We start from the raw sequence: 72,089 nt of genomic DNA, 5'->3' as shown, positions 1-72,089 counted from the left end.
CAACTTCTCCATATTTGTAGATGATTTTTAACTAGGGAAGGTAGTTCCCTACCTGGATTCCAGGTATACACTTTAAAGGCAATATGGCTAGTCATTCACTTACTTGTTTGTTCAACCAATATGTTACATGAGTGAGAAATAAAGGTTTATGTGTGTAGCCACCAAGATAAGGAACTTGTTTCTCATAGAATGGATCTGACATAACTAACTAGCATTAGCTCCACATCAAAGTCTTCATGGACCACTCTTATTTGGGTTGTATGCTACCTTCTTTCTATTTCCAAATACACAAAACATATGTCTCAAATGATACTTATGCCAATATATCATTTTTTAAACTTATTTTTCTAACATAATGCATTCTGAGTTCCCACTAAGTTACGGATCTCAAGTGTCATGATAGCATCATGTCTAGCATGATGCCTCATTCCCAGAAAATGATCAATAAATATGGAGACAAGAATGATTTCATTTATGGGTACTGACAATACTGAAAACTTGAACCATACTGGATCACATAACTGAAAAGTTCATAGGGGAATGGTTACATACTCGCAGGGCCTTGTGGAAACAGAAAAGGCAGAGTCCCTAGTTCAAAAAGCAGGAAAAGGTATGCATGTAAAGCTATCAAAAACACCTTTACATTAAAAATATTTTATGCTTACATACATAGTAGGGTAATAGTGATTGATAAAAAATATAAATTTACAAATTATAAAATTAACAATAAGTTTCATAATTTTATGTAATGCAATAAATAATGCTTTTAGTGTATATATTTTTTGAGTATAATATTTCCTTGGCTTGTTTTTCTGCAAATTCATTTGTTAGGTTATCAACATTTGTATTTTTAGTGGCTTGATTTTCAGTTGATATAATTGAAGCTGATGTCAACAGCCCTTGGCAAATCAAGACTGCAGATAATTTTTGATAATTGTAATTTAGAGAAAGCTCCAACTGATTCAACTGCTTCTGGAGGTGTTAAGAGTCTTTATAGGCTGTGATCTCTTAGGAAAAAAATTCTGATAAATTATTTTAAAATATAGATTTTGATATAGCTAGAGCTAATGATTCTTGAGGAACATTTTTTTTTCTAAAAGAATTTAATTCTTTATACAAATCAATTGCCCATAACTCCAAATTCAACTTCAAGTGTAAATTTATACAATGACATTTTATTTTGTCTTCTGACATTTTCTTAACTTGTAAAGATTGTTCATGAAACCAAAAGTGATGTTATAATTTGTAAATAATTCAAATGTCTGTTTATGCATTCTATGGTTGTATCTGCAATTGCAAGTAAACATTAATTTTAAAATTATCTCATTAATAATTGTTTAATCTGAGACTTTATATGAATATAATGTTATTTACCATCAAATGAGATTATCTTTAAATTTAATTTCTATTTATCTAAGCCCGTGAATATTTGCTTTGCAATGTTGCAGCAGCTTTCAAAACCAGAAATTCCAAACTCTCTGAAGGATTCTAATAACTTCTCAATATATTTTATTGCAAAGTTCAAGTTTATTCTTTGAGTTAATTGTAATTTTCTGACAAAATATATTGCCTGCGTGTCAACAGTTTTAAATCTCAGTCCCTGGAGTTAACATTTTTACAGATGCCAGTGGGCTAGGCTAGAGAAAAGGGCAAGCCAGCTTCTACGCACTGCAGCCATGAGGAGTGTTCCTTTTCTTGCTGGACCATTCACATTGTGGTCTTCACTGTTATTTCTGCTGATGCTGTTGCGTACAGATTTGTATCCAACTCCTGGTTGGGATTCCCCCTCAGAGTTTCCTGGACTGCCCTAGGCATGTATGTGTTTGCTAGGCCAAATCATATGTGTGCTAGATGCTGCTGAGTGTTATCTTCCATGCTCAGGGATATGCTCCACTGCCCCATAGGACTTGATTTACAAACACAGTTTCAAAGATAATAATTATGAATTTCAAAATAGCAACAGTGGAGCATTAAATCAATGGTGGGGGGTCCTTTTTGAGAATGAACCCTGTGGAACTGCCCAGATTACATGCCCCTAATGTGGTCAAATCTATTTACAGAGGTTGCTCACATTCAGGTAGTATCTGATGCAGAAGTTTTATATCAGGCTCTCATTTATTTTTCTAAATCTAACTTCTTTCGTGTATTGATTCCATCCATTGAATAGTATCCTACATGGTTGCAAAAATGGCTGTAGGTCTTCTAGGTCTCTTGGCCGTATATTATTACAGTACAGACAAAAGAGTGTTTGCTCCATAATTCTCATTAAGTGTCCTGAGATTCTCACAAGTTACTCATGTTTGGGTTGCATAATTGTTTACCTAGGGGATAGGCTATATGATTGGCTTAGTCAAACTGGTATGTTTCTCCAGTGCAGTTAGTTTTCCTGGCTCCCAACATGGAAACTGAGGATTACTGGGAAGTAGGACTTGATCCTGTGGGAGAAATTACAAATGTACACTACAATATATTTCTTGAAATAATGACTCACTGGCTGGAATACTTCATTCTGGGAGTGGAACTGTAAATATGTCTCTTGTTTCCAAAATTTTAACTGGAATTGTAACTAATACTATATAACCTGCTGTCTAGATAATCACAATATGGCAATTGTTAAAAAAACATTGTGATGAGAAAAACCCTATTGCCTTCTAAGAGATATTGGAAAAGAAGTATTTGGAATACATGTGCTGTTTTTGTTTTGTTTGGTTTTTGTTTTTGTTTTCTTTAGCACTGCTAGAGGAATAGATCTCAAAAGTTTGAATGACCAGTACTAATTCTTTTCTCAATATATGTATCTCTAAAGATATACAGGATTAAATACTGGCTTGATGTAACATGAGATTACATAATTTAAAGATTATACCAAATGGGTCAGGTTCAATGGCTCACACCTATAATCCCAGCACTTTGGGAGGCCAAGGCGGGTGGATCACTTGAGGTCAGGAGTTCAAGACCACCCTGATCAATATGGCGAAACCCTGTCTCTACTAAAACTACAAAAATTAGCTGGGAATGGTGGTATGTGCCTGTAATCCCAACTACCGGGGAGTCTGAGACAGGAGAATCTCTTGAACCCAGGAGGTAGAGGTTGCAGTGAGCTGAGATGGCACCACTGCACTCCAGCCTGGATGACAGAGTGAGATCCTATCTCAGACAAACAAACAAACAAAAACAAGTGAAAAATATTATACTAAGTGTAAAAAAAGTTTATATATTTATCTAGAACACATACATTGAATAGTAAAACCAGGTGTTGAATGAAGAAAAATTTATTTATTTGATTATTAAATAATGTGGCATATAGTTTAATTAATTCCCGAGGCATTTATTTATTTATTTATTTATTTATTTATCGATTTTATCATGAAAGATGCTAAAGTTTACCTTTGTGGATCAAGTTATTCCTATAAAATAAAGATTAAGGAAGGTTAAATTTCACCCTTTCAATTTATTCTTGGTTTGTGTATTCAATTAACAAGACAGTAAATTACTACTGTTTGAATCTGGCAACCAGCCATGATTTTTAATTGAAATAGTATTTTGCAAAATAAACATGTAATTACACAAGGAGTGATGTTGATGTGATAAGAGAAGTAAGCTATAAAGAATGGTCATTATATATTTTAACATGCTAAAAATTTTTCAAGTTAGCAGCTGATAAAATTGTTAAGAATGTTATACCAAGTTCATTTGTTTCTTGGACAAACTTGAAGAATGTAAGTGCAGTTTAAAGATGCTTTAAATTTTTTTTTAAATTTTTTATTGTGAATACTTAATATAAGACTTACCCTTTTAGACATTTAAGTGTACAATATAGTATTTTTGAATATAGGTACAGATGTGTTGAAATTATGTATCTTGCTGAAATGAAATTTTTTGTCTATTGATTTTAACTCATCCTGTTTCTGCCCCCAACCACCCCCTGGAAATAACCATTTCACTCTTTGATTACATAAAATTAACAATTTTAGATACTCCCATATAAGTGGAATCATGCAGTATTTGCTTTGTGAGACTGGTTTATTTCATTTGGCATAATGTCTTTGTTTTACACGTGTTGTTGCATATTTAAGAATTTTCTTCTTTTTTAAAGCTGAATAATGTTCCATTGCATGTATACCCCACATTTTCTTTATTCACTCATCTGTTGATCAACATATGTTGTTTTCACATCTTGGCTACTGTGAACATGGTTGCAGTACATATGGGAGCACTGATATCTCAAACCCTGATTTCAAACTCTTTGAGTAAATACCAGAGCTGGTATTATTCGAGCATATGGTAGTTCAATTTTTAAATTTTTGAAGCACTTTCATTGTGTTTTCTATGGAAGCTGCACCATTTTTCATTCCCACCATTAGTGTATGAGGGTTTGCTTCTCTCCAGACCCTCGCCAGCACTTGTCATCTTTTGTCTTTTAGATAACAGTTATTTTTACAGGTGTGAGATGATATCTCTTAGTGATTTTGATTTGCATTTCCTGATGATTAGTGATGTTGAGAATTTTCCCATGTACCTATTGGTTATTTGTATTTCTTCTTTGTAAAAATGTCTATCCAAGTCTTTGGCCGCTCCCCTACATTTGTTTTTTGTTTTTGTTTTTGTTTGTTTGTTTGTTTGTTTTTGAGATGGAGTCTTGTTCTGTCGCCCAGGCTGACGTGCAGTTCAGTGGCATGATCTTGGCTTACTGCAACCTCTGTTCCCAGGTTTAAGCAATTCTCCTGCCTTAGCCTCCAGAATTGCTGGGACTACAGGCGCCTGCCACCATGCTTGGCTAATTTTTTGTATTTTTAGTAGAGACGGGGTTGCACCATGTTAGCCAGGATGGTCTCGATCTCCTGACCTCGTGATCCACCCACCTTGGACTCCCCAAGTGCTGGGATTACAGGCGTGAGCCATAGAGACAGGGTTTCACTGTGCTTTCCAGGCTGGAGTACAATGGCTATTCACAGGTGTGATTATAGCACACTGCAGCCTTAAACTCCTGGCCTCAAGGGATCTTTTTGCCTCAGCCTTCTGAGTAGTTGGAATTATAGGTATGTTTCCCCATGTCTGGCTGACCAAATTTTATCGGGTAATTAAGTGATTTTTACTATTGAGTTGAAGGAGTTCCACATATATTTTGGAGATTAACCACTTCTTAGATATATGGTGTGCAAATATATTTTCTCTTTCTATAGGTTTCCTTTTCACTCTGATAATCTCCTGCTATTATTGTGGTGGTGCATGTTATCCTCTTCAGTTCTGTCAATGTTTACTTCACATATTTAGGTGCTATGATATTGGGAATATATATATTTATAATTCTTGTATTTTCTTGATTAATTTATCCTTCTGTTATTAAATAATGACCTTTGTTTCTTTTCACAATTTTTGGCTTAAATTCTTTTTTATCTGATATAAGTATTGCTACCTCTGCTTTCTTTTATCTTCTATTTGCATGGAATAGCTTTTTGCACTTTTTCTGTGTATGTTGTGTCTTCAAACTGAAATGAGTTTATTGTAGGTAGTGTATATATGGGTCTTCTTTTATATCTATTTTATGTCTTTTGTGTGGACTAGCTAATCCATTTACTTTCAAGTGAATTGATTATTTTCTGTAGTGGTGTGCTTTCTTTCTCTTGATTTTTTTGTGTATCTACTATAGGTTTTTGCTTTGTGGTAACCACGACGCTTATATAAAACATTGTATGGTTAGCCTATTTTAAGCTGATAATGACCTAACTGCAATCACATACAAAAACTGTACACTTTTACTCTACCTGTCTACATATTTTATGGTTTGGTGTCACAGTTTACAACTCTTTATATTTCATATCCATTTAAAAATAGTGTAGCTATAGTTATTATTATTTTTATCTTTTTACCTTTATACTAGGGATATGATTTATTTATGCACCATCACGACAGTATTAGAGTGTTCTGAATTTGAATCTATACTTACTTTTGCCAGTGAGTTTTATACTTTATATGTTTTCATGTTATTAATTAGTGTCATTTTATTTCAACTGGAAGAACCCTACTTAGCATTTCATATAATGAGGGTCTAGTGGTAATGAACTTCTCAGATTTTGTCTGTAAAAGTCATTACTTCTCCTTTATAGGACAGTTTGCAAGGTAAAGTATTCTTGGTTGACAAGTTTATCTGTCCACAATGTAAATACTTCATTTCACTTTTTCCTGGCTTGTAAATTTTCTGCTGAGAAGTCTACTAATAGCCTTACGGAATTGCTCTCATTGTAAGGAACCCCTTTTCTCCTGAGGCTTTCAAGATTCCCACTTTGTCTTCAATTTTTGACAGTTTGAGCATATGTTTTGGTGAAGTTTTTTTAAACTGAACTTGAGTTTTGATCTTTGAGCTTTATGTATCTAAATGTCCACGTTTGTCCCTGATTTGGAAAATTCGTAGCCAGTCTTTACTTAAATAAACTTTCTGCCCCTTTCTTTCTTGCTGCTTCTTCTATATCTTCTATTATGTGAAATAGAGCTTTCTTGGTGGTATGCATCAATCCCACAGGCTTTCTCCGTTCTTTTTTGTTCTTGTATTTTTCCTTTGAATGGGTATTTTCAAATGATGTGTCTTTGAGCTCATAGGTTCTTCTTTCTCCTTGATTAAGTCTGCTGTTTACGGACTCTATTGTATTTTCATTTCATTTATTGTATTATTCAACTCCAAAATATATGTTTTGGTCCCTTTTTATGACTTCTATTTCATCATTAAACTTCTTTGGTTCTTGTGTTAGTTTTATATTTTGTCACGTTGTCTATCTCTGTTCTCTGACAGCTTATTGAGCATCCTTAAAGCATTACTTTGAATGTTTCATAGGTAATTCATAGATTTTCATTTATTTGGGATTGTTTACAAGATTTTAGTATGTTCCTTTGGTAGTATTATGTTTCCTGATACCATCATGTTTGGTGGTATCATGTTTTCAAGGATTTTGTGCACCTTGAAGTCTTGCACTGCTGTTTTTGCATTTGAAGTAGGAGTCATCGCCTCCAGTCTTTACCAATTGTCTTCAGGAGAAAAACAATCTTACAAAACAACCCAGCTAAAAATTCTGAGGCTTCTTAGACTGTATTCTATTGTTTCATTTACTTTATGTTTTGTTCCCTCTTTGGGATGTGGATTTCTTAAGGTTATATGCATTCTACTGCATAACCAGGACAAGCATTTACAGCCTCCTATTTGTTTTCTTTAGGGAAGTACCCCCAAATGCTCAAGTTTGTGTGCCTTTTCCCAATCCTACAGATTCAAACCTTTTGTCTGTGGAGAAACCTGACAAACACTACCTCACCAAAGTAACCAAAGTTAACAATTAACAGTGATGTTGACATATGTACTCTTGAAATTACATGATAGAATGTTACTTTACCTCTGTGTTCATCCTGGCTAAAACCTACGATTTCAGTTTAATCATGAGAATAAACATCAGAAAAAACGAAATTGAGGGACATTTTACAAAACTCTGGTCAGTACTCCTCAAGACTGCCTGGTCATCATAAGAAAGAAAAAAGCCTTAGAAAATGTAATAACCAAGAGGAGCCTAATGAGACACAAGGGTGAAATGTAATACGGTATCCTAAAACAGACATTAGGAAAAACAAATTTAAAAAACTATTAGGTAAGAACTAAGGAAATAAAATGTAGACGTTATTTAACAATATTTAATAATGATTTATTGTGAAAAACTGTATTATATGAATGTAAAATATTCATAATAACAAACTATACATGGAATATGTGGGCATTCTCTACATCACCTTTGCAACTTTTCGGTAAATCTAAATGTTTCAAAATAAAAAAAATAAAAAGTTCATAAAGTAAAACAGAAAACATAAATAATATTCTCAATATATCAGAGAAAAATAAATGTAATACACAAGGGAGTAAACAAGAACAAATATTTAATGAATGAAATCTAGGAAACTTGAAATTCCCTAAATTTATTTATTTTAAAATTTTATGCTTTTATTATACTTAGTTTACTAAAATTTTATTTGAAAACACATTGATTCATTTTCTACAGTATAAGTGCCTCCCAATAATTAAGGATTTTAGGACTATAGAACAGGTGAGGTGAGATATGCATTTTGTACTGGCTTTCACCTTTTTATGCATTTACAAATACTATTAACATATTTCAAATACTAGTGGCTACACTGGGCATTCAAAAATGAATAATATGAATGTATTCCCTTATTGAAATGAATTGAAGAATCTCACAGTCTAGTAAGAGAGATTAATACATAAACAGTGAGTTAGAGTGCAATGTGATATGTGCCAAGAAAGGACAAGGAAGAGAGTGTATAAATATCTTAGGCTTCAGAAAACAGAGGTTTATAAAATCTCTGATAGCCCTATTACTTGCTTGATTGAGGTGTGAAGTTACTGTTACTCAAAACCCTGCTCTTTTGAAACCCATTGATGTTTCAGCATTATTTCTTTATTATGCCATAATCTTTTTCTTAATAAAGACATGGAATATTAATATTGAGACAATACAAAAAAATTCAAGATTATGTATTACATCTTCCTAAATTACCCATAAGTTCCATGTGAAATAATATGAATCAAGTCATCTGTCCTGTTTTTGAGCAAGTTTAAGGATGGAAAGCTCAATATACTTTAGGATAGCCAACTCCATTGTTGTAGCAAGTCAATTATCCCAAATTTTCTTTAACAGTAACTCTTAATTTTGCTTTTAGTCATTTTTCATTTATTATAGACCTGCCTTTTTGTTTCTTCCAACCTTTAAATAGAGGGCATTAATAAAAGCATGAACGTAATTTAAAATTTTAATTACTTTGCAGGTGCACATGGCAGAATCAATTTATAAATATCAATGAAAACATACTTTATACAGTTTTTAATGCATCACAAATTTAATAGCTATCATTTTAGTGGCATATCATTAAATATTATTTTCCCAAGTTTTGGAAAGCATGTTTCAGTTTACGTTACTAAAAAATGTAAAGACTTTCTCCAATTCATTTTAAGCATGAATTGTGATCTAATAGAAGTAAGTTAAAGCAAATGGAGTAGTTAAAAACATGCCTTTATCTTACCTGAAAATTTCATTGAATAATATTCATAGATTTTGAGCATATCATTAGAAAACACTGTCAATTAGGGATATGGTATAGAAAGACACATTTAGATGTATATATATCTAGCTATCAAAGTAGGTAGAATAATATTCCTCTTGTTAAATTTGTTACAAAAGGAAAAGAATAAAACCAAAATATTGTGTGACATTGAGATTTTATAACTGTTAAACAGTAATGAAAAATTAGCAAAAAGAAATAGTGTAAACAATTTTATATGGGCTTTCATGTAATGTTTGTAGTGTTCACAACACATTGAATGTTCAACTCTCTGGATTAAAAAATTTATTCACCTTCTCTAAGATTAAAAGTAAAATATTTTTGCTCCTAATTTGATGTTATGTTGATTCCTAACATTGTCCAGCCTCTTCTGTATTCCTGTGGGTTGATAATGTACAAAATTGAAGAATTTCAGATTTGAATGATAAAATACAAATACTTGTATTCATGTACTTCTAATACAAGTTAAAATTATTTTATTGTTTTAGTTTCTCATTGCTGTCTTGACAAACTTCTATGTATTTTGAACTCCGTCTTTTTTTCACATAAATGATTACTTTAATGTACTGAAAATTATGCTTAATTTAGTTGCAACTATATTTAATATAAATGTAGACCTTTATCCCCAACCAAATTTACTTTTGTTGGCCTTACATTATTCACTGCAAGGGATACAGGTATCTGTCTTACAAAATATCTTACAGTGAACCTTGGAAATGATATATACAGTACAGCAAAGACTAAATAAAATAAAAAGGGTAAAAGGTGTGTAGTCTGCATCATTTTATCTGTCATCTACCTATCTATCTAAATTTATGAATATAATAGCACTTGCTATTGGATTTCCTGTTTCTGGTATGTCATGTAAGGAGCTTAGAAGTTGCCAATCCATTTTGCAAACATGCAAAAAAATTTTTTTTTAATTGAAAAATCAATATTTCTTCTTAGACTCCTAAGAGAAATGAGGTCAGAAGGCAAATGGCTGCCCCCAAAATTAGAGAGAGAAACAGACAAAAACAGAGAATCACAGTTTACTAGAGCAGAAACCTCTGTGGGAGTCACTGCTAGTAGAAAAACCTAAACTGTAACTAATAAATGCTGGAGGCTTGGTGTGAAAAAACTAAAAGATAAAAACTCTAGGGTGACCTAGTCATCAGGGATCCCTGACAGTTTTGTGAGTTTTAACTCCTGGAGTGCTACCAGGTTCTCACAGTGAACAGCACAGAAAAACAGCAGAGAAAATTCCCTCATGTTTCTGGCAGGTGACAGATAATGACCCATCTGGAAATAAACTATAGCATTCCGTTCTTCTTAACAAGACTGGCCCTGAGGATAAACTATTTAACCAAGGCCTGACCTACTTAAGTTTTATTAGAGCCTAACAGACCTGGAGGAAGGGAATTATCCAAGTCTACACAACTCTAGTCTTTCATGTGTAGGAAGGGAAATACCAAATTTTAGGTCCCACTACTCTTCCACAGGGGAGAATGGAAAACCGAATTCCAATCCACTCTAGCCATCCTTTTGTACTTAAAGGAGGGTGGTAGCTGAGAGGTAATGATGACATCACAGTCCAGAGGCATAGATACAATATAAGAATGAGAAATAATCATAGGGTTATAAAATGCTTCCCCTTTCCCCACTTACCGTGACATTACTAAATTCCAATTTTAGCCATTCCTTTTGCCAGTGGATTATGTGTGGCAATCAAAATAAAATTATAAGGCATAGTAAAAGGCAAAACAAAATTAAACAGTTTGAAGAGAGAGAGACAGAATCAGAACCAGACTCAGATATGGCTGGTATTTTGGAATTAATGAATAAATAATGTAAAGCACTATGATTAATATGCTAAACACTCTAATGGATAAAATAGACAATGTTCAGGAACAGATGGGCAATGTAAGCAGACGATGGAAATTCTGAGAAGGAACCAGAAAGAAATGGGAGAGAGCAAGAACAATGTAATGGAAATGAAGAATGCTTTTAATGGGCTTGCAAGTAGATGGATACAACTAAGGAAAAATCTCTAGCTTGAAGCTATCTTTATAGAAACCATTAAAACTAAAAAGTAATGAGAAAAAAAAGAGAATGAAAACAAAATCCAAACCAGAGCTGAATATTCAAGAACTATGGAGCAATTACAAAAGGTGTAATGTACGTGTGATGAGAATACCAAAAGGGGAGTAAAGAAAGAAAGCAACAGAAGAAATACTTGGAACAATAATGATTGAGAATTTCCCCAAATTAATGTTAGACACCAGACCATGCTGGAAGTTGAAAGAACATCAAGTAAAAAAAAAATGGCACCTAGATACGTTGTATGTAAACTACACAGCTTGTGTTTCTTTTATATTTTACGTATTAATCCTATACCAGATGTATACCTTGAAAATATTTTTTACCCTTCTGTAGGTTATCTCTTCATTCTATTCATTCTTTTTTTTTTTTGCCTTTCAGGAGCTCATTAGTTAAATGTAATCCCATTTATTTTTGCTTTTGTTGTTTGTTTTTTCTGGGGTCATATAAATAATTATTGCCTACACCAATGTTAAAAAGTTTTTTTCTTTATTCTAGAAGATTCTCAGGTCCCCCATTTATTTTGTCTCTCAAATTTTAGGAATCTCCTCCTTTAATTAACCCATCAATCTCTAATACCAAGTATTTGAAAAAATACTTGGTATTTGAAAAAGTAAATTTATACTCAGACTTTAATTTTAACAGAGAAGCAAGAAGTTGCAGCTCAATGCACAATGAAACTGAGTCAAAATGGAGACACCCCAGCCCCACCTCTCTGGAACAGGAAAGATGATCAAGGAAGAAACACAGGGCAGTATGGGGAAGAGGGCCATGGTGGACATGGGGATAGTAGGTTGGTCTCCCCATCTTCTCACATTATACTAACAGGGACAAAGACATATTCAGAATCCTTTAAAAAGCTTTTTCCCATTCTGTTTCAAGATGGGTGACTACAGACATCAGACACCCACCCTCCCAAGAAGCAAAATTATAAATACATAATCATATCTCTAATAGAACATCTAGGACAGAACACTAGAGATCAATGACAAAAATCATGGAAAACATCCAAGACACAGAAGGAGAAAAAAAGCAAGGGACCGGCTTGGCTGAGATTGGCTGGGAGCCTGAAGGGGCTTGGTATTGTGTGAAAAGCATCAGTGAGGGAGTTTCAGTGGTTCACATCCCCATTATGGACTTCTGCAGTCTGAACCATGGGAAGACTCTTGTAACCTAATGAACTGTGATACCAGCATGAGTGGTGATTTGGAGACCACACAAGGTCATAGCATCAGAGAACTCATACAGGGTTACCCAACCCCTTGCCAAGACCTGAGTGCTGTGGCAAGGCACCACTTGCGGAGCACAGTCATCACAGGATTACATCCAACCACGGGAACTACAGCCCTAGTGTCTCCACATCCTAGAAGATCCTGCTGAGATTTCCCAGTGTCCACCTGGAGGACTATAGTGGTATTGCACTGGCTAGACCCAAAGATGTTGCATGTCCCCAGGACTCTAGCTCACAGGGATTACTACCCAGTGTGGAAAGGACAGTGCAGCATAAAAAAATGGTAGCCTGTGGGACAAGGAAACCAAAGTATGTGCTTCCCAGAGCCTGAGAGCTCTCTGTCTGGGACTATGAGAAGTTACTCTGCCCTCAACAATTGCACAAACTCTGTGCCCAGTTTTGTAAGCAGAGAGTAAATTATCCTACCAGTGGCAGATCAGCCTCTGCACTAAGGCTCAGAAGTACAGACTAGGACTTCTCCTCCACCTCAAAACACCCAACTCCTGCCACTACCAGATGCTTTAGCAAGTGAGCTGGAGGGCTGCCTATTTAGGGTGCCACAGAGAGCAGGAGCTCCTGAGAGCTGCATATCTGGAGTTGTGAGCAGCAACCCCACACTGCAGCTACCACTTAAATCAGCCTGCATCACTTGGGTTCAAGAGGGTCATACTACCACTACAACTACTGTAACCCACACCATTCTGGCTGCCCAGGGTTCTGAGCACCAGCCCACCCACTTGGCCCACCACTGCCATGACTAGAATTCATGCAAACCACCTGGAGAGCCAAGAATCAGTCCACTGTAACCACCAACACAAGATTCCCTGTGTACTGCCTTTGGGCACAAAGATAGGCAAGCTCAGGCCACCTCTGCAACCACCAGGACCTGAAGACTGGCCCACCTGGCTTCCTAGTCCCTAGCACAACCTTATCATAGCCTTCAATAATAACCACACCCTGACACTCTGAGGAAATCACAGAAAGCACCAACACTCTTTACAGCTAAATAGATCTTACAGAGACTGTACCAGTACAGACACCCAGAATTAAAGCCAAAGTGCTTTATACAACCAACATCACCAATACATCTTCAGAAAAATATTCTCTATGAAAGTAAATTCAGAAACAAGAAGCAACTGTTACACTAGATGTTCAGATATCAATGTATAGACACAGAAAACATTTAAAAAAGCAAGGAAATATGACACTTCCAAAAGAACACAATGATTCTTTAGCAGTAAATTCTTAATAAAAAAGGAATTTTTGAAAAAAAATCAAAATATGAATTCTTAAGAAGCTCAGTGAGATATAAGAGAATCCCGAAAAAAATACAAATAAATCAACAAAACAATTCAGTATATCAATTAGAAATTTAACAAAGTGATAGATGTTTTTTAAAAGAACCAAATGGAAACTCTTGAACTAAGGAATTGTTTGAAGGAAATACAAAATACACTGGAAAGATTAAATAATAGACTAGATCAGGCAGAAGAAAGAATCTCAGAACTTGAAGACATGTCTTTTGAAATAATTTTGTCAGACAAAAAGAAAGAAAATAGATTACAAAGAATGAGCAAAGCCTTTGTGACATTTAGAACAATATAATGTAATTTAACATCACAATTATTTGCACCCGCCAGAGAATAAAGAGACAAAGGAAGGATTAGTACAACTATTTAAGGTCAAGCATGGTGGCTCATGCCTGTTCCGTTCAATTTTGCTGTGAATCTAAAACTGTTCTAACAGATAAAGTTGAATACAATATTAAAACAACAATATGATTATCGTCTTTGTAACTATTCAATGACATTTATGCAGGGCAGAGGCTATTGGACTATATATAGATATCCTTAAAGTCTCCCTTTATATATATACACACAGATATAAATATGTAAGTATAGATACAGATGAAGCCTAAAAACCTAGTTTAATTATGTTAAAATTGCTTAGAAAATATGTAATCTTACCTTTTGCTTTGATTATAATGGTCTTGACTTGAGCTAGCCATGCACATTTTCACTATGCTGAACTTAAAATTGGGCTACTATAGTTTTGAACAAAATGCTGATTCCCCTCAGACTCTTTACAAGATTGCTGTGAATCATACGAATTGCCCTTAATCAATAAAGCAGCACTCATTTGACTTGCACTGTAATGTGTAACCTTCTGTTTCTAAATATGGTAACATAGAGAAGCCATCAATTTGAGAAAGTTTGGGTGGGTTTTACTCCCATTTACCCTAGTATTGATTTGTATATATGGCAGAAAGGAGGGAAAGGGATGTTTGGCATGCTTCTCAGTTCCTATCCCTAAATTTTTATCTTACTAAGCACTCAAATGCTGTTTCCTTTTTTTTTTTTTTTTTTTTTTTTTGGAGTTTAGCTCTTGTCACTCAGGCTGGAGTGTAATGGTGCAATCTTGACTTACTGCAACCTCTGAATCCTGGGTTCAAGCAATTTTCCAGCCTCAGCCTCCTGAGTAGCTGGGATTACAGGCACCCACCACCACACTCAGCTAATTTTTGTTTTTTCAGTAGAGATGGGGTTTTGCCGTGTTGGTCAGGTTGGCCTCGAACTCTTGACCTCAGATGATTCATCTGCCTCAGCCTCCCAAAGTGCTAGGATTGCAGGTATGAGCCACTGCACCCAGCCAACTGTTTCTTTATGATTGAATGACAGCCATAACTAGGACAATTTATTTGGATGTTAACAGCTTGTGCAAAGATCTACGAATGCAGATCTAGAAATATGAGGATTAGAGCCCTAATGATACGGGATAGGATGGACAGAGTTCAGAGCCAAACTTCTCCCAACTTAATGTATATTAGCACTATCACTGTGGAGAACAGTTTGGAGGTTCCTCAGAAAACTGAAAATTGAGCTACCACATGATCAGGCAATGCCACTGCTGGGTATATATCCAAAGGAAAGGAAAGCAGTATATTGAAAAGATACTTGCACTTCAATGTTTGTTGCAACACTATTTATAATAGCTAAGCTTTGGAAGCAACCTAAGTGTTCATCAATAGATGAATGGATAAAAAAATGTGATACATACGTACTGGAGATCATTATGTGAAGTGAAATAAGCCAGGCACAGAAAGGCAAACATCACATGTTCTCACTTACTCGTGGGATCTAAAAATCATCAGCTCATGGACATAGAGAGTAGAAGGATGGTTACCAGAGGCTGGGAAAGGGGAGAGCTGGATGGGGTGGGGAGGTGGGAATAGCTAATGGGTGCAAAAAATAGAATTAATGAGACCTGTTATTAGATAGCACAATAGAGTGACTATAGTGAATAATAACTTAATTGTACATTTTAAAATAACTTAAAGAATGTAATTGGGCTGTTTGTAACTCAAAGGATAAGTGCTTGAGGGGATGGACACCTCATTCTACATTATGTGCTTATTTCACATTGCATGCCCATTTCCAAATATCTAATGTACCCCATAAATAATACCTAATATGTACCAACAAAAATTAAAATAATAGTAATAATAAAAAGAAAAAAGACTGATGACTCCCAAAACATCCAGGTATGTTTGAAATATCCAATAAAGAGATGGAAGGGGCACATAAGCTCTTCAATAAACATCACAAAATGGCTCCATTCATTCATAAAGCAACAACAATGACAATCCAACTTCCGTAATTTGTTTTATTTTCAAATCACAACTCAGGACCATTTTTCTTTCTTTCATGCTGTGATACAATACAGTGATTTTGTCCTCAAACAACAAAATCTAAAGCTAGCTTTACCTACATTTAGATAAATGTACTGACATAATGACATCTTCACTTGCTATTTATTTCACACTAACAATTTAATGACAATAAAAGAGATATTTATAATTAATTAATATTAAATACATAACCTTATAGACTATGTAAGGTTTTTATAGTTATTCTTATTTTCCCAGGAGCAGTTAACATTAAAAAGAATATAGCAGAAAGAAAACGCAGCTGTTGAAGTCACAGGAACCTGGTTTTGAATTACGAATTTATAACTTTCCAGCTCTTTCATATATGAAAATGTATCCTTCTTATGAATGTACATTTAAATAATCTGTCTGATAAAGATAACATAATAATATCACGATATTGTGTTAAGAATTCAATACATTTCTGGAATGTTAACTTTTTTTTTCCTTTCTAGTCATCTCATAGAGGGCTCAACAATCTTTTACTGATTTTTCCCTGAATAATTTACCAATTGTTAGTTTAAATTTAGAGAAAAATATAAATGTTTATATGTAGTCTTTATATTAAGAGGTAGTATTTTATCATCTACCATAAATTAATGAACTTACTTCCTTAAAAGGATATTGTAAATCCTGACAAATTTAATCACATTTTCTTAAAATTGAGAAGTCATGAGATAGAGAATGTGCCCATGAAATTACCTAAGATTGTACGTCTGAAACCAGGATTGTCAATGAAATTACATGTCTGGCTGAGAGTAATAGGTGATTGGTGAGTAGTATTTCTGTATTCTACTGTTATCATAATGAACATTTGTTAGGTCCTTACACTTTATTTGGAATAAAATTAGCATGCTCATCCATGTCTCAGAAATTCTCTGTGGTGTCCCTTGGGGTAAAAGAGATAGAATTATGTGATATGTGTAAACAGGGATTAATCTAATCTTAGGCAAATCCACACTTTGCAATGTGAGTGAGGTTTGCAGAGGATTATAAATATGATTAAGTTGGATACGGTTTGACATCTTGTTTTTTTGAGCGCTAATTTTTTTAAAAGCTTTTAAAAAATCACTTATTAGTTTTTGGTATGCAAAATCACACAGGAAAAAATCAATTGAACAACAAGTCAAGTTTACTTTGAGTTGAGTGTTAAAAATATCTCTTACCTATTGGAATGGGAATTAGGTTTGATGTGATTCTAAAAGGCATCTCTATCTTCTTTGCAAAATGGCAATTGTCTTGCCTAGAGACATACGTTGAAACAATCCACATAACTTGGGACATCTTGTTCATTTTGATTCTCAGCACTGTTCATCACTCGACTGCACACCATTTATTCCGTGGCAGCCTATGAACTCTGAAGTAGATGAGTCTGGTTGCAGGGGTGGAGCAGGTAGAATAGAGGAGAGAAGCCTAACATACATCATATGGCTGGAAATTATATAACAGGAAATTACAAGCCATCACACTCATCTGAGTTTTAAGCGTTAGCTATTTCTGTATTAAAAAAAAATAGTTTGGGGAGATTGGACTTTATCCAAAATCAATTTACAGCTATCAATTAAAAAAAAAAAAACTTCACAGAGGGAGATATGGATTTGACACCTCTATTACAGCTAAACTTCGGAGACTATCAGGGATCAACACGTCAGTTTAATGAAGAATAAAAAAAATCCAGTCAATGCAACACTCAGGGTCAAGGTATGGGATGAAACAGAGTTAAGTTGGGGTTTTCTTTCAGAAGGCTAATAGCAAAGTACTGTTAACTCCTGGGGTGTCGATAGGTGTTAGAACCTGAATTATATAAAAGAATAGATGATATAATTAAAACAATAGAAATCATATCTGTTTTCAATATCTAGGGTAAAAGAGTAAAAACATTTGAAGTTATTAAAGGTATTGACTGGTCAGCGAGTAGAGGGAAAGGCTGTAGGCCATAAAAGGTTATAGTTTCCCTAGAGCCAGAAAATCAGAATAGAGAAATAGAGAAGCAACACTACATGTGCAGTATAAATGGATTCAGCTGCCCATGACTATGACTATAAGCTGTTGGTGATTAGAATCCAGACTATTCTATCACAGCTGGAGCCATTAGAATGATCTTGGGTGGGATTTACAATGGGGGGAAAATTCTGCATTTGAATCTCAAGTCTGTCTTTCAAATTATAGAAAGTCCTTTGAGGCTTAATTCCCAAATAAAATTGTACAAACTAGAAAAGAAAACATGAGTTTAACCACAGGTGTCCTAAAATGATGATGCTCACTAAATCAATATTTAGGTGTAATTATAAAGGAACAAATTGAACGGTTCTTGAATGGTACTATAGGAGTCTAAAGCTCTCAATTGAAGAATGTGGTTTTGGAAAAATTTTCAGAAAATAACATTTTTATGCGTTTGTAGTTTTACAAAAGAAATGTAATAAAGCTATTTAGAGTATGAATTAAGGAGTGAAAACTTTCATAATGAACCTAAAAACCATTCTGGTTTCAGTCATTTAGAGATATTCTCTATATGGTTTATTAAAACACTTTCTTTAATTAGTCACTACTTAACCTTCACTATATCCTAAGTGTCTCATTCTTTAGCTCTATAAAACTGACATCATACCTATGTGGCTATTTTGGCTGTATTCAAAATGGATTTTTCCTTTCATTTTATAGGTATCCTAAATTTGGGACCATTATTCTCTTGATTTCATTACTTTAGCAGGTGCTATGCCCAGGTTTTGGCTATCCAGCTTTGTTCAGGGCAGGTTTTCAGAAGCAGGAGGGAAAAAAATAGTGTAATGCAGACCAGGCACCTGCTGTCAAATAAAATCAACATGGAATAAATCATCCCTGCCTGGGAGGAAAAATTTTAACTTTCCCTTGGCTGTCTGCAGAGCATAGCACAGCACCTGAGACATCATTATTGGACTGCTTTTTTCAAAGGGCACTATTGCCCTTTGATATCTAATGCCAAAACATTTATGCCATATCTGGGATTTGTAAGACTTACTTTGGATACTGGTTGGTGTGATTATGTTTGTGTTTATTTCATTATTATTTTCCTCTTACCCATCATTTCACATTTTTCACTAAGTTTAATGATACATTTTTAACTACACAAATTACATGTGTATCATGATTTTTAAAAATAAGTAGTAATATGTTTTGCTAAGAAGATTTCATGAAAGTCACATGGTTCATAAAATGAGAAAATTGTATGAGACAGTTGGCAAAAATACACTAATTTCAAAATGTATGGAAAAGAACTCTTGTTCACCAGAATAGATTCTTATCCCTTTTATTGAATCACTTAACATGTAGTGATAATCATTCAGTTTTTGAATGGGCACCTACTACGTAAAACTCATCAATTTTCTAGACATGATGAGATTTAAGATGAAGAGTAAGAGTCTAACCCATTCCCTAGATATTTATAATACAACGTGATCAGGAAAAATAATACATACATATTGATACGTGAATTTTAAGACAAATAATGTAAAGGCTATGATCCAAAGTTTCTCAGAGTTTGTTTCTCAAATTGCAGCATCAGCATCACCTGGGAGCTTATTAAAAATGTATATTCTCAGGTTGCATCTCAAATCTACTGATTCAGAAAGTAGAGGATGGGGCCCAGAAATCTGTGTTCTAACAAGACCTCAGGTGACTCTGACGCATGAATTAGTTTGTGAATTACTGTGCAATGCAGTTATAAACACGGTGTTCAAGAAGTAACACAGAGTTGTTTTCTTTTTATTGAAGGGTAGGTATTAGTCCATTTTCTCACTGCTATAAAGAACTACCTGAGATTGGGTAATTTATAAAGAAAAGAAGTTTAATTGAGTCACTATCCTGTATGGCTGTGGAGGCCTCTGGAAACTTATAATCATGATGGAAGGCAAAGGGGAAGCCAGGCATGTCTTATGTGTTGGCAGGAGAGAGAGAGAAAGAAAGAGAGAGAGAGAGAGAGAGAGGAAGTTTCAAGCAAGGTGCAAAAGGTTTTTCTAATTTCTTCTTGTTACTTACGGTAAAACATGAGAGGAGAGACAAAACTTATGGAAAAAAACACGTTAAGCAAAATCAACTGTTAAGCAAGTGTCCCCTGCAGGAAAAGATACAGTAGAGGGGTTGGCCAGATGCTGTGTGAGCACATGCAGAATCTGAAAGAGGGAAAGATAGTCCCACACAAGGTCATAAGTCCAGTATAGGATGTGAGGATTCTATCTCTTGGTTGAGCTCACCTCCTATACTTACATGGCCAAAAGAGGGTCCAAAGACTGAAACACATCAGACTGCCTTCCCAAATTAAACAAGGATTCGATGATTTGGGAAATGTGTAGCCTATCCATATGGTGGAAGATTCTAAAATTATGATATTGCTTCCAAAACATGGCATAGAGTAAAAGACAAGGGTGTGGCCGTATAATTGTTTGCCAAAAGCTTAGAAAGAAAAAAAAATCAGTCACAGGAAAGGATATTTTAATAGATTAAGAGTATGCCTTACAGATCCTCTCAAACAGACTAGATCACCTGTAGGAAGCTTAAGAGTTGGCCCCTGACCATTGCAGCAGGAGCAGAAAAAAAAAAAAAAAAAAGAGGAGGTAATCTCCAAAAGATGATTATAGCTGTGGCTTTTGTTTAATAGAGGGAAATCAGGAAATCCAGGACAATTCCCAGAAGACTGATGTATTTCTTGAGAAACTTATATCAATAAAAATACATCCAGGTTGGACTGAAAAGGACAGAGAAAGTAGGAAATGAAAAGAAGCTATCATGTTTCTGAAATACTACTGTGTAGAAGCAGGCTGATGAAACTGCTTAACTGCAAATGCTTGTTACCTTTAATGACTACAGAAGGATGATTCAGAACATGAAATCAAGAGCCTCCATTATGATGCTGAGAGCCATAAAGGATTGGTCCCAGGTCTTGAAGCCGGATCAAGGAACTCTGGCCTAACTGGATTTCAAAATTGCTTTGGCCCAGTGACTCCTTTTACTTTGCATTTTTATCTTTTTTGAAATAGAATGTCTATAACTTTAACCTATGCCAGTTCCACTGTTGTTGCAAGGGCACATAATTTAGGTGCATGATTTTATCTTCAGTTTCACAGGTCCACAGTTACAAAGAAAATATGACCCAGAATGGATTATAACTTGGGGTCTGATCAGTCCTAATTTTGAACATTTAAATGTTAAATGGCAAAATTTAGATTTAATAAATGATGAAATGTTAGATAAGCTGACACTGTAATGGAATGAGATTCTTGGAAAGCTTAGGAAAGGATGATTGTATTTTGCATTTGTGAGAGACATGAATCTTTTTTGGGAACAGAGGACAGACTGCGTTAGGTAGAATTTTAAGTGACCTCAGAGATTTCTGGACTCTGATGTACACATGCCTTCTCCCATTAGTCAATCAAATATTCATCTAGCTACTGCTGTGAAGGGATTTTTCATACATAATTAAGAACCTAAATAGTTTAGTTTTCTTCTAAACTACATGGGAAAAACAAAAGAGTATTTTTAAGTAAATTATTTGTTGAATTAAAGTTGTTTTGAATAACAAAGTTAAATAATTGATATAAAGTGACCACTGTTCTCCTAAATTAAATATTATTTGCTTTCTTTTATGTAGTCCTACAATTATCACGTAAATTACTACACTTCAAAAGAATCCCTCCATTTGTCAAATGATAAGATAATCATTGCCTCTGATTATTCTTTTGTCTGAATAGTCTGATGTACCTCCCATTCACTTCTAGGCCACCAGTATTAATCTCAGATGCCTCGTTTTTGCTATTTTTTTCTGTTTCTTTTTGCTTTGCGTAGTTGTCCTTGGAATTTACTTTGAGCCCAGAGTTACTTTAACTTAATCTATGGTTTTTGAAAATAATGTTACACTTCCATGGATTATATTTTAAGCAATTTTATGGTGTATCTTTATTTGTTTATTTATATAAACAATGTAGACATTTTATTTTAGACTATCTTTGGTGTTTCAGAACTTTTGGGCATTCATTAGAATAGATATGTACTCAGTTTCTCTCGGTATTTGTGGTAGTCAGTGCTAATAAAAGGGCTCTCAAGTAATAAAAATTTGACTTTTCTAGGTATCACAGTGATACAGTCCAGGCTCATATCATATATAAACCTAGTGCCAGCCAAAGAATAAGAGCTAATTGTTCTGAATGGAACCATAAAGTCTGTCACCACATGAATTGGTGACCGGATTTGTTCTGCTGAAAGATCCATCAGTGAATTGGACTATCAATTTAAATTTGACTGAATTCAAACCAGATGACCTTTATAAAAGCCTCATGGGCACTACTGGGGAGGGAAATGAGAGTAGTATAGAACTTCAACTGCCACATTATATACAGTAATGATTTTAACTACTTTATTCTAAGTACCAAATTCCAGATTATTGTAGACTTGTTGGAATATATGGCTGAGAACTTCACTTTAGAAAAGATATATTTGGCCCTCAATACTACAAGGTGAAATTAATTTTCCAAACAGAACTCATCTAAAAAGGGTTATTATTTCATGCTGAATGCTGCTTCTTCCTTTGCTTTGAATTTTCTCTATGAAGTTGAAGTTATTTAAACTTCACTACATGTTGGTAATGCTAGGATTGATTCAATTTCATTTTGTGATCTTTATTTTGGAATAACGTTGAGTTTTTTCTGCACCATGAATAGGGTATTGGCAATTTCTGAGATAAGCAATAGTTCAAATGAGAGCAAGAGTGAGAAAGGTCTAAGATAATCTAATTAACCAATATTTATTCTTAACCAAGCTCACCAGCTAAAATAGAATTAATAGCTATTGATATGCTAAACTTACAATCTTATTCTAAACTTATATTCTAAACTTCATAATCTTACCAAATGGACATTATCTAAATTGTATGGGTTTTACCTTTGCAATATTCTTTGCGTTGGACACATCATTACTTTATTAATTGTCCTTTTGCTGTATATAATGTATACATGGGTACACATATATGCACACGCATTCTATTTGTCATGCACACTCTCTAAAGCAACGTGAGAAATGTCAGCAGACCTCCTGGAGGCAGGAAGTGAGACTCATTTCAATTTCAAACTACATTAATTCTGAATGAAATCAAACCTATTCTCACATTTATTATGGCAACCTGGTCTGAGTGAAAAATTGCAGAATTTTAATAAAGCCATTTCCATTGGTTTCATTACATTCCTGCAAACTCATAAATCAATTTCTGTCTGTCAGCTATTACAAATTTATCAGTTCTTATGAGTAAATGTGACAACCAAATACTATTTAAATCTATAAAGCCATCTCTGTTAGTGAGCTAAATAAAGTGTTGGCCTCAAAGATGCCCTCTTTGTTATTTATAGTTTATTTATTTCTAGCTCATTTAAACTATCTGAAGCAACAGGAAATATTTTACCAGAGCAACAAAAACAACAACGATTAAGTCAAAAGTCTGTGTTTTTTGAACAGTCGAGCACAAAATAAAATTAAATTGAAAATCAAGTTAAAGAAAGAAAAGTAAAATGCTTTATTCAATTTTTTTAAAAGAAGGAAAAAAAAACTATGCATGTGAATTATACTATAAAAAACTACATATTAGTATCTTTGAAATTTACTCTTTAGATCCTTGACACCTTTGCATACACATGGTAAACATTAATTTCTGGGTAATAAAAATGTGATTTAATACCACATTCACAGCTTTCTGCATATTCCAAGTGTCTCAGCAGACTAATTAGAAGTACCACATTTTATGGAATGAGCATTCCTCCTTATATTCTTGGTCTCTAACTACTGTGTAAAATTTAAATAAATGAGGTATGTCTACAGCAGAGAGAAAGGTGGAGAAAATGCTAAGTAGAACTGTGGTTAGGCTAATAAGGTGAATGTTTTGGGTCTATAATTTTTGCACCAACAAAAGTTCTTTAGAAGGGTCACAGTCAGAAAGTGATGATAATCAGGCAAGTAAAATTTCTGAACATTACAGAATTTATGACACTATCCAAAGCAGTAACTCCTCAGGCCAGTTGAGTAGAAGTTAAGAAACAGAAAATAGTCCTAATTTGTGTCTATTATTTCTTACTGCCAGTCAGGTAGCTTTGTAATTGAAATGCTCAGTAACAGTTTCCTACCTAAATTCCAATGATGCCCTTTATAATTCTCTTTTTAATGCAGTTCCTGAACTTTAGAAAGGTTGTTCACTGCCAAATGTCAGTTCATTGTGAAGTGCTGCATTGGAAAACCTCTTGGTTTTTCAAAAAGATGAAGTATTGTTCATTACGCCTGTTGAAAATCGCATTGTCCAATCATATGCTAAATTGTTGATCAGTTGTCTCTTATCAAATAACAAGGTAGAAAGAGATTAATAACTTATTTTCTAATTTAACAAATATGCCATATGTAGAATATTTGAAAATAATATTTTAAAAGAATATGCACAATTTATTAAATTACAAAAGATTATCCTAAAAACTTTATGGCCACTTAATTTGTGAACTCTAGTAAAGAATTATTATCATAGCATCACCATTAAAGTGACCAGGTAAAATTTATCATCATCACTTTCCATCAATTCATACCTTCTGGAAATAATTTTTTCTCCTTTTCTTGTCTATTTTGGAATCAAAGATCTTTTTGCTTATCTTGCTTTTTTGATTGATTGTTAAAAACATGTGAACCCAGAGTTTCTGAGATATACAAGTTAATAATTAAACTACAATTTTTAATAAAAAGAACATAAAAAGACCACAGAAGTTTTCAGAGTAAAACAATTACTGTTATTAAATGTGTTACTTAAAAATTGGATGACAATTGGACAATTTGGAAACTATGTCCCACACTGAGCAAATATAGTTTAAATACAGTTTAAATTTAGTGGGAGAGACTGAAAAATGAGTGTATTTTGGACATCTGGATATTGATTAAGATTAAGATCCCTAAAACCAGAAGATCAAAATGAAAAGCCAACTAAAGTTTTATTTATCCTATTGTGGAGGAAGATTAATAAAATGTATTCTGTTTATACCTATTTAACTGATATGTTAATTTACAAACATATTGAACAAAGGTACATGTGTCTCTTCTGGGGATTTGCAGCTTTGGGAGATTAAGAATGTTAGATCTGCTTTTCTTACGGAGCTCTGTCAGAAGTCGTTTATGGGTAAATTATTCTGATTAGGACTAGATGGTTTCTCAGGACTACCATAAAATAAATCTAAATGTCTCAGCTGTGTTTCTGGTCCAGCAACACCCTCATTAAAGAAACACCACACAATGCTATGTTGGCAGCCTTGATTTTAAACACCAGTCTAGGCTGCATGTAAAAGAGAATAAATTGCCTTCTTATTCTTCTAAAAGTCCATAGTGCTTGTAATTTAGTATTGAGAGGCACTCTGAGAACAATGTCCAGAAGCATAAACTACTTCTCCCATAAGGGTATGATACCTGTGAAACAGATGTCATTAACCACAACTCTCAATTTTTCATGTTTGACAGGCAAAGCCAAATATTTTAGGAATTATGTAACCACTCTTAATAAGTGATAAGTAAAAATACTTCCAAGTTAAATTTCATTTCCAGCTTCAGAGGACTTCATTATCCTTAGAAAAATCAATAAGCAGAATATGAGAGGAAAAGAAAACTGAATTTGAAAGCTCAGGACACTAAAAAATTAAGATTTCAGTGGGGCTTCAGTCATGTCATATATCAAATACAATATTTTTCTGTGGTGCTGATTCCAGAATACAGACTCTCTAGCTTATGTATTTAACTGAGACAATCCCTTAGGGTTTGAAAATATGAGAAACTGGTCCTGTCAGAATGCAGATTGCTTAGAGGTAAATGTTTGGTATCAAATCTGCTCTTATTTTTAAAATGTGGCTTTTGGAATAGTTGTTTACCACTTATTATGATGTTGCCAAGTGTTATTTGTGTTGAACTGCTGTAAAAATGGGAAGCATTGTATGTCTCAGAGCTAAGAAAAAATACTGGATGTGAATAAAATACTTTGCCTTAAAATTCCATTATGAAAAATGGACAAATTTTAATTTCCTATGCACATACCATGGATTCATATGATAAAGGACAAAAAACAAACATAGTTTCTTTGCATCATCATAAGATAATCTACCAGTTATGTGGAGTTTGTGTAACATTTTATTTTAGTTAATTGACCTCATTGACTTTATTCTCCTTCTCATGATGACAGAATCATTGAACTGAGTAAAATATTTGACAACACATGCTTTTAGCATTTTGATTCTTTGGTCAAATGAGGAAGAAAATGTTCAATTCAGTTTAGCGTCCATTTAATGAGCACTTACTCTGTTGCAGTCACTGTATCAGACACTGAGATGCATAATGAATAAACCAGAGACTTTATGTATTTATCTAGTTATTGCATGTTCAACTCTTATGGACTTTCCAACTAAGAACAATAACAACAAAAATCAAAACAAATTAATCAAAACAAACGTCTTCAAAAGTCATCCCAAACATAAAATCACTGAGTTTCAACACAAATATTTCCTTTTCTTTTTGCCACCATCTTTTCACTCTAATTCTCACTGTATAAATAAAATTACTTAAAAGTTTTCCAGTTGAGAAACAGAAGCAATGAAAATTAGGTAATTTATTCAGTCTTTCCAGAAGCCATTTAAAATTAGCAGGTGTGAGAGAAGAAATACAGATCTCTGGCTTTTTATTGAATAGACAAATTGAATTAGAAGACTGTGCCCTGAATCTGGCTCCAAAACCTCCCATTTTTGTAATTTGGTACAGTTGTGTGATTTTGGAAAAGTCACCTAAATCTGTAGTACCTTAACCATTTCACCTGTAAAATGACTTATAATACCTTTTCTTTCTAACTTACAAGGTCTAAATGTTGATTAAATGAAATAATATACATATGGAAACACAATTCAACATTTTCAGTTTTGTAATTAATAGATATTTGATGCAAAATAGCTTGTAGACATTAAAGGTTTCTCATACTGAGAAATGCCAAACATTCTGAATGGTCAAAAAATGGGCATTGCCAGGTGCAGTGGCTCATGCCTGTAATATGAGTGGCTTTGGGACTCTGAGGAAGGAGGATCACTTGAGGCCAGGGGTTTGACACAAGCCTGGGCAACATAGTGAGAATCCCAGATCTACAAAAAAATGTTTAAACATTATCTGGACATGATGGTGCACATCTGTAGTTCTGGCTACTCAGGAGACTGAGGCAGGAGGATCACTTGCGCCTAGGAGTTTGAGGCTGCAGTGAGCTAGAATTATGGCACTGCACTCCAGCCTGAGTAACAGGATAAGACCCTATCTCAAAAACAGAGGGGGGACACCAGATGAAGTTATTAACTTTAATAGATATGGTAGTTCAAGTGGTATTTTCACTTATCCATGTTCAAAAACCAATTTTCTCGGGTTTTTTGTTTGTTTGTTTCTTTTTATAACAAAGGCTTATACTCTCAGTTAAAGCCCCCTTTGGGATATGCTATGCTAATGCTCTGAATAACACTCTGAATAATTTTTTTTTTTAACTTTTTAAAAATTTTATTTTTAATTTTTGTGGGTACATAGTATATATATTTATGAGGTACATGAGATGTTTTGATACAAGCATGCAATGTGAAATAATCACATCATGGAGAATAGGTGTCTATCACCTCAAGCATTTATCCTTTGTGTTACAAATAATCCAAATACACTCATTTTAAAATGTACAATTAATTTTTTTTTATTATTATACTTTAAGTTCTAGGGTACATGTGCATAACGTGCAGGTTTGTTACATATGTATACTTATGCCATGTTGGTGTGCTGCACCCATCAACTCGTCAGCACCCATCAATTCACCATTTATATCATGTATAACTCCCCAATGCAATCCCTCCCTCCTCCCCCCTCCCCATGATAGGCCCCAGTGTGTGATGTTCCCCTTCCCGAGTCCAAGTGATCTCATTGTTCAGTTCCCACCTATGAGTGAGAACATGCGGTGTTTGGTTTTCTCTTCTTGTGATAGTTTGCTAAGAATGATGGTTTCCAGCTGCATCCATGTCCCTACAAAAGACGCAAACTCATCCTTTTTGATGGCTGCATAGTATTCCATGGTGTATATATGCCACATTTTCTTAATCCAGTCTGTCACAGATGGACATTTGGGTTGATTCCAAGTCTTTGCTATTGTGAATAGTGCCGCAATAAACATACGTGTGCATGTGTCTTTGTAGTAGAGTAATTTATAATCCTTTGGGTATATACCCAGTAGTGGGATGGCTGGGTCATATGGTACATCTAGTTCTAGATCCTTGAGGAATCGCCATACTGTTTTCCATAATGGTTGAACTAGTTTACAATCCCACCAACAGTGTAAAAGTGTTCCTATTTCTCCACATCCTCTCCAGCACCTGTTGTTTCCTGACTTCTTAATGATTGCCATTCTGACTGGTGTGAGATGGTATCTCATTGTGGTTTTGATTTGCATTTCTCTGATGGCGAGTGATGATGAGCATTTTTTCATGTGTCTGTTGGCTGTATGGATGTCTTCTTTTGAGAAATGTCTGTTCATATCCTTTCCCCACTTTTTGGTGGGGTTGTTTGTTTTTTTCTTGTATATTTGTTTGAGTTCTTTGTAGATTCTGGATATTAGCCCTTTGTCAGATGAGTAGGTTGCAAAAATTTTCTCCCATTCTGTAGGTTGCCTGTTCACTCTGATGGTAGTTTCTTTTGCTGTGCAAAAGCTCTTTAGTTTAATGAGATCCCATTTGTCAATTTTGGCTTTTGCTGCCGTTGCTTTTGGTGTTTTAGACATGAAGTCCTTGCCCATGCCTATGTCCTGAATGGTACTACCTAGATTTTCTTCTAGGGTTTTTATGATATTAGGTCTAACATTTAAGTCTCTAATCCATCTTGAATTAATCTTCGTATAAGGGGTAAGGAAAGGGTCCAGTTTCAGCTTTCTACTTATGGCTAGCCAATTTCCCAGCACCATTTATTAAATAGGGAATCCTTTCCCCATTTCTTGTTTCTCTCAGGTTTGTCAAAGATCAGATGGCTGTAGATGTGTGGTATTATTTCTGAGGACTCTGTTCTGTTCCATTGGTCTATATCTCTGTTGTGGTACCAGTACCATGCTGTTTTGGTTACTGTAGCCTTGTAGTATAGTTTGAAGATTTTTTATAGATTTCAAGAGCTGATATTCTGAAGATCTCTATTAGCATGACTAGTCATTCTAGAACCTGGTGGACAAAGTAATACATCCAGCAATAGAAGCAAACCCTGCAAATGGAATGGTCTTTCAAAGGTGCCAAAGCATTATTGGTGCCCTCATGGAGTTGACAGGAAGCCAAAGCTGAAGAGCAGATTTTAATCCCTTGATTTAATTCGATTATCACTGTAGCTATTATAAGAAAAAAATTTATACTACCTAAGCAATAAATATATATATGAGAGTTGCTTGGCAGATCAATGGAAGAATGACATTTACTGAAAACTGAATTCTTATGGTTGTAGAAGTAACGAACTTTGTAAGGTCTGAGCCAATACATATTTTCCGTATTATAGAAATGATTATCGCTATAGACACTTTAATTTGTTTTTAAAATTGATATAGCTAATTTGGAATTTGATTACCTTTATCTTTAGACAGAGAGCAGTGTCCATTTATTCTGAAGGTCGGGATGCAGCTTTTGGACACTTCTTGATAGTTTAGAATAGAGCAAAGGGAGTTGCTGCATTTGCCTGTCTATCTGACCCCCCCAAAAGAATCTGCAAAGCAGCTGAATACAAAGTGTCATCAGTAAGGGAAAGAAATTTCACAGATTAAAAAAATATATCAGGATTTGAGTCAAAGGGTCAACTGATGTTTGATTTATGAATCTTGCTTGGGAAATACTAAAGAAGTGAGTTCATGTGTAAACATTTACCCTGAAGTTTTCTTTCAAGATCTGTCAATGGGATTTTTCGACAACGAATAAAAAGAAAAAGAAAGATCAGAAAAAGTCATATCTATTTTGGATCTGGGAAATTGTGCTTTTATCAGAAAAGATGAATTTTGACAAAAATTAACAACAATAAAAACAAAAAATTCTGATTTGACAGCGAGGTTCCTGCACATGAGGTTGCAATGTCTGAGTGGGGGCAATTTAATAACAAGAAGGCATACTTTTCCAGACAGTTGGTTAGAAGGTGCAGGTGGCAGGTGTGGTAAAGGTGTCAGCTGAATATTAATTGGCCACAGGATTGGATACTGCTTGTTCTCTTTCAAACATAAGCTTGAAGATGTTTCTCTTTCAAACATAAGACCAGAAGATGACACTTAAAACCTCTACATTCAAAACGGCACAGTAGTTTTTAAAATTCTTCAAAGTGGCCAATGTTGTTTACACTATTTAAATGCCCAGAATGTCTAGCTAGATTTATTTACCTATTTACTACTTAAAACAATTAAACTTTTGGTGCTAAGGAACAACTACAGCAATAATATTGAATAAAATGTCTTTTTTTATATTATTTTTGGATTTTTATATATTTGGTTTATTTTATAGCCTGCAACACAATCTAGTAAGATGGAATGAGCAATAATTTTGGAGTCATAAAGCCAGACTTGGAAACTTTGCTGTAGCACTGAAAATATACTGGGTTTTTTGAAGATTACAGAATCGGAGTGTTAGCTTCTTCATCTGTAAGATGGCAACAATCAACTTAAGTGCTTTTTAAAAGAACATCAATTAAATAAATCAATTTCTGAATTTTCTGGAACATTGCCCAACAAACAAAAATTGTCCAATGAGTGTTCAATTATCTTCTTACATAAGAAATGAGACACATCTGATGTTAGCTACCTATTATATTTATTGTACATTTCTTTTTAATGTTACATGGGCGTAAGATAAATTTATTCCATCTCTTTTACTTTCAGTTCTATTCAGCTAATTGATGGTGTTCTATTAAAATTTAATACAATTTCAAGGATAACAGTTTTGTATTCTACTTCTCCTTCTTTGACTATATGCTTACTTTTAGATAGAAACAGAAGAAACTGTTTATTATGATATGTATTATAAATACAGACAGTATTGTTTTGACACAATTTTCTAATGCTGCTTAAAAAGTTAACAGCTGCAGACAAGATAATTCCATCTCACAGTTTAATTTTACAGCATCGCAGGATAGCATATGTGCTCATCCACAGTGTGGCAAACTTGTCCACAGTTCCTCAAAGAGCAGATATGTTTTTCATGGTAGAAGAAAAACATGTAGTGTTGGGAATAAAACAATTATAATCTCTCTGTTTGATTTTTGTTTCGTTTTCTAGAGAGCTTTAAGTGTTATTTTATTTTCTGATTAACCCAAGGAGAGCAATTAAGGATTTTGTCTCCATTTTTCAATACCTGTGATTTGATATTGTGAAAGGACCCAACTTTGTTAAAATCCAAAGGTAACAGTGAGCTTTAATAAGCAATAAATAAGAATCAAATATTGATGATGACGATGCAGTGTCACTAATAACAAAGCTATAGGCTACAGAGAAAAACAAAACCTTAAGTTCTAGCTATAGTTTCATTCAGCAATTCATCCTGGGAAAATGATTGAACCACTTTAGGTCTTAGGTTCCTCAACCATAAAACAGAAAATGACAGTAGAGACACAGGCAGTCTGGCTAGTACTAAAATGGGGGCTTAGTCTGGGAGGATTCTTGGGTAAATTAGTGGTGTTAAAATAGCAATCTTTTATTGAACTGAAGCTTCTCCTTTGTGGAGCGAGACTCACATGTAGGTAGTGTGTCAGAGTCTTATTTTTGGGCTGTTGGCAACTGTATTTAAATCCACTTATGCTCCCTTTTGGTTAATGCAAAATTAGGCACGTGTTAATGCAAATTGAGGGGTGAGTTGTTTAGAACTTTCTAGGAAAGGGGCAGTAACTTCCAGGTCATTGCCATGAAAGGGCCAGTATCTTCCAGGTCATTGCCATGTCATTTGTAAACTGTCATGGCACTGGTGGAAGTGTCTTATGGTAATATGCAAGGAGGGCAGCTGGGGATCATTTTCCTTGCCATCTGCTGGGTTCAGCAGATTTATTCACATTATCCTGTCTGGACCAGATCCTACTTTGGTCAGCAGGGTTGTGACAAGAAAACAAGTCATGTGGGGCCGGGCATGGTGGCTCACACCTGTAATTCCAGCACTTTGGGAGGCTGAGGCGGGCAGATCACGATCAAGACCATCCTGGCTAATACCGTGAAACCGCGTCTCCACTAAAAATACAAAAATTTAGCCAGGCATGGTGGCGGGCGCCTGTGGTCCTAGCTACTCGGGAGGCTGAGGCAGGAGAATGGCGTGAACCCGGGAAGCGGAGGTTGCAGTCAGCCGAGATCCGGCCACTGCACTCCAGCCTGGGCGACAGAGCAAGACTCTGTCTCAAAAAAAAAAAAAAAAAAGGAAAGGCAAAAAGAAAACAAGTCATGCAGGTCTCCTAATTCAATAGTAACCATTTTATAAAGTTAGCTTGAGAATTAAATGAGATAAAGCTTGAAAGCATGGAGTAGCACTGGCACATTATAAGCTCTCAATATGTTTTGCTTTTATTATGACAATATAATGATAACCATATTATATATACTCCCACATAAACATATTCAAAATGGGATGAACATTAATCTACTCAATTATTCAGGTGGTATTAAACACTAATTGTGCTATCTGCATTTTTGATAGACACTGAATTCCTCTTCAGTCTATCAGATACTGGCACACTGGAGTTTGATTGGAGTAGAGAACCGTGCATTTTCTGTTAATCAGCTTATTTCAAAATTTAAGATAATACAAAGTAACACCGGCTCACACCTGTAATCCAAACATTTTGGGAGGCTGCGGTGGGTGAATCACTTGAGGTCAGGAGTTCGAGACCAGCCGGACCAATATGGTGAAACACCATCTCTACTAAAAATACCAAAAAAATTAGCCAGGCATGGTGGCACACGCCTGTAGTTTCAGCTACTAGGGAGGCTGAGGTAGGAGAATTGGTTGAACCTGGGAGGAGGCGGTCGCACTGAGCCAAGATTTTGCCACTGGACTCCACCATGGGCAACAGAGCGAGATTCCCTCTCAAAAAAAGAAAACAAACAAACAACAAAACCCAAACTAATACCTATAAAGCATTCTTGTCAAACAAATCAATTTAAAAAACCAAACTAGAATCGGAGGAAGACTCTAGAATTCCATTATATTGTAGAGTTTTATGGGCATATCTCATTTAAAAATACACATTAACATACCAAGCTTATTTATTTGCAAGTAATAAAATTTGGGCTATTTGGAACACGTAATAATAGCTTCAATATAGCAATAGAAGGGGTACAAGGAATAGAAAGATGAGCCGACTTCAAAGGGATTTTAAGGAGAGGCATTGCTTGGAGACAGGGATTAGTTGGGGTGCTGTTAGACAAAGGCTGATCAGGTTTTCCCAGGTCCAAAGAGAGTGTTATTGCCAAGTTTGATAGTTCTATAGAAGGAAAAGTAGACAGAAGGTAAGGAGAGACGGCTTATTAAAAGGACAGTTTGTGACATATTAAAGTTAAAGCATAGGCTATCTGGGGGGAATGTGAAAGGGCTGAAATTTAGGGAAGAGTGTAGGCTGAACATATAGCTGGTACAAATCAAACAACAAATTAACTGACAAATAAAACTCTTTCTAAAAAAAAAATAAAACATTTTGGCTCCTTTTTGGATCCTACATAGAGAAAGTTTCCTCTGCAAAAAGCTGAACTGTTTGTAGACAATAGTTTTTATTATAAATACGCTTTCCTTTTTGAAAAACTTTATTTTCTTCTCCTGTTGTTTTCTTGCCTTCTGTTGGGATTGTTTGTAGACTTTACAGTGAAGGAAAATTAATGCTTATAAAATAGTTAAATTTGTGAGCATACTTTGAAAAATTATTTTAATTGTTTACCAAAAGGGAACACAAATCTATTGTTTTACTTGACTGAAAATATATATTTTTTAATTTATCCTTTCAAAACTTGCCTTTGTTTGTCTTGCCCTACTCATGTAGAGAAACAGGAGGAAGTAGATTTTTTTTTTTTTAAATACAAGAATTCATTATCACCCTTGTATTACCTCCCTGTGGATTCTAGAAGAATGCAATCCTGACTATAATCCTTGGCTGCGGTGTTTGCCTATGCATGTTTTGAAAATGATTGCAGCTATTTCATATTATCAGACCTCTAAATTATCCTTTTCAAACAGTTGCTCAATTTATTTTTCTCATCCTTCCTCATTGTCTTGGCTAGAGGAATTATAAGCCCATGGTTTTTGTGACCATCTTATATAATTTGAATATTCACTTTCTTCTTTCAAAAAAAATCTAATAAAAAACCAAAGCCCTATTATGGTCCTACATATTAATGCTTACGTTAATGCAATCCATTTAGAAATTGAATTTGCTGAGGTAGAGCAAACTAAAATCTACATGGAAAAGGAAAATCAGCTTTACACTGCAGAATTTTGTGGTAAAGAAAAAAACTAATAAAAGATTTTGAAAAGTCATTTGCTAACAAGAAGGACACTTGAAATAGCATTGCAGTAAACATCAATAAACTCTGGGATTAATGCCTCATGCATGTAAAGTAAACATTTTTTTCTGGGTACTATTTAGTTTATTGGAAAATAATTTACTTCACATATCTAGGATAGCTGATATGGCTAAGTGGCAATGCAAATTAAGCAAAGTGAAAGTCAATGTGAATGAGAGTAAGAATGAGTTACAGTGGATTTACTTGACAGTTTCTCTCCTTTCATTATGAATCAACCAAACAAAAATTTTAAGTAAGAACAATGTTTTTGTAGGTGTAAGATCTCCATTTGGTTAGTTTAAATGGCTGTTTTAACACCTGGACATTTTTCAATGCATGTTGAATTTCTCTTTCCAATAAAATCCTGGTGTCTGAAATATTCCCCATATAAGATTTGACATAGGGATATTTCATCTAAATGTGAATTAACACGTGTTGGTACTTAAACAATGCCGTGTAAAGCTTAAGTGTTTAATTGTACTTGTTATACAGTACATTATGTTCTATTTTGCCTCAGGATCTAAATGAGACTGGGACATTAAGGATACAAAATAAATAAAAGAGAATGGAGCAATAGAAGTGGTGCCTTTAAAGAACCTTGGGCTGCAGAACCTGAGTAGGCATTACTTCTTCTCCAAACTAATAAATAAATGAAAGTAGTGTATTATTGAAGAGTATACACAATTTTTTTCTAGCCATTCTGAGAATGAAGAAATATTTTTCATACTGGGATATATAGAGATTGGTGTGTAAGCTATTTGATCACCAGCTATATTTGTCATTTTGCTGAAGACAGAACTTTTATTTGATAAAAATTTACTTTGAATACTTGGTTTAGTACACTTTACTTCTTTATTTTTTATTTTTATTTTTATTTTTTTTTTTGAGACAGAGTTTTGCTCTTATTGCCGAGGCTGGAGTGCAAAGGCATGACCTCGGCTCACCGCAACCTCTAATCCTAGGTTCAATCACTTCTCCTGCCTCAGCCTCCCGAGTAGCTGGGATTACAGGCATGCGCCACCATGCCTGGCTAATTTTGTATTTTTAGGAGAGACGGGGTTTCTGCCTGTTGGTCCGGCTGGTCTCAAACTACCGATCTCAGGTTATCTGCCCTCCTTGGTCTCCCAAAGTTCTGGGATTACAAGCGTGAGTGACCGCGCCTGGCCCACTTTTCTTTGAAGGGGAAAAGAAGGTAATTAAAAAGTCTGGAGTTAACTTTTACCTCTATGAAAGACCAACTTATGAATAGGCCAGGAAACTTAGAAGAAAATATGAGTGGACAGAATTGTGGACATAGTCAGATGTGTAGTTTGCATTTCAGAAAACAAATTCTGGTAAGTAAAAAACTATAGCTATAGCCCATAACACGCATAACGTGGGAATGGAAAGCCAGAGTAAACCTAAAATTTTTCCATCTATTAGGAATTTCAAAATTATGGCAATTAAAGATATGAATATGGCTATACAGGACACAGGACAGAACATTTGTAAGACTGTAACATAAAAAAATGAATATGTACTCTTAAATTCCTATCATATTCTTAACTATCAAAGTTCATGCAGGAATAAACACATTAAGACAAAAGACGTATTTCTCTAGCATTTCTTATCTGCATATGTTCTGATATTGTGGAGTCATATACAAATATTTATGGTGACAGCCACTATTATTGAAAATACATTTGAGACCTTACAGTAGCTAACAAACATCACATTTTCAAGCTTTATCTCCCTCATAGCAAATATCATCTTATTTGTCACAACATAAGAGCTGTTTTTATGAGGATTTGATATCTTACTTGCTCAGACTAAAAATGCCACATTCAGACATCTGTCTCATTTTCAATCTGATTTGATTTCCAGAATAAATGAGAAAGTACACATAAGAGGCAAAACTATCATGACTAATGCAATAACTTAGCTTATAATTCAGATGTTATTAAATGATAATTATTAAAAGGTGGGCTTTGGCATTACAGACACAGAGAATAATAATTTTTTAACCAAACAACCACAAACAGAAATTCCAAACGGTCTTTGGTACCTAGTCTCCAGCAACGATCTCCAGTGAACTACATCTCCCAGTATATCCTCCCGTAGTACCCTCTCTCACTGAATGTGGAAGAGGTGATTGTTTGCCAATTCTGGGCTGTGCCTTTCAGAGAACCGTCAGCATCCTTTTTTGCTCTTGGGAGGCCCACTTTCATAAGCCACGACAGAGGAAGTCTGGCTTCCCTGCCGGAAATACCATGTGGAAGCCCCTGTCAATGGAAGCCCTGAGACTGCGTGAACGAAAAGAAACGCACCCATACCAACATTTCAGTCTCACACACAGATGAATCCCCTCTTCACTATCACATAACTGCAACTACATGGGAGTCCTCAGGTGAGAGCTGCACAAACACCTAAATTAGTCTAGTCAACTCCGCCAAACTCTAAGATATAAAAACAGCTCTTATTTTAAACTATTGAGTTTTAAGGTAGCTAGGCACCAGAAATGGTTCCAGAGAAACAGAGCCTTAATATGGGAATCTGTAAGGAAGTCTCTGATCTAATTAGATTTAGAGACTTCCATGGGCCTGGCAGCAAGTAGCTCATGGCATGCAGTGGCATAACAGTTATTTGAATGATCACATGTTGTCACCTGTAACTAAATGTCAATAGAAGGAAAGTTTCAGGTAAGCAAAGAGTAACTGCTGTAAAAACATCAGGGTACATAAGAAATATAATGGGAGATGATTGGTTGCTTCTAAATGCATTGGAAAATTAGACAAATAAATAAATAAAGAGCTGAGGGCTCTAAATTATCTACCCAAGGTCCAAGTTAGCAATGAAAAAAATGCTCATGACTGCCCTAAACACTACCTTTATTTCCTGTAGTTTCATGGGCAAGGTTTCTGAGAACCCAATTTCTTCTTCCTTACTTATATTTAGGTTTGTTCACACATTTGATTTTTACTTTCTCAAGAGTTAGGACCAGAATTCCAGTTATTATTACCTCAGGACCAAGCTCAATATCATGCACAATGGTTACCAAGCACATGCTGAGTGAATAAATGAATACTTGAGAAGACATGGTTCAAAACAATCAATATGGTACAAAGTAAAGAGAAACAATGTTTATGATTAAATGCACTCTGATTTCATCTTAAGAAAGATGAGAAAGAAAATATGTGTCACCTACCATATGAGAATTAAAAATTCAACTTTTGACTCTCTTGATTCTATCTACTCGAGGAGACCTACGGGAAACATGTATCATATATGTTTTATATATGATATATACAATACTTATATATAATAGTTTTAGTGTTGCTTTTGGGTTTTCTACCCATTTTAGTTAAAGATTAACCTTAAGAGATATATTTTTGGGGGAATGTGTTTTCCTAAATTCAAATATTTAGAGCTTTAAATTCCACTTCCAGTCATGATAATTCAGTTATGTTTTAAAAGAGGAAGCAAATTGTTTTCAGAATCCCCTTCTGATTTCTCACTTGAAAATGATTCCTTAAGTCAAATATTGTGATAATCACTTTTGCATATCAAGCAGCTTACATGTATTACCTGATCTGAAAAGCACATCAGCTGGAGCTTTTAGCCACAGTTACACAGAAGCACAGCTCACCATGATCCTGGTAGAAGGATTGGATTTCTGTTTCTATTAACTTTCCCCCAAGAGAAAAACACTTGGCTATTTACTTCTACTTCCTGTTCCGGGATGTCATTGTTGCTGCTTCTGCATGACATAAACAGCCTGTTCAGCTTAAATTCACCAAACTTTTAGAATGCAATCTAGTATCTGCTAAAGCTTTAAGGTAAACAAATACACATGCCAGACAATATTTCATATTGGAATATTCCCCATCCACCTATGTTATGAAGAGTGATCTTCACAGAGGTAGTTGCACTCTATTCTCTAAATTGTTTATAAATTTCCTTATGGCTGGCTTAAGTCAATAGAGCAGTGTAGTGTACCTTTTGAAAAATCTCCTGCCTCACTTCTCAATACTTTCCTTTTTTTTTTTTTTTTTTCGTTTTAAGCAAGAGCAACTCACTGCCATACACTGTATAGTTATCTGTGATCTATTGGTCCAACTCTGCTGGATTGATGCCAGATTTCAACACTTAGCTTCCCCCTGGCGAACTACTTTCCCACCACTGGTTAAAAAATGATCACTTTTATGCTTAAGCACACACATTGACATCTCCTGTCTTGAATTCTTCTGAAAAAGAAGAAAAATAGCTAGAGAAGTCTACCATAGCAGCCCCTTCTGGCAGGGATTTGAAAGTAAAAGAACATTTCCAATTTCAGTAAAAGCCAACTGGTTCAGAAAAGTTCAGATACTTCAGAAGTTAACACAGGGCTCCCTTTGGTCCCATCAGGATTGACATGCCTATTGGCCCAACTGAACTTTTACTCAGTTCAGTTGTTTGTTATTACTTGTAGAAAATGTTGCCTCAGCTGGAAAGCAGAATCATATCAGAAACCATTTTTAGAGGAGTTTAATGATGATATTTCAGTGGGACAAAAGGAAAAGAGTGCCCCCTCAGGATGTCTTTAAAATCCATAAAGCCAGATTTTGAAAAGAATATGATTGGAATGCAGCAAGAAATCTATTCTTAACAATTTCCCTTCACTGAATTGCTTCCTGGTTGTTCTTTATGGCAACACTTAATGGTATAGGACACCTTTATAAGCTGGAAAACATGGCAGCCTTCCCATGAAAGTAATGCTGTCAGTTTCACACAAAGAATTAAAATCAATTATTTTCTGTCTTTTCTCTTTTTGGATGAAATTTTAAGCCTTGGTCGAGAGATTTTTGTTTTTCTTCTCAAGGGCAAATAAGAAATCCTGAAATTAAAAAAAGATAGACATATATGCCAATTGAACTTGAAAAAAAGGCTAGTGATTTATTTTCTTAAACTTTTTTGTATTTTCTTTACTTTTTAAGGCAGTTACTGAAACAAATGAAATTGTTGGACTACTGTAAGCTATACATGACTTATCATCATAAAACAGAATAAAAATACCACATCATTTTGATGAGGCATTAAGTGTAATCAACTTAAGAAGCTTTCTTAGGTATTTATGAAGAATACCTAAATAGATAAATTGGTATTCACACACAAAAAATCACAGTAAAATTAGAAAAGATGCACCAAAACAACAAGTAGGCAAGAGTAAAAATGGTGTTGATCATATGGTGTCCTATATGAGAAAGATTTTCAGTGCAAAACAATTTACAGAAGGAACTTAAAAGGCAGAGAAGGTGCAAGAATCAAATGCTCCTGCAGTAGGATTTGGAAAACAATAGAGAGGTACAATTTATGGTTGAGTCCATATCTTAACTATGGTAGAGGATATATCTTAACTTTCTGACTCTTTAGGATAAAGGAATGCACATTTCTAGAAAGTCAGTGTAAACAAAGAAACCCTAGAAGTCCTTATTTTTAGTTAAAGAGTATGAACGTATTTTTTAAAATATATGGTAAAAGAGGACATTGAAAGAGGCTAGGAGAATGAGAAAAGCAAGAAAAACAAGAATACTGTGTCTTTTTGCAAAGGAGAAGACAACATTCAGAAGGAGGATGTCATAAACAGTTGCAACCTTTAGCACAAAGTTCAAGGAGAGTGATAAGTGGCTGAAAGAAAAACAAGGATAGAAAAAAAAAATCAATAGACTTTGTAACAAGATTTTTGTTGACCTGACAGCAATTTCAGTGTAGTGGTTAATGGAAATTTAAAGAGATAAATGAAAAATCAGGGGTGGGATATTATTATGCAAGAATTTTTACTGAGAAAGAAGGGAAGAATGAATAATAGGATAACAATCAGAACAAATAACCTTAGCAGAAGATTGTGTTTGTGTATGTGTGTGTTTTGATACATCTGGTGTTTTATAATTTTTTAAAAAGTTTTTTCCTATATAAATTAGAAGAAAATGAGAATGAATTGCCACTGCAAAACTGGCGAGAGTACATTTAAAAATAATATTCCTCAAGAATTAGAAGAGGATCTAATAAGATTAGTAGAGAAATTAATTTCAGAGAGACGTCTGCCTGTCACTTTGATATCACAGGAAAAGATGAGCCAAAAAAATTAGAAAAGGATTCAAGTAAAGATGAGGATAAATATGTAAACACACATGGAATTATTTTAGTAGGTAAATGAAGGTGATTTCAAGTAAAAATGGGGGAAAAAAATTTGAGATTGACAAAAGATCAGAAAGGTGGCCAGCATTTACCGGCTATGAACTTGAAAGTAGGAGGAATTACAAGCAAAAGTTAGAGCAAAAATTGGAGTTTCATAGGCTGAATATTCAGAAAGCTAAGTTTCCTCCATAAATGAAGCAAATAGACATATCTCTATGTGGTATGAGTTGTGTGTGTGTGTGTGTGGTTTTTTTTTTTGAGGCGGAGTCTCGCTCTGTTGCCCAGGCTGGAGTGCAGTGGCCGGATCTCAGGTCACTGCAAGCTCCGCCTCCCGGGTTTACGCCATTCTCCTGCCTCAGCCTCCCGAGTAGCTGGGACTACAGGCGCCCGCCACCTCGCCCGGCTAGTTTTTGTATTTTTAGTAGAGACGGGGTTTCACCGTGTTTTCCAGGATGGTCTCGATCTCTGTCGCCCAGGCTGGAGTGGAGTGGCGCTATCTGGGCTCACTGCAAGCTCCGCCTCCCGGGTTCGCGCCATTCGCAGCCTCTCGAGTAGCTGGGACTCCAGGCGCCCGCCACTACACCCAGATCATTTAGTAGAGACGGGGTTTCACCGTGTTAGCCAGGATGGTCTCGCTCTCCTGACCTCGTGATCCACCCGCCTCGGCCTTCCCAAAGTGCTGGGATTACAGTCGTGAGCCACCGCGCCCAGCCCCGTGGTAGGAGTTTTGAGTGCTGAAAATCCTTCACCTCCTAGCCCTGCCGTAGTTCTTCAACTTTTCATATTATTTTTTACTTTAGGTTATATCAATGAAGGTTTCTGTTAAAGTGAAGATGGTAATAAAATGATTGCTATATCATTAGTATTGTTAATATTAATTGGAATACCCTGCTTATTGTAAAGAAATGGCTCTTTAGTAATGGATCACTGGAACCTGCGGTGTTCCACTCATAGCTAATTTTGTAAAAGAGATATCCAGTGGTATATAACTACTGTCAAAGTTAAATAAAATATGAGAGGAATCTTTGAAATGAAGACATTGTATTTGAGAAGAAAAAAACTGCAATTTGGGGCATACACGCAGATTGACTGCGTTTTGGCATGTTCGAAGAACAAAGGGAAGACTAGCAGTTTTATAAAGAGGAGAAATGTTACATATTGCTTTCTGAGAAATTTCATTGGTACCAGCAAGGTCTTGAGGCCTGTCAAGTTCTGGTTGGTAAGTGATAGCAGCAGGTAAAGCAGGTTGTTTCAGTAGCCATTAAATAAAATTAGTTTCAGGTTACAGTGGGCAGTTCCAGCTGCCATGCTTGCAGTGATTACTTATTTGGAGTAATGTTTTGTACATTGAATACTCTTCCCCAGCGTCTTGATTCTGTTTTGGTTGAATATGACAAGATGAGTCAGTTTGTATCATCAACTTTCACACTACTTTCATTATTTGTGTGGATGGTTGGTTCCTCATTTTATTAACTCTTCATTTATATGTAATTAAAAATATTGAGGTCAGGAGTTCAAGACCAGTCTGACCAACATGGTGAAACTCCATTTCTACTAAAAATACAAAATTAGTAGGGCGTGGTGGGGCACGTCTGTAATCCCAGCTACTTGGGAGGCTGAGGTAGGAGAATCGCTTGAACCCAGCAGGCAGAGGTTGCAGTGAGCAGAGATGGTACCATTGAACTCCAGCCTGGGCAACGAGAGCAAAACTCCATCTCAGAAATAAATAAATAAAATAATATAAATAGTATATTTTCACTAGCTTCTGGTGTAAATATAGCTACATCTCTCTTATTTTTAAATAATTATTAATAGGGGTTTTATTAAAAAGAATCCCAGTATCTGTATTTGGAGGCTTCCTTGTCCAGAACAGTTCAGTAATTCCATGGTGTACTTAGGATATACTCATTCTAAATGAATTTTGCTGCTTCTGTCAAACACAGGAAAATGAGAGGGGAGAGAGAGAGAGAGAGAGAAAGACAATCAGAAAACTCAACTTCCTATGGTTATTCCAGTTTCTATACTTGTGTAAAAATCAAGGTCACTGAAGAGAGAGAATAACCAGAGTAAAAATTCTTTTATAGTACCAAAGAGAAGTATACAGATGTGAAAAGGGGAAAATAATAAATATTTCAGTAATATATTCCTCCTATGGTCATTGTGAGGTTGAAATGAGTTAATATATGCAAATCCATTAGAACAATCCTGGCACATGGTAAGCATGCAATATAAATGTTAGGTGATATAGTTACCCTTGACAATCTGCTGCCCCTACTGTCAGTCTGGAAAATACTGCTCTTCTTCCTTTTTAGATATTGGCAAATAATATAATCACACACATGCACACCCACACCCCCAAACATTTAAAAAATATATATTTCCTGGGATTATTCAGCTCTCCTTGCTTCCTATCCATTATGAGAATAGGAAAGAACTGAGTAGAGATACAAAATGATCTCAAAAGAAGCACAAACCCAGTGTGAACATTTGTTTTTTTCTCCAGTGCATACTAATCGAAAAAAAACAAAAAACAAAACTAAACATTTGTATACTTCTTTGTAAAAGTAAGTTTACCCTTTTATTAGAAAGTGCAATTGCTGCTATAGCAATTAAGTTATTTTTATTATTTTTCTATCACTGAAGCTTTTCTTTTAGAGGAATAAAATTTCAGGTAACATCTACTATAGAATTTGACTATCATGCTGCACCTTGTTTATGTTATATTATTGTATAAGAGGTATTTGAGCTGGGTGCGGTGGCTCACACCTGTAATCCCAGCACTTTGGGAGGCCAAGGTGGGTGGATCACCTGAGGTCGGGAGTCCAAGACCAGCCTGACCAACATGGAGAAACCCCGTCTCTACTAAAAATACAAAATTAGCTGGGCGTGGTGGCACATCCCTATAATTCCAGCTACCAGGGAGGCTGAGGCAGGAGAATTTCTTGAACCTGAGAGATGGAGGTTGCGGTGAGCCGAGATCACGCCATTGCACTCCAGCCTGGGCAACAAGAGCGAAACTCCGTCTCAAAAAAAAAAAGACACTTAAAGGCAACAAAATGTTATATTTTTAAATACAAGGAGAAGGCTATCTCAGAACACAGATACGTATATTGATTCATCAGAAAAAAATATTGCATCCAGTGTCATGCAAAGTTTCTCTTATTTTATCTACATTATTGAATATTGGTCATTCATATGTATTTTTATGTCAAATAATAGGTATATTCAGTTAACCAATAGTAATAATGTCTTTGCTATTCTAAATTATAAATATAAATGTATTTTATATAAAATATATCAGAAGCATAACAACTTAAAAAACTTGATGTAGTGTATTACTACAATTTTCCCTTATTATTTTGAAAATAAACACAAAATTTCAAATATCAAACCATAAAAATAAAAACTGATATTAGGTAGAAGAGATATTAAAAACTGATATTACATTTGGAGGAATTATGCTCCCTGTGAAAATTGCAAATTTGGCTTTGATATGATAAAAATGCTTAAAACAAAACACTCCCCTTCCTTTCCAACATACATCAATTTTATTTGAAGTCTCTTACAAAATATCTTTACATGGTGATCAGTTTATTAGGCTTTCAAAGTTGAAACCTGGAATTTAACCTTTTATAATAAGGAATTCCTGAACACAGGCATCTGTCTTAGAACAGCACTTCAAACTTGGGATATAATTTAGCTCCTGGCAGCTTTGGACAGATTTTTGGTATCCGCTGCATGCTTTAAGATTTCATGGATTTGCTTAAGTTTATAGATGTTACTTTTGATATTTTCTATTTCTTGGTTTTATCTTTAGTTACCTATTTTTTTTCAAAGTACACACATGCCCCCAAATTTCATTATTATCCCTTAAACTAAATGTACAATCTGTCACAACCTTAGGGATACTGTGTTTCATTTTCCAATCTGTGATGATATGATACAATGAATCTGATTATCAATGTGAATTAAATTTTTATAAACCACCCAAAGACCAAGTGCGGTGGCTCACGCCTGTAATCCTAGCACAGCACTTTGAGAGACTGATGCGGGCGGATCCCAGGTCAGGAGATCGAGACCATCCTGGCTAATATGGTGAAACCCTGTCTTTACTAAAAACACACACACACCAAAAAAAAAAACCCCAAAATAAAACAAACAAAAAACCTCAGCTATCTTGATACTTAAATTTAAAAGAAATTTGTCAATTGGCTGGTTCATTTGGAACATTCTAAAATCACTGACAAATATATACATATTAATTATATGTATATATGTTACATATAAATATAATATATGTAATATACATATAATATAATATAGTACGATTAATGTAATGCATATTAATTGCTAGACACTTCCTTAAGCTTAAAATTATAAACTGTTACTTAAAATGCCTTAATTTTATATTTTTGGTCTAATTAATCAGTCAACTGTCTTCCTTGCTTTTATTTTATTTATAAAATAACACAAGTGCAGTTACAATTATAGAACTATGCAATGTAGACCAAACTTAGTCACTCTGTGTCTGGAATTTATTCCTTCCGGTGGGTTCTTGGTCTCGCTGACTTCAAGAATGAAGCTGCAGATCCTCGCAGTGAGTGTTACAGCTCTTAAATATGGTGTATCAGGAGTTTGTTCCTTCAGATGATCAGATGTGACTGGAGTTTCTTCCTTCCGATGGGTTTGTGGTCTCGCTGACTTCAGGAGTGAAGCAGCAGACCTTCACAGTGAGTGTTACAGCTCTTAAAGGTGGCGTGTCCGGAGTTGTTTGTTCCTCCTGATGGGTTTGTGGTCTTGCTGACTTCAGGAATGAAACCGCAGACCCTCGCGGTGAGTGTTACAGCTCATAAAGGTAATGCGGACCCAAAGAGTGAGGAGCAGCAAAGTTTATTGTGAAGAGCAAAAGAACAAAGCTTCCACAGCATGGAAGGGGACCCGAGCAGATTGCCGCTGCTGGCTCAGGTGGCCAGCTTTTATTCCCTTATTTGGCCCTGCCGACGTCCTGCTGATTGGTGTGTTTACAAAACTGTAGCTAGACACAGAGTGCTGATTGGTGTGATTTTACAGAGTGCTGATTGGTGTGTTTACAATCCTTTAGCTAGACACAAAAGTTCTCCAACTCCCCACCCGACCCAGAAGCCCAGGTGGCTTCACCTCTCAACTCAGATATGAGAAAAATAAGATCTAGGTAAATGGAGAAATCTCTAAATTTCATGTTACTTTCAGGGATGGGACTTGCCTTCTAGTTTTATAGAGAAAAAGTTGAGAGCTGTATGTTGCATTTATATTCTAGAATATGCCTAAACCAATGCTAAGATAATACCTTATATCTTAGCAATTGGTTTAAATGCTAAGATATTGAAAGATGTCTCATCTTGTAAATGATGAAGAATAGATGAAGTGATACTTACTCTCGTTATCAAATGTGTTCACTGGGGGCCAAAGGGAATTCAGATTAAAGTATAACAACAAAGAAAAGGACTGCAATTGGCTAACATGAATATAATGTTATAAATTTTTCACTTTATAACATTATATTTTAATAGTCCTCAGAATGAGACTTGGTAGTTGTTTCACTTTCTCGTATCTTAGAAATGTATTTAATTCCCAATCTAAAAAAACGGTTATCTATGCACACACTTAATGTGTTTATCCAATAGTTAGAAATATACACGCATGATTTTCACAGAAGAGGCTTTATGCCTATTCTTTTTTATCACTAGTTTCTGAATCAAAGTTTTGCCTGAGTATGTCTGATTGACAGAGCTGGGCCCCTTGCCTGAAATCTAGCTTCAAGAGAGTCCAGAAAATTGTGTTGCTCATTTCGGTTTTGAAGATGTTTAAATCATTGTAAGGGCTAAATCACTGAAGCAAAAGTATACCTAAGTGCAGTTGCTTGCAGAAAATAGTAGGACATTTTTTTTCTCATATATCTGTCCCAAGCTGAATGCCCAGGCTGCAGGGTGCCTATGCTCTGCAGCATTCTGGGCCTAGATCTTTCCATTCTCTTGCTCTGTAATCTGCAAGGTTACTATTTACATCTGCATAGTCAGCTAGATTGCAGACACATCACTCTTTCAATTCAGAGGGAGAGGAAAAGAGAACATTAGTATAGAAGTGTTCTACCGTTGACATAAGAGACAATTCAAAAGTTGTAGTAATCACTCTCTTCACAACTCAAATACTTTTGCAAAGGAGGCTTGTGTCTTGTCCATTTGCCGTGCTATAACAAAATACTTGAGATGTGATAATTTATAAACAACCGATTTGTTTCTCACAGTTCTGGAGGCTGGGACATCCAAGGTCAAGGGACCCGCAGATGTGATGTCTAGTGAGAGCTGCTTTGTGCTTTCATCTTCTAGAGGGGGCAAACTCAAGGCCTTTTGTAAGTGGCCTAATCCTGTCCATGAGAATTCTGCACTCATGACATAATTACTTCCTAAAGATCTTAGCTGTTAATATGATTACGTTGATGATTAAATTTCAATATGAATGAATTTGGGGGAACATACTCAGGCCATAGTAGCTGGGAAATGTCCTCTCTATTTGTTGGGAAAAGCAACTCTATTATGGAAGTGGAAAAATTGCTCATCTCTGACACAGGAGTCATGAATTTATATCTTAGATAATTACCCAAACTTAGTAAGTGTGTCTAAAGCTGCTGAGTAACTGCATGTACCTTTAAACGTTTTTCGTTATTTAAGCAATTTACATAAAATACAATTCTACAGTAGAAATTACTGATCTACATCACTTAAAATGTGTATTTCAGAAAATGTAATATTTTAGTGACATATTTTTACAAGACAACTAACTTATGCCAATCATAAGTTCTGCATGACAGACTTAAAAAATATCTGAACAAAAATATATTAATCAAAAAGAAATGGAGGCTCTTTGGGGTCCTCAAGGGCTTAGGTTGTCTTTCATCGTGACTGACGAATGAAATTCCATTTGCTCATTTATTCTTTTAATAAGTAATTATTTGATAATTGTCCTCAGTTAAAAATGGCGTGTTACCAACATTCAAGGGAATTAAAATTTAATAAGAAATACATAAATACAGCACTGATAAAGATAACTTCTACACAAGGTAAAATATAATGTAAATGCCGCTTTTATTTTAGTTTATTTGCATTTTGAGGACTTAATTTCCAGAGGTACATAGAAAATACCAGTCCAAGTAAAGAGGGATCAATTCTAGTTGTGTCCTAACTATGGAAATGTCTAAAAATCTTTGATGTATTTTAGAAAATCTCTTTTCTAAAGGAATAATTGACCAAAAAAAGTTATGTCTATATTGTTCATAATTACTTAAATTTTTAACATCTGCTTCTCCGTAATTTCCCAGCTTCTATGATATGAGTTCAGAAAACCCCAGCCAGCCGTGTCTTCTCAAGAAAAGATAAGGAAACTGTCTGGGTGTCAATCTTCTCTTCCCACCAGTTTTAAGAATGACAGGCCACAAATCACTCTAGGCAGAAAGAAATTAATGTCAACTGTGTTTTTTTCCTCTCTGGGTTTACAGATGATGAAAGCCTCTTCAACTATACATTAATGTGTAGTAATTGATATATCTGGATCAACACAGATGCTGTCAGTCCCATTGTGTGTTTTTTATAAACTCAGCACTTTAAAAATAGCCATTTGCCTCCAAGCCTAGGAGCAGAAACAGAAATCGGCATAATTTCCTACCAGTTTATATACGTGGGTAAAAATCCACTGTTAAAGCATTTTAAAGGTCATGTTTGTTTTTTTAGTATTGGGTAGACATATCATGCACATGTGACACAATAAAAAGATTTACATTCTTTTTAGGTCTAGTTTCTCAGAAATTATTTTGGTAGCTTTTATAGGAAAAACTGTTGAGACATTGAGACCTACTACAATGGTTAAAAGAGCATGCTTCAGTTCTGCTCTGATCTTAGTTATTTCTTGCCTTCTGCTAGCTTTTGAATGTGTTTGCTCTTGCCTCTCTAGTTATTTTAATTGTGATGTTAGAGTGTCAATTTTAGATCTCTCCTGCTTTCTCTTGTGGGCATTTAGTGCTATAAATTTCCCTCTACACACTGCTTTAAATGTGTCCCAGAGATTCTGGTATGTTGTATCTTTGTTCTCATTGGTTTCAAAGAACATCTTTATTTCTGCTTTCATTTCGTTATGTACCCAGTAGTCATTCAGGAGCAGGTTGTTCAGTTTCCATGTAGTTGAGCGGTTTGGATTGAGTTTCTTAGTCCTGAGTTCTAGTTTGATTGCACTGTGGTCTGAGAGACAGTTTGTTATAATTTCTGTTCTTGTACATTTGCTGAGGAGTGCTTTACTTCCAATTATGTGGTCAATTTTGGAATAAGTGCGATGTGGTGCTGAGAAGAATGTATATTCTGTTGATTTGGGGTGGAGAGTTCTATAGATGTCTATTAGGTCCGCTTGGTGCAGAGATGAGTTCAATTCCTGGATATCCTTGTTAACTTTCTGTCTCGTTGATCTGTCTAATGTTGACAGTGGAGTGTTGAAGTCTCCCATTATTATTGTATGGGAGTCTAAGTCTCTTTGTAAGTCTCTAAGGACTTGCTTTATGAATCTGGGTGCTCCTGTATTGGGTGCATATATATTTAGGAGAGTTAGCTCTTCCTGTTGAATTGATCCCTTTACCATGATGTAATGGCCTTCTTTGTCTCTTTTGATCTTTGATGGTTTAAAGTCTGTTTTATCAGAGACTAGGATTGCAACCCCTGCTTTTTTTTGTTCTCCATTTGCTTGGTAGATCTTCCTCCATCCCTTTATTTTGAGCCTATGTATGTCTCTGCATGTGAGATGGGTCTCCTGAATACAGCAGACTGATGGGTCTTGACTCTTGATCCAGTTTGCCAGTCTGTGTCTTTTAATTGGAGCATTTAGTCCATTGACATTTAAGGTTAATATTGTTATGTGTGAACTTGATCCTGTCATTATGATATTAACTGGTTATTTTGCTCGTTAGTTGATGCAGTTTCTTCCTAGCCTCGATGGTCTTTACATTTTGGCATGTTTTTGCAATGGCTGGTACCGCTTGTTCCTTTCCATGTTTAGGCTTCCTTCAGGGTCTCTTGTAAGGCAGGCCTGGTGGTGACAAAATCTCTAAGCATTTGCTTATCTGTAAAGGATTTTATTTCTCCTTCACTGATGAAGCTTAGTTTGGCTGGATATGAAATTCTGGGTTGAAAATTCTTTTCTTTAAGAACGTTGAATATTGGCCCCCACTCTCTTCTGGCTTGTAGAGTTTCTGCCGAGAGGTCTGCTGTTATTCTGATGGGCTTCCCTTTGTGGGTAACCCGACCTTTCTCTCTGGCTGCCCTTAGGATTTTTTCCTTCATTTCAACTTTGGTGAATCTGGCAATTATGTGTCTTGGAGTTGCTCTTCTGGAGGAGTATCTTTGTGGCGTTCTCTGTATTTCCTGAATTTGAATGTTGGCCTGCCCTACTAGGTTGGGGAAGTTCTCCTGGATGATATCCTGAAGAGTGTTTTCCAACTTGGTTCCATTTTCCCCCTCACTTTCCGGCACCCCAATCAGACGTAGAAAAACCCTCCAAAAAATCAATGAATCCAGGAGTTGGTTTTTTGAAAAGATCAACAAAATTGACAGACCGCTAGCTAGACTAATAAAGAAGAAAAGAGAGAGGAATCAAATAGATGCAATAAAAAATGATAAAGGGGATATCACCACCGACCCCACAGAAATACAAACAACCATCAGAGAATACTATAAATGCCTCTACGCAAATCAACTAGAAAATCTAGAAGAAATGGATAATTTCCTGGACACTTACACTCTCCCAAGACTAAACCAGGAAGAAGTTGAATCCCTGAATAGACCAATAGCAGGCTCTGAAATTGAGGCAACAATTAATAGCCTACCCACCAAAAAAGTCCAGGACCAGATGGATTCACAGCTGAATTCTACCAGAGGTACAAGGAGGAGCTGGTACCATTCCTTCTGAAACTATTCCAATCAATAGAAAAAGAGGGAATCCTCCCTAACTCATTTTATGAGGCCAACATCATCCTGATACCAAAGCCTGGCAGAGACACAACAAAAAAAGAGAATTTTAGACCAATATCCCTGATGAACATCGATGCAAAAATCCTCAATAAAATACTGGCAAACCGGATTCAGCAGCACATCAAAAAGCTTATCCACCATGATCAAGTGGGCTTCATCCCTGGGATGCAAGGCTGGTTCAACATTCGCAAATCAATAAACGTAATCCAGCATATAAACAGAACCAAAGACAAGAACCACATGATTATCTCAATAGATGCAGAAAAGGCTTTTGACAAAATTCAACAGCCCTTTATGCTAAAAACGCTCAATAAATTGGTATTGATGGAACGTACCTCAAAATAATAAGAGCTATTTATGACAAACCCACAGCTAATATCATACTGAATGGGCAAAAACTGGAAAAATTCCCTTTGAAAACTGGCACAAGACAGGGATGCCCTCTCTCACCACTCCTATTCAACATAGTGTTGGAAGTTCTGGCTAGGGCAATCAGGCAAGAGAAAGAAATCAAGGGTATCCAGTTAGGAAAAGAAGAAGTCAAATTGTCCCTGTTTGCAGATGACATGATTGTATATTTAGAAAACCCCATTGTCTCAGCCCAAAATCTCCTTAAGCTGATAAGCAACTTCAGCAAAGTCTCAGGATACAAAATTAATGTGCAAAAATCACAAGCATTCTTATACACCAGTAACAGACAAGCAGAGAGCCAAATCAGGAATGAACTTCCATTCACAATTGCTTCAAAGAGAATCAAATACCTAGGAATCCAGCTTACAAGGGATGTAAAGGACCTCTTCAAGGAGAACTACAAACCACTGCTCAGTGAAATCAAAGAGGACACAAACAAATGGAAGAACATACCATGCTCATGGATAGGAAGAATCAATATCGTGAAAATGGCCATACTGCCCAAGGTGATTTATAGATTCAATGCCATCCCCATCAAGCTACCAATGACTTTCTTCACAGAATTGGAAAAAACGGCTTTAAAGTTCATATGGAACCAAAAAAGAGCCCGCATTGCCAAGACAATCCTAAGTCAAAAGGACAAAGCTGGAGGCGTCACGCTACCTGACTTCAAACTATACTACAAGGCTACAGTAACCAAAACAGCATGGTACTGGTACCACAACAGAGATATAGACCAATGGAACAGAACAGAGTCCTCAGAAATAATACCACACATCTACAGCCATCTGATCTTTGACAAACCTGAGAGAAACAAGAAATGGGGAAAGGATTCCCTATTTAATAAATGGTGCTGGGGAAATTGGCTAGCCATAAGTAGAAAGCTGAAACTGGATCCTTTCCTTACCCCTTATACGAAGATTAATTCAAGATGGATTAGAGACTTAAATGTTAGACCTAATACCATAAAAACCCTAGAAGAAAATCTAGGTAGTACCATTCAGGACATAGGCATGGGCAAGGACTTCATGTCTAAAACACCAAAAGCAACGGCAGCAAAAGCAAAAATTGACACATGGGATCTAATTAAACTAAAGAGCTTTTGCACAGCTAAAGAAACTACCATCAGAGTGAACAGGCAACCTACAGAATGGGAAAAAATTTTTGCAACCTACTCATCTGACAAAGGGCTAATATCCAGAATCTACAAAGAACTCAAACAAATTTACAAGAAAAAAACAAACAACCCCATCAAAAAGTGGGGAAAGGATATGAACAGACATTTCTCAAAAGAAGACATCCATACAGCCAACAGACACATGAAAAAATGCTCATCATCACTGGCCATCAGAGAAATGCAAATCAAAACCACAATGAGATACCATCTCACACCAGTTAGAATGGCAATCATTAAGAAGTCAGGAAACAACAGGTGTTGGAGAGGATGTGGAGAAATAGGAACACTTTTACACTGTTGGTGGGATTGTAAACTAGTTCAACCATTATGGAAAACAGTATGGCGATTCCTCAAGGATCTAGAACTAGATGTACCATATGACCCAGCCATCCCACTACTGGGTATATACCCAAAGGATTATAAATTACTCTACTACAAAGACACATGCACACGTATGTTTATTGCGGCACTATTCACAATAGCAAAGACTTGGAATCAACCCAAATGTCCATCTGTGACAGACTGGATTAAGAAAATGTGGCACATATACACCATGGAATACTATGCAGCCATCAAAAGGATGATTTTGCGTCCTTTGTAGGGACATGGATGCAGCTGGAAACCATCATTCTTAGCAAACTATCACAAGAAGAGAAAACCAAACACCGCATGTTCTCACTCATAGGTGGGAACTGAACAATGAGATCACATGGACTCGGGAAGGGGAACATCACACACTGGGGCCTATCATGGGGAGGGGGGAGGAGGGAGGGATTGCATTGGGGAGTTATACATGATATAAACGTCATGCACATGTACCCTAGAACTTAAAGTATAATAAAAAAAATAATAAAAAAAATAAAAAAAAAAAAAAAAAAAAAAAAAAAAAAAAAGAGCATGCTTATGGCATTCATTCTTCTCATTTAAATCCACAGATGTTTTAGGGACTTCCCAGAATCAACTGGAAACAAATCCAAAGTGCTGCTTGTTATGTATCCCACAGGTTCTCTTTCTTTTTAATTTTGAACCAATCGTTCTCATGAATACCTATTTATAATTTTATTCTCTTCTTGTTGATATATAATACACATGCAATTCAATTAAAAATTTTATACTATGCAATTCAGTAGTTTTTACTATATTCAGAAAGTTGCTTACCATCACCACTATTTAATTCCAGATTATTTTCCACTCCAAAAAGAAATCCTACAGCCATTAGCAGTCATTCCCCATTTCCAACTCCCTACAGACCCTGGATACCAAAAATCTACTTCTGGTATCTATGGAGTTTTCTGTTCTGGAAATTTCATAAGTTGAATCATAAGGCCTTTGAGTCACATTGAATCATATTAAATATGTGCTCTTCTGTGTTTGGCTTTATTCACTTTCCACCATGTTTTCAAAATTTATCCATGTTATAGCATACATTGCTACTTCACCTTTTTTTGGTGAATAATATTCTATTGTATGGATATACCACATTTTATTTATCTATTTATTAGGTGATGGACATCTGGATTGTTTTCACTTTTGGGCTATTATAAGTAATGCTGCTTGCCAACATTTGTGTACATATTTTTGGGTGAACACATGTTTTCAATTTTATTAGGTACATACGTAGGAGTGGAATTTCTGGGTCATATGGTAACTCTGTGTTTAACTTTTTGATGATCTGCTGTTTTCCAAAACAGAACTACCATTCTGTATTCCCATGAGCAATGTATCAGGGTTCCAATTTCTCCACATCATTGCCAATACTTGTTATTGTTTGCCTATTTGATTACAACCATTTTAGCAACTGTTGTTTCTATTTATATTTACCTAATTGTCTTAGTCTATTCCTGCTGCTATAATAAAATACCTAAGACTGGGTTATTTATATAGAGTAGAAACTTATTTCTCACAGTTCTGGAGGTTGAGAAGTTCAAGATCTAAGTGCTAGATCTTAGGTTTTATGTCTGATCATGCCCTGGTCTCTGCTTCCAAGATGGCACCTTGAATATTTTCCTCACATGACCAGCGGAATGGAAGAGCAAAACAGAGACCTAGGTAGTCCCTTTTAGCCCTTTAGTAAAAGCACTGATCCAGTCACGTGGGCAAAGCCCAGCTCTCAATACTTCCCCAAAGCCACAACTCTTAATATTGTTGCATTGGGGATTAAGCTTGAGCACAAATTTTAGAGGAGACACAAACATTCACACTATAGCTATAATGAATAATGATGTTGAGTGTCTTTCTAGATGTATTGGGTATTTACATCTTCTCTGAAAAAGTTTTTATTCAAATCCTTTGCCCATTTTTTTAAATGATTGTTTATACTCTTGATTTATAAGTCATTTTTAAGTATTCTGGATGCTAGATATATGATATGTTAGTTGCAAATGATACTGAGATATATTTAGATATATCTACTGATATGCATGAATTATAGATGTTTTCTTAATTTCTGTTGGTATTCTTTTCACTTGTGTAACAATATCCTTTGACACACAAATGTTTTAAATTTTGACAAGGTTCAATGTATTTTCTTTTTTATTTTCCATTGCATGTGATTTAGGTATCATATCTAGGTAACCATTGACTAATCTAAGGTCGTGAAAATTTATACCTATTTTCTTCTAAAAGTTTGATCATTTAGTTCTCGTACATTTAGGTATTTGATTCATTTTGAGTAATCTTTGTATATTGTGTGACATAGGGTCAATTTCATTTGAGTTTCTTTCTAGAGTCCTTTCATTTTAGTAAAATATTACTTGCATTGTAAATCTGATAGCAAAAAATTTTCTCCATTTTTTAATATATGTGGTAATTTTTAATTTTTTTCTCCAGTTTTGTTTTCTTGGATATAGAATTTTAAGTTGATACTTTTTTTTTTTTTGTACTTTCAACACTTCTCAATATGTTTCCCATAGCCTCCTGTCCTCCAAGGTTTTCTTTTTTTTTTTTTGAGATGGAGTCTCGCTCTGTCACCCAGGCTGGAGTGCAGTGGCCGGATCTCAGCTCACTGCAAGCTCCGCCCCCGGGTTTAAGCCATTCTCTGGCCTCAGCCTCCCGAGTAGCTGGGACTACAGGAGCCCGCCACCTTGCCCGGCTCTTTTTTTGTATTTTTTTAGTAGAGATGGGGTTTCACCGTGTTAGCCAGGATGGTCTCGATATCCTGACCTCGTGATCCGCCCGTCTCAGCCTCCCAAAGTGCTGGGATTATAGGCTTGAGCCACCGCACCCGGCACCTTCAAGGTTTTCAATGAAAAATCAGCTGTTAATCTTATTGAGAATCTGTTATACATGATAAGGTACTTCACTCTTCCTGCTCTAAAGATTCTCTTTTTGTCTTTGCCTTTCAATAATTTGACTGTGATGAGTCTAGGTGTGGAACTGTTTGAGTTTTTACTACTGAGAGATCATTACATTTCTTGGATTTGTGGAATCATACTTTTCCTCAATGTTTGGAGACTTTGGGGTTTTTTTCTTCAAATATTTTTCTATTCCATCCTTTCTGTTTTTCTCCAACTGGATTTCTATTATGCATAAATTGGCAGGCTTAATGATGTCTCATAGGTCTCTGAGACTCAGTTCATTCTTTTTTTTTTTCTTTCTTGTCCTCAACCTGGATGCTATAAATTGACCTATCTTCAAGTTTGTTGATTATTTTGTCTATGTTCTTAAATTTGCTGTTTAGCTCCCACTATGAGGATTTCATTTTAGTTTTTTTATTTTTAAATTACAGAATTTCTATTTGTTTTCTTTTTATAATTTCTATCTCCTTATTGCTATTCTCTAATGTGACAATATTGTCATAAATTCTTTTACCTGTTTAGTCATGGCTCTTTTTACTTTTTAAACCTATTAAAGTAGCTGATTTAAATTATTTGCCATAAGTAGGCTTAAACTTTTCAAAGACCCTGTGGATCTATCCTTCTCCATGTTTTTCTTGTAAGCTTTTTGATTAGTCTTTTGTTTGCTTTAATTATTGTCTACTGCCCCAGGGACCTGCAAAGTTAAACAGTTACCTGTACTTTTTTTCAAACATACACTCCAAGGAAAAGGATTTTCATACTGGGTGAGCTCAAAATAATGTAAAAATAAATAAATAAATAAATAAATAAAAGACAGTTTTGTAAATGAGATCTTCCAGAGAATCACCTGGCAGGTCAATAATGAAAAGTATGTTGGACTTTGACAGCGTTACAACTCTTTCTGCTCCTCTGTTGGCTGTCAGGGTTATTGGTTTTCACTGTGATTACAGACTGGTGGTTTTCAGGGTTGTTACCAAGATAGAGAACTGGGATAGTGATGAAGACAAGTTAAAATGCCACCGAGGTCACTGTTCTTACTGAGATTCAGCTGTTATTATTGGATATATAGCCCCAGAATTGCTGCAAGCCTTTGGCTAATTTCCAGAGTTCTGAAAAAGTGGATTCTGACAATTGTTGCAAGATTCCTAGTTGCTTACATGTAGAAGAAAAATTTTGGAAGTTTCCAATCTGCTGTTTTCACTAAAGTCATGTCTCCTGAGAACCTATTTACTTGGAAGGTAACTTTGTTTTCCCCTTCATGATACAGCAACAGATTTTAAATGTATTTTGAATCAAACTGTTTTTTCAGCAGAAGGGGCCATGAGCAAACAAGATCCAGATCATTGTTAACTGTCATCATTCATGGCAATATAATTGGTTTAACAATCTTTACAACAAGGTTCCATCAGCATTATGAGATAAAAAGAATCAAAATAAATATCTAAGCAACATGAGAACAGTTTTATAATTACTTATATAATTAAATATCACATACAAATAATCTCAAAAATCAACATTAATTAGGAAAATATGGACTCTAAGGCACTGGTAGAAACCAAATTGTACACTGATGTACATATTCTGAAATATGATAGGAAAGCACAAATCATGTTATTTTAAATAGCGACAGACGTCTTTGCAACTTATGTGTTCTTGGAAGTAGTTCAAATGTAAAAGCATCCTTTTGAAGATAAGCATTGAATACTGAGAGATAATAGTTGCTTTAAATTTACCAATTAAAATTTTTCACTTGGAAAATAGAAGACTGCTGTCTCAAGTATACAGTTTCAAGAAAATCAAAATCAGTGGAATACAAAAGATATTTTTGAGAAACATGGAGTACCAGGCTGGAAAATTTAGAGGTAGGGCCTATCTAATTCAGAAGTCAAAGTGGCTTTTATTAAATGTTTATTGGAGCAGATCTAATAAACATGTTTGTTGTGCTATAAAGAAAACTTAAGTTTAAACAATTCAATTAAAAATTTCCACTGGGTAATTCATGATAGAATGGTTAGAGAAAAGCCATATTGTATAAAATTTTCAATTGTTGTGCATTTAAATGTGATATCCTAAATGCTGGGAATGCAAGTAGACAGAATTATTGTTTCATTTAAAAACTATAGCTTGAATGACAACAGTTTTTTAAATAACTCAAGGCTCACCGACTCAGAGCCATTTTTATCAGATTAATTTTATATTCTATACCTTTTGCCAAACTGTCCTATATGAAATCTCTGAAGTCCCTAAGCTTGTGGTCATTCAAAAAGTCATTTGTCAATTGGCTTTTTGTCAATTTGTCATTTGTCAATTATACTTTTTCCATAAAAATAATCTTATAAATCATAGTTTGATTTTAGATTAGATCACAGATTTCTAAAAATAAAATGTGTGATATATATACAGTAATGGTGATAAAGACAGGATTATAGACTTGAGAATGGGTGAATTGATTTAAAAGGGGATAAGTTTTTTTTTGTTTGTTTTTCTTATTTATGGAAGACTGACCAATCTTCAGAAACTTTAAAAGGAAAATACAAGTTTGTTTTTAATGTATACCCTACCTTCATTTTAGTGCTCCCTTTTAACTGCTTCTTGATGTATTTTTTCATACACCCAGTCATATAATTTTTAAATAAGCAAAAGATAATCTATTCTCTATACATCAAATGTTTTTACTTTCCCTGTACTGAAATTCCATGCTACCAGCTATTATCTAGAAAGCAGTCAGACAGACCTAATTTCCACAACATTATGATTGATATTTGTAGTTTTGCAGTGGTTAAATGTGAGGAGAAGGATGGCTATCTAGTCTGATTATCTATTAACTTGAATCTGTGCTGTGTCACTTACTAGTTGCATGATACTAGGCAAGTTTCTTTTCATACCTCAATTTCTCCATCTATAAATATCAAATAATAATAGTCCTATGTCGTACTGACTCATATCATTGGGAGTAAACAATGATATACTATATCACTGCATTTAAGACCTATGCCTGCAATAGAGTAATTAGCAATAAAGATCAATTTTTACTCTCAGTAAGAGAATCTTTAATTTGTGAAACCCCATTATAACCAAGTAAATTGAATGAAAAAGTAAGAGCATGGCTGGAGGACATTTTTTATCAAGAGATGACAAACTCAAATTATCTTTGCCTGGGAATGGCTTCTCTCAGTTTGTCGTTGCCTCTTTTCTTTCTTCAATAATTAACCAGAATTTGACTCTCTTTAAGGTCTCATTTGATTTGCTTGCTTGGTTTTTGTTTTTGTTTTGTTTTGTTTTGAGATGAAGCTTTGTTCTTGTCACCTAGGCTGAAGTGCAATGGCGCGATCTCACCTCAACCTCGGCCTCCCAAGTTCAAGCCATTCTCCTGCCTCAATCCTGAGTAGCTGGGATTACAGGCACCTGACACCATGCCCGGCTAATTTTTATATTTTTAGCAGAGACAGGGTTTCACCAGGTTGGCCAGGCTGGTCTCAAACTCTTGATCTCAGGTGATCCACCCGCCTTGGTCTCCCAAAGTGCTAGGATTATAGGTGATAGCCACCATGCCTGGCCTGTTTGCTTGTTTTAGTAGTAGTTTCTCATAGCTGCTCAAATAAATTATCACAAACTTTGTGGCTTAAAACAACTCAAATTTATTATCTCAAAATGCTAGTGGTCAGAAGCCTAACAACAGGTCTGTAAGACTAAAATCAAATTGCCAGAAGAGCTATGTTCTTTCTGGAGGCTCTGAAGGAGAAACATCTTTGCTTCTAGAGGGCATCCAAACTCTTTGGCTTATGGTCATCTTCCAGCAATGGCATCACCCTAGCATAATCCTCCGCCATCACATTTCCTTATTCTAACTTTTACCTTCTTGCCTCCTTCTTATGAGGACTCTTGTGATTAAATTGGACAGAGATGCCAGGTAATCCAGTATAATTCCCCTATCTCAAGATCCTGAAATCAATTACACCCAGTCCCTTTTTCCATCCAAGGTAACATATTCACAGGTTCTGGGGACTGGAATGTGTGCATATTTGTGGCCCATTTCTCTTTCTCTCACAGTATTACAGCAGATGAGGAGAAAACAAAGTAAATTGAAGTCTTCTATATATACATACACATATATATGTAAATTATATAAAATGGAACACTATATATATTCATATATACTTATAAATATATGTATATTAAAATGGAGCAGAATAGTTACTAGTATCCCTTAATCACTGACTCTGCTAAGTTCTTTATTATAATGCTGATCACACTAATCTATGAAGTACATATTACTACTTCCTTTTATATAGATAAGGAAACAGATTTGAGAGGAGTTAAACACTTGATCAATACCTCAAAGCTCATAAGTAGGAAAACACATTCAAGTGAAAGACCCTGCTTTTCCATGTTGGTAATAAACCTTATAGCCTATTTTGTAAACATCCCCTAAGAGTAATTGTTCTTAATTTCAAACTGTTCTGGTTATCTATCTATATGGATGAAGAGCTTTCACTAAAATGGGGTAACAAATAAGAATTTTTTGAAAACAAACTGAGGTAAGTGAAACAAAATTTTACCACTAGTGATAGACTAACTTTGAATAAATTAAGTCACATACTCTCTGATCTTGCATTTCGGTACATGTCAATGATTAAGAATGAATATATATATATGTATATAATATAAATATATATAATATATATTATATAAATATATTTTTATATATATGTTATATATATATATTTAATTCTCTAACCTCTAAGAAAGCAGTGACCACTCCTGTCTTACTCAGTAATATAATTCCACTGCTTAGCATATAGTAAGCATGCACTGCACAGCATAGATGCTCAGTAAGTATTTGTTGAATTAATATTCTATCTACCTCACAAGACATAGCATAACATCTTTCTAAATAATCTGAAATGTTTAAAGGACAAGTCTTCTGGTCTATACATACTGGTATCTTCATTTCACACTGAAATGCCCTTTCTTAGAGCACTTAATAAGAATATACTTTTTTTTTTTTTTTTTTTTTTTTGAGACGGAGTCTGGCTCTGTCGCCCAGGCTGGAGTGCAGTGGCCAGATCTCAGCTCACTGCAAGCTCCGCCTCCCGGGTTTACGCCATTCTCCTGCCTCAGCCTCCCGAGTAGCTGGGATTACAGGCGCCGGCCACCTCGCCAGGCTAGTTTTTTGTATTTTTTTTAGTAGAGACGGGGTTTCACCATGTTCGCCAGGATGGTCTCGATCTCCTGACCTCGTGATCCGCCCGTCTCGGCCTCCCAAAGTGCTGGGATTACAGGCTTGAGCCACCGCGCCCGGCCAAGAATATACTTATTGTATATTCTTACATAAATCTGGTAGTTAGATACAATTGCCCAACTATATTTCCATAAATAATTGAGAGTTTGAATGATGGACTAAATTTGTAAGTAACTGAAGAATCATGAGAAAATAAAAAGCAAACATTTTCTAGTGAAGTTGGAAAGTGGCTAGGTAAAAAGAATTAGGGAGTAGTGAAGGATATGAATGCAAGATGAGAGTTCTCAGGAGAAAGTCGTGTATATATACTGCAGTGTTGACCAAAGTAAACAGCAACTGATGGGGGGTTATAATGGAGATATACTTTGTAATATTTGTGAGATGGTGAAAAAGGCTTAGAACTGTAGTTTGAAAGACATGATTTAAAAATTTGCTTTGTTATACTGATCGCTTTTCTGAAACAGATACTTTATGGTTTTAAAAATGAATTTCACATTTACACTGTTCCTGATGTAGTCATAGTAACATTTTTATATAAAAAGTGTATGCTGCCGAATCACATTAACCACACATTATTCATACATGAGAACATGTTCTTGTTCAAGTCAACTGCCTAGCTGAGCCTTTTATACTTGTGAATTCCGTTATTAGGATGCAACATTCTATGTTTTGGGAAAATGAACAGAGAAAATAAATGATAATTTTTCACAGGCTTAAAGTGAAATTGTTTTTTATTAAAAAGATGTGCTTAGACGTACTATTCCCAGATACACTGGACTTAGCCTCAGCAGCAGAGAGCTGGGGGCAGTATGAGAAAAGTTAAAGTCTTGCTTCTCCAGGGAACAAAACTCTTGGCTAGGAGCTGGGGAGAATGGAAGCCCAGTGTCCTTGGCTGCAGCCATCTGGAGTGGAGTCTCTGCCTTGCTGAGTTGGGGTTATGGAGGAGTCCTGGGGCAACTGAAGGCATCTGGCCAAGGCCACTCCTCGGTGTTGCTAGAAGGCCCCCAGACTGAAGCCAGTTCCCGACCACCCATCAAGGCATCAGTTAAGACCTCCAGACTTTTCTCTGGTTATCTTTCCTTTCTTCTTTCGTGGTTTGAAATAGCTCCTATCTCTACTTTAATAATGTTAAGGATTTTGATATAGGCTGCACAAATGTTATTAAGTAGAATCAACATTTGTCTCAGCAATCAGATATGCAATTCAGAACCACATGATTTCCATTTGTTCTTAGAGGTGCCATCCCCACCCCAACAGTCGCGGGTGCAGGCTGCCCACAGTAGCTCCTCTCCTCACCTCCTCCCCTCCAGACTGGGGCACCTGGGCATGTTCACCGAGTGCATTTGCAGTACCAAAAGGGTGGGAGTGAGCTGCACACATCGCCCCTGGCCCAGGGCAGTCTCGGGTGCCAGGGACGCCAGGCAGCTGGCTGGCCAGCGCATCCCACTTGCCATCCCCTCCAGCTAGGCACCCATAGAGTCTTTCTTCCCCTGGCCAAGGAGTTCAAATCGGTCCAAACCGGTGGAGAGATACAGTGTTAAAGGATCCCATTTGCAAGCCTCCCCCTTTTATCCCTTAAGTTGTGTTATTTCCTTCTTCCTTTTCTGTGTAAGAGGGTACTTTTCCTACCTTGGCACTGTGCTTATGATAGGGAGGCAACAGAGGAGTGGCCCCGACTAACTAATAACTGCAAGTTTGGTAGGGCCCACCGGGGGCTTAATCTGAATAGACCCCCGAGACACCTTTTTTTTTTTTTTTTTTCTCAAACTCGATTACAAGCTTCGGGTTGAAGCCTTGGAAAGGAAAACCAGATCTGAGGGATCCAAAGTGAGACACCAGGCACACTGTAAATGAGCAGGACAGATTGCTGCTGATTAAGCTCCAACTTCATAGAAGGAGGCCATGCTCCATGGCATAGATAAAGCCCAGGGAACCCAAGAGTTGCTAACAGTAGTGGGGATGGAGGCATAGGGGAGTGCAGACAATTCCTATTCTCTAGGCCCTCAATGTTTCACAAGTGCAGCCCTCAGTGGCACCTGTGGGTGGCGTCCATCTAAGGTTGCCAGGTCTCAGGGATAAAAAGATGGAAGAGAAAGCAAGGATGCCTGCCTTCTGTCTCCCTCACACAGCAAGTTTCTGCTGAAAAAAGGAAGGGAAACAAGGGATGCCTATTTTCCTGTCTTTCAGAATGGGCAACCAGCTGTCTTCACCACCCGTAGTCTATACCCCTCTGGAGTGTATCCTGAATCACTGGGACTGCTTTGACCCTCAGACTCTGGAGGAAAAATGCCTTATAGTCCTCTGCACAATGATTTGGCCAAATTATTTATCTGCAGGAAGGACTGGGTTGGCCTCTGGAAGGAACTATTCATTTCGATACCATCCTGTTGTGGACCTTTTCTGTAAACGTGAGGGCAAATGGTCTGAGGCCTCGTATGTGCAGGCTTTTCTTTTCTTTTTTCTTTTTATCTTGCAGGGTATTTCATACTTTCCCAACAGTATAAGATTGATCCAGCCCTCCTGTTTGCCATTTCAGGAAAGGCTGCAAGGGGCAATCCCAGGGAACTAAAGAAATTAACCCCAGAGGCCCCTTGAGAAGGTGAGCGAGCCCCAGCTAGCCTTCCTCTGGGTCCACCCCATCCTCCCTATCCAGATTCTCTCTCTCTCACTTGCCCCCTCCTAGAAATCCCCACCCTAGGCAAGCCCAAGTCTCACTCTTGCCCCTCCAAGAGATGCCATGTCCAGGTCTCCTTCTCTCTATAGGACTTAAGGCAAATTAGGGAGATCTTGGCAAGTTTTCAGATGACTGTGACAGATATATAGAGGCTTTCCATTATTTAACTGAAGTATTTGAATTCTCCTGGAAAGACATTCTGTTACTTTTGAATCAAACCCTGACTAACACTGAAAAGCAGGCCACTCGGCAAGTGGCAGAGGAATTTGGGGATGAGTTCTGTATCACATATAGTGTCAGGAAAGGGGTCCAACTTTATCCAACTGGAAGAGAGGAAGTACCATTGCATGACCCTAAATGGGATCTCAATGACAAGATGGGAGAATGGAAGAGGAGACACTTTCAGGTGTGCATAGGGAGGGCTTACACGGAACTAAAACCAAGCCTCTCAATTATACCAATGTATCCATGATAGACCCGGGAATGGGTGAGAATCCCACTGATTTTCTGGAACGGCTAAGAAGGGCCTTGGTAAAGCACATGTCTCTATCTCCTGATTTAGTTGAGGGACAATTAATCTAAAGGATAAATTTATTACTCAGGCAACCCCTGATATCGAGAGGAAGCTGCAGAAACAGGTCCTGGGAGCCAACAGTACTTTAGACAACCTCCTGAAAGTAGCCACCTCGGTCATTTATAATAGAGGTAGGGAGGCCCCTGAGAGAGAGAGGAGACAGAGGGAAGAGACATAGGCTTTAATGGCCACCACACAAGCCCCAAAACTCCAGAATCCCTGAGGTGCCCCTGTTAATGCTACAGATGTGGCAAGCCAGGGTATTTTAGGAAGGATTGCCCCCAAATGGTTCAGCAGTAGGACTGATGGATCATAAGATTCCCATCTGTGGCTCTGGTGATCCAGATTACCGTTACCGTCCAGGAGCCCCAGATAATTCTGGAAATAAAAGGGAGGAAAGTGGACCTCCTTTGGGACACCATGGCTGGTCTCTCAGTTTTCCTCTCCAATCTGGGCCCCCTCTCATCTCTTAGCATGATCATGAGGAGCATCTCAGGAAGGCCTTTAACCCGATATTTTCCCCAGTCCTTTAGTTGTAATTGGGAAGACCACCTTTTCACCTATGCCTTTCTAATTACACCTGAAAGTCCAACTCCTCTGTTGGGCAGGGATATTCTAACCCATATAGGGACCAACAGACTGATGGCCCCAGGACAAACTCTTTGTCTCTCCCTAGTGGAGCCCAATATTAACCCAGAAGTTTGGGCAATTCAAGAGAAAATTGGCCAAGCCACAACCACCATATCGGTCTAATCTACCTTAAGAATCCCATCTCCTTTTCTGACCAGAAACAATAGCCCCTGAAACCAGAGGTTAGGAAAGGAATATAAGCCATCATTGATAATTTAATGCTGTAGGGTCTCCTTAAACCCTGCAATAGCGCTTGTAATACCCCAATATTGGAAGTACAAAAACCCAACAGGGAACAGAAACTAGTTCAGGACCTCCACCTCATTAATGAGGCTATAGTTTCAATTCACCAAATCTATATACCCTGCTAGCTCAAATACGTGAGGGAACTGAATGGTTCACAATCCTGGACCTAAAGGATGCTTCCTTCTGCATACTGCTGCATCCTGACTCCCAATATTTCTTTGCATTTGAGAATCCCTATAACCAAACCACCCTGTTAACCTGGACAGTTTTAACTCAGGGATTCTGCCCCACTTGTTTGGTCAGGCATTGTCAAGAGACATCTCTAAATTCCAATATCCTCAGGTTAAAGTTTTATAATACATAGATGACATTCTCCTCTGTGCTCCAACTGAGGAAATGTCTAACGTGGGAAGTAAGGCTTTCCTTAATTTTCTAGCTAACAGAGGATATAAGGTTTCCAAATGTAAAGCTTAGCTCTGTCAGACATCAGTGAAGTACCTAGGCCTATTCTTGTCAGAGGAGATCAGGGCATTGGGTGAAGAAAGGATTAGGCCCATTTCCTCCTTTCTACCTCCCAAAATCCTCAAGCGACTGAGGAAATTCTTAGGCATTACAAGATTCTGCAGACTATGGATACCTGAGTATGGTGAAATAGCTTGTCCCTTATATCACCTAATAAAGGAGACTCAGGCAGCTAAAACCCAGTGTCTAATTTGAGAACCAGAGGCTAGAAAGGCCTTTGACCAACTAAAACAAGCCTTGCTTAAGGCATTAGCCCTTAGTCTTCCTATAGGGAAGATGCTTAATATTTATGCATCAGAAAGAAAGGGAATGGCTTTGGGAGTTCTAACACATGCCTGAGGTCCAGTCCAGAAGCCTGTAGGCTACTTAAGTAAGGAGCTTGATTTGGTAGCCAAAGGATGTCCAGTCTGCCTCTGAGCAGTTGCAGCAGTAGCCTTGCTGGTACCAGAGGCTACTAAGTTAACCATGGGAAAGAACTTAACCATTTATACTCTGCATAATGTGGCAGAAGTGCTATCAGTGGAGTCTCTGGATAACAGACAATTGCCTCCTCAAGTATCAAACTCTACTATTACAGGGATCTGCATTCCAATTAAGAACCTATCCCTCCCTAAATCCCGTCACCTTCCTCCCAGAGTAAGGTGGGGAGCTTGAACATGGCTGTGAACAGATAGTAGTAGGAATCTATGCAGCCAAAGAAGACCTCAAAGAAGGCCCCTTTGAGAATCTAGACTGGATTTTCTTTATGGACAGAAGCTATTTTGTAGAACAAGGGACCCTTAAAGCCTGGTATACAATAATTACTCTTAATGATATTCTTGAGAATGCACCTCTCTGCTAGGGTACAAGTGCTCAATTAGCCAAACTAATTGCCCTCACAAGGGGACTCAGATTAAGCAAAGGAAAAACAGTTAACATTTATACTGATTCCAAGTATGCTTTACTAGTCCTCCATGCTCATGCCACTATCTGGAAAGATAGCTAACCATTTGTTACAGCTAATGGGTCTGCCATTAAATACCATCAGGAAATTAATAAACTTTTTTCCTAAGTTTTCCTTCTAGAGGAAGTGGCAGTAATATATTGTAAAGGCCACCAAAAAGTGATGAATGAAGTAACTGAGGACAATTGGTTGGCAGACTAAACAGCTAAATCAGTAACAAGATGGTCCCAGATTTCTGATCCACTTGAATGCCCACTGATCTGGGTGGGCCCCAAGAGAGAAATAAAACCTCAATACACTTCCCTGGAAATAGAATGGGCCACCTCTTGGGGATATATTTTTCAGTCCCCAGAATGGCTACAGTAGGAGGATGGCAAGCTTTATCTACCAGTTGTCAACAAATGGAAAATTCTTAAAAGCCTTTACCAGACCTTACACCTAGGTAAGGATAAAACCTATCAATCAACCCGAAGATTGTTCTCAGGTAAAAACTTGATACAAATGATTAAACAGGTGGTTAATGCTTGCAAGGCCTGCCTAAGAAATAATCCCCTTAACAGACAGCTTCTTGCTCCAGGAACCCAAAAGACAAGAGGCTACCTGGGGAAAGACTGGCAAAGGGATTTCATCCATATGCCAAAGATAAAAGGCATCCTGTACCTCCTAGTATGGATAGATACTTTCACTAACTGGGTAGAAGCATTTCCATGTCAGACAGAGAAAGCCTCTGAGATGAAAAAGTACTAATAAATGAGGTAATTCCTCACTTTGGACTCCCTAAGTACCTCCAGAGTGATAATGACCGCTTGGCAGCTTTCCTTCAAGGCAGCTGTCACCCAGGGATCTCAAAGGTATACTGTATACTAGGTATACAGTACCATCTTCATTGTGCCTGGGGCTCACAATTCTCGAGAAAGGTAGAAAGAACAAATGATATTATCAAATGATACCTCAGGAGATTCACTCCCCTCGACTACCCACCTGCCATAGCCCTACTACTTGTTAGAAACACCCCTTCAAAGCTAGGCTTGCGACCCTTTGAGAGGATGCATGGATGGCCTTTTCTCACTGATGATTTCTTGCTACACCAAGAAACCCCTGATTTGATTAAACACATAACTTCTTTGGCCTATTTCCAACAGAAACTGAAACAACTGTTAGAGGCTCAATCCTGTGAACTAGGGCCACCTCTGTTCAACCCAAATGACCTGGTGCTGGTAAAGTTACTTCCTTCCCTTTTCCCTCTATAGGCCCAGATTGGCAGGGACCTTACACCATACTTCTTTCTACTCCTACAGCAGCGGAGGTCACTGGAATAGACTCTTGGATTCATTACACCCAAGTGAAGGCCTGGAAAGCTGATGGAGCCACCTCTGTCAACCCAGAAGAGCACCCAAAGTACCAATGTAAAGAGATTAGGGGCTGCGCATGGTGGTTCACGCCTGTAATCTCAGCACTTTGGGAGGCTGAGGCGGGCAAATCACGAGGTTAGGAGATCGAGACCATCCTGGTTAACATGGTGAAACCCCATCTCTACTAAAAATACAAAAAATTAGCCAGGTATGGCAGCGGGAGCCTGTAGTCCCAGCTACTCGGGAGGCTGAGGCAGGAGAATGGCATGAATCCAGGAGGTGGAGCTTGCAGTGAGCTGAGATCGCGCCACTGCACTCCAGCCTGGGGGACACAGAGAGACTCCGTCTCAAAAAAAAAAAAAGAAAAGAAAAGAAAAAAAAAGTTAGGGATTAGGGATTTCAAGCTAAAAATTATAAAAGATATGTGTTAATAATTAACCTCCCATGGATATCCTCTTTATATTCATGCCCAAGCTTGTTGTTCTTATCTTTGTTCTGTTCTATAACACAGGGTAAAATGTTGTTTTCAGAATGATTATTTCTGTAATCTTTGACATTGGTTTCTCTCCTTTTTAACTCCTTTATGTATAATATACATATTTGATCCATGCATACTGAATCTTATAAAACTTGTTTCTTCTCACCTAGAGACTATGAAACTCCAACCAGTAAGGCACCAGAGCCTCAGACGATGGCTCCCTTTTGCCAGGGATGCTTAGGTAGACCTCTGGGAGGAATCCAACTACCATTTTCCCAAAAACAATGCCCCCTGTCAGCAGGAAGTAACTAATAATGGTCATTGTCCATATTCTAATAATAGTTAGATGTGCCTCTTCAGAGAGAGAATATGATAGGGACTGGAGGAGAGAAATTCTAGGCAGAAAAGGAAGGGGTCCCTAGCAAGGACCCCACCCTCATGTTTGGAACCATGGACCAAAGTGGGAACTTTACATCCCTGTTTTCCTGCTCATATATTGGCTTTTCCAAAACCACCCCTGGTGCACCCTTTCCCCAATCCAGTGCCCATTAAAATCCCAGGCTCCACAGGCAGAGGGCAGAGAAGGGGATAAGAGCAGAAGCAGGAGAGAAATAGTTTGACTTCAGAGGGACAGCTTGATGGTGAGACTTCAGGGGAAGAAGACCTTCCTGCTCCATCCCCTTTCCAGCTTCCCTTCCCACTGAGAGTCACTTCCATTGGCAGTAAAATCTTCTGCATTCACCACCCTTCAATTTGTTTGTGTGATCTGTTTTTTCCTGGACGCCAAACAAGAGCTTGAGTGTCATGGGGATGGACACTAAAGGCTGTCAGACTGACCTTCTATCCTTGTTGGTGGAGAGCAACCATCTCACGTGAAAAGGCAGAGTGCTCACTGAGCTGTTTAACACTTAAGCTGTCCATGAAAGACAAAGCTGAAAGAATGCACTGTAGCACATGCCCTCTGGGGCTTTGGGAGGGTCATGCATACTCTCCCCTAAATTCTGCCATAGGGCCCACAGAGTTTTGCTCCTGCCAGTGCCCATAAACACTCGCCCTGGCTTGTGCACCCACTCACCTGCATGCTTCCCCTTCTGCAAGAGGTTGAGAGCTGCAGGCTGAGTAGCAAGATTCCCCTGTTGGGAGACCCATGATAGGGTCAGGGAAAATTTCCTGTTTCAGGAGAGAGAGTTCTTGGTCAACTACCAGATGCTTGCCACACTTACCACATTTCCACAGATTTTATTAGGTAGATATAAATAATATCTATAATTAGATATTATATATGCTATAATTAGATTAGAAAATATCTAATTATCTATGGTATCTATATGTTATATATATATAATATATATCTATATCATATATATCATATATCTATATCTTACATAATAATCATAGATATTATTTATAATATCTATAATTAGATATATCTATAATTAATTAGATAATATCTAATTATAGATATTTCCAGCTACATATACATATGTACATAGCTATCAATATATCTGTGTACATATGTGTATATTTAGAGATAGATATTTTTATCTATATATCTGTCTATGTTTCTATCAATGTATCTAATCTATCTATCCTATTGTTATTTCTCTGAAGAACTTGACTAATATAATACACTCATCTTCAAAATTATATCCAGAATGGTGACCACATCTCATCACTACTATTGCCAGCATTCTGGAGCATGCTACCATTGTTTCTCATTTTCTATTTGCCCTAAGAATTACTTCTGTGGGATTTAATCAGAAGTAGGATTAAATGGCTGTTTTAAAAATAATTTTCTGGCCAGGGGTGGTGGCTCACACCTGTAATCCCAGCACTTTGGGAGGCTGAGGCGGGTGGGTCACGAGGGCAGGAGATCAAGACCATCCTGGCTAACACGGTGAAACCCCGGCTCTACTAAAAATAAAAAAAATTAGCCGGATGTGGTGGCGGGTGCCTGTAGTCCCAGCTACTCGGGAGGCTGAGGCAGGAGAATGGCGTGAACCCGGGAGGCGGAGCTTGCAGTGAGCCAAGATCACACCACTGCACTCTGGCCTGGGTGACAGAGCAAGACTCCGTCTCAAAAAAAAAAAAAAAAAAAATTAATAATAATAATTTTCCCCAGTTTCATCAGGGAGTGAGGGTTGGCAGACCTCCTTATACTGTCAGGCTGGAAGTTGATTTCCTCTTCCCCCATGTTAACTTTTGAATATGCTATTTTTAATTACAAAAATCTTTTTATTTTTAATTATGTGATTTTCTTATAAAACTTCTCAACAATATAGACCTTTGTAAAAATAATATAGTCAAATTCCTCTTACCCTCCAGTCAATTCCATGCCCTAGGATAAAATACTGCTAAGTAAAGTAAATAAATAATTTTTAAATGACATAAATTGAACTTGACAGTAACAGGTATCTCCTGTAAACTGCACGTGACACAGTTATTTCAACCCTTCTAATATCAATTCTGTAGTTTTCAAGTAGCATAATTTATAGGCCAAGCTGTGCAGAAGACTTAATCTGTGTTAATTGTTTCTAGCTCTGGCTTATTTCTGCGAAAGGAAAATAAATCTTGGGGTCCCAAGTCACTAAGCTAAAGGGAAAAGTCAAGCTGGGAACTGCTTAGGGCAAACCTGCCTCCCATTCTATTCAAAGTCATCCCTCTGCTCACTGAGATAAATGCATATCTGATTACTTCCTTTGAAAATGCTAATCAGATACTCAAAATAATGCAAATTTGTCTCTCACCTACCTGTGGCCTGGAAGCCCCCTTCCTGCTTCATGTTGTCCTGCCCTTCATTTGAGTTGACCCAACTCTTTGCACAGAACCGATGTACATTTTACATATATTGATTGATGTATCATGTCTCCCTAAAATGTGTAAAACCAAACTGTTCCCCTACAACCTTGGGCACATGTCGCCAGGATCTCCTGAGGGTGTGTCACAGGCACACGTTCTCAACCTTGAGAAAATAAACTTTTTAAATTAACTGAGACCTGTCTCTGATATTCAGGGTTCACATTTCCATAAACTTTAATTAAATCCAGTGTTCAATTCCCAGAACTCATTGTATCTGAATCACTGCAGACATTTGATAGAGTTTAGTACACCCTCTTTCCTGAAACAGGTTTCCACTTCCTTTCGGACTCCTAAACCTCCTAGTTCTCCTTATACTTCTATGGCTGCTCCTTCTCAATCAGTTGTATTGATTGCTACTCTTTTCCCTGACCTAAGAACTTTGCAGTCCTGAGTTAGATCTCTGAATCTCTTTTCTGTCTATGCTTAAATCTTTTCTGATTTTCAACCGGACTGATAAGTTTAAATGTTATCTATATACACTGATGATTCCCAAATGTTCAACAACAGTTAGACCTCTCCTTAAGCTTCAAACACACGTATCCAAGATGCATGATCTTAGTTACTAACGAAAATCTCTAAATTCACGTAGTCAAAGATGACAGCCTGATGTTATGCTTCTCCCCAGTCTGCTTCTCTCACAGCCTTCTCCAGCTCAGTAATCAACAGCATCGTTCTTCCAGGTACTCAGGTCAACAATCATGGACTTAACTTCTGTCAAACCCTATATTCAATTATTTAGAAAATTTTGTTACTTCATTGTGGTGGTCCAATTTATGTGTCAACTTGAC

Source organism: Trachypithecus francoisi, unplaced genomic scaffold (assembly GCF_009764315.1).
Source record: "Trachypithecus francoisi isolate TF-2019V2 unplaced genomic scaffold, Tfra_2.0 Lachesis_group2, whole genome shotgun sequence".
In the NCBI taxonomy this organism is placed as follows: Eukaryota; Metazoa; Chordata; class Mammalia; order Primates; family Cercopithecidae; genus Trachypithecus; species Trachypithecus francoisi.
This window is presented reverse-complemented; position numbering follows the sequence as displayed.